A 72089-nucleotide genomic window follows, 5' to 3' on the forward strand; every position below is an offset into this window, starting at 1 on the left:
ACCAATAGTAGCATAAAACATTAACATAATTACATCAATACAAAATACAAATTATACAATTAGGCCTGAGTAGATCCTAGCCTCCTACATCTTTTTGGCTTGACATACTTTTCACATTTCAGTGTTTTCACAATATCCTGTAAAGTGTAAACAAATGGTTGATTAGCAAAAATTCTCATCAACAACCACATAAGAATAGAAAAGAGTATAAATGGTTACTGTTTCAGATTTGAACAAATCAAGATGAGCTCGGTCAAGAGTTAGAATCAAAAGTATTTAAAGTCAAGTATTATCCTGCTACTTATTTCCTACAATCAGAGATTAAAGGTAATTATTCTTATGCATAGAAGAGTGTTTGTTCAGCAAAAAACTTACTCAAACATGGTTGCTTTTGGCAGATTGGAAGTGGTAAGAGTCAAGCCTATTAAAGTGTGGACTAAGAGGTGGAGTTGAAAAAAGTTAAAATTGCTGCATTTTCAATCTTCAGATCTGTTACCATCAAATGCAACTCTTAATATGTTGATTGATGAACATACAAGACTATGGAAAGTTGTTTAAAGCTCTTAAGTTCTAACATTTACATTTACATTGATAAATGGACTTATATATTCCCATGCGCTTAAAAATAAAAACACAAAAAAGAAAAGAAAATATTTACAAACATAAAAAAGCCAAGAGAAAGAAATAATACCGTAAAAAAAAAAACATAAAAACATATTAAATGGTTACTAATTCTGTTTAAAGGTCACAATCCCATTCTAATTATTGTGGTACTTGTTTAAAGCTCCTAAGTCCTAACATTTATATTGATAAATGGATTTATATATTCCCATGCACTTAAAAATAAAAACACAACAAAGAAAAGAAAATAAACACAAATATAAAAAAGCCAAGAGAAAGAAATAATACTGGAAAAAAAAAACATAAAAACAGATTTAAATGGTTACTAATTCTGTTTAAAGATCACAATCCCATTCTAATTATTATGGTACTTGTTTAAAGCTCATAAGTCCTAACATTTACATTGATATTGGATTTATATATTCCCATGCACTTAAAAATAAAAACACAACAAAGAAAAGAAAATATTTACAAACATAAAAAAGCCAAGGGAATATAATAATACTGGGAAAAAAAAAACAGATTTTAGTGAGCACAATCCCATCATTCTAATTTCTTATGGTCTCACCTTTTTGGTCTTACATCAACATTGGGTTAAGAGCTGGTAGCCATTAAATTTGATCCTTTTGCAGAAACAGCAAATTTCCCAACAAGTTCTCATTCGATCCATAAAAATTTTAAACAGCCCAAATTAAATAAAGTTAAAATAATATAGAAGATAAAAAAAATATATATATACCACAAAATAAATCAAAAGTAAATTGATTACATACCTATATCTATCTGCTTCTCAAATTCCTCAATTTCATCCATTAAAGTCCTAAGACTTATTGGAGTAGAGGAAGAACGGAGCCAATTTTGTGCACAAATGAGAGCCTCAACTATCATCGGATTTAAACTACTTTAGAAAGGGTCAAGTATACGACCCGCAGTGCTGAATGTAGATTCATAGGCCATAGTAGATACTGATATTACAAGTACATCGCGTGCAACCTTTGAAAGTACGCAATATCTAACTGAATATACCTTCCACCAATTTAGTAGGTCAAAACTATCACCTTGATCCTCACATTTTTCAGTTAGATGTCTATCAACCTCTGATTTTCTTTCCAAAGAGTCTTCTAACTGTAATTCTTGCTTAAATTGGGCCATCAATGCAGCCTGTCTATTCGTAGACTGATCTGTGGGAGGACTTGCATTTTCACGTGGGGAACTTGTGCGTTGAGGAGAATTCCCTTCTTCATTTTGGATGTATGCGTCATACATGCGGATAAATGCATTTTTCACCTTCCAACTCAAATCAATGATTTTTGATTGATCATATGCATACATTTTTCTCAACCCAAAGTCAAGATATCGCATCTTGTAATGAGGATCAAGGACAATCCCAACGTACAGCAACATATTCTGATTATCCATATTCTCCCAATACTTTTCAAACTTTCGCTTCATATTTAATGCCATAATTCCGTCACTGGACTTCCTTCTTCACACTCTATGTTAATGACATTTTTAATGGTAACCAACTACGTAAAAAAGGTATTGCAAGTTACATACTCACCCCTGGAAAAGTATAAATTTGCATCATGAAATAATGTAAGAAACTTCTCAAACAACTGTACCTTATCCCAATCAGATGCATAGGGAGGCCCTAATTTCTTTGACTTTCTCCTAGTCACCACATCACCTTCATCATCGTCATCATCATTATCTCCAATACTACTTAAAAAACACATATCTTCTTCCTCCAACCGATCAAAAGCCTTTCGAAATTTTCCATCCCTTTCCAACATAAGATAGGTGGAGTTCCACCTAGTCGGTATTTAGGCAAACATGACTTTTGCATTGAATCTCTTCCAACCCCACACATTTTTTAAATGTACTCCACCTTTGAGGGGAGGATTTAACATACTTCACAACACCCCTTACCTTCACAATAGATTCCTCATATTCTTTCAATCCTTTACGTACAATTAAATTCAAAATGTGGGCACAACATCGAACATACAAGAATTCATGTTCCAAAACCGTATCCCTCTTATACTTGGTTTTTTTTTTTTTTTTCAAATAAGAAACAACTCTATTATTAGAACTTGCATTATCAAGAGTGATTGCAAGTATTTTCAGTCGCCCCCAATCATGCAAACACAACTCTATCCCTTTACCAAGTGTATCACCCTTGTAATTTTCAACCAATGAAAATGAAAGAATCCTCTTATGTAACTTCTAGTTATCATCAATGAAATATGCTGTGAGACACATATAATTGAGGTTTTGCACGGATGTCCATGTATCCATAGTGAGGGAAATTCGTTGCCCTCGAAGAGCACTTCTCAATTTATTTTTTTCCCTCATAAACATGTTAAAACAATCATTGGCAATTGTCTAACGGGATGGAATCCCTACCCACTTAGGGCAAAACACAAGCATAAACTCCTGAAACCCTCCCCTTTAACAAACCTAAATGACAACTCATCAACAATAATCATCTCTACTAAGGCTTGTCGGCAAGCCTCAACACTAAATGCAATGGGCACAAGTCCCCCACTACCACTACCTCCCTCCACCTTCCAACCTAAAGTCGTCTGGGATTTGTCTGTATTCTTAAACGAACCTTTCTTACATTGCTTCTCAATGTGGTGCTTCACAGACTTTGTACCATTAATCTTTGTATCACATGCATACGAAGCACCACAATAATTACATGCAGCCCTAGGTTTAGTGGGATCACCTTTTGGTATTCTTGTAAAGTGATCCCAAACCATTAACCTAACTCTACCACTTTGTGACTCACCAATGTTAGATTTATCACTTACATTGGATGGGGGTGGAGGCGGAGGCATATTTGGACTTTGTATTAACTCTTGCACATCATTGGTTGAAGTTGAAGAATCCATCTAGAAAAATAAACAACCAACAATTAGTGTAATAAGTTTCTATAGAACAACAAATAATAAAATTTAAAACCGATTCAATCTCACTTAAAGACTATTTAACAATACTTTAAAAAAAATATAAGAAAGCAAATTGAACAATAAAGTGCTACATTCAATCTGACTTAGTGACTTTAGTAAAAAAAAAATTAAAATACTATAGCCCAATAACTTGAGTAGACTACAAAATATCATTTAAGTTCTAATATCATAACCCATATCATTTACCCCTAACTTAAAACATAAGTTCTAATATTATTAAACAAAGATATATGAGGTAGGGGTTAATTTTTTAGGTAAAACTCAAGAAAAGAAAGCAAATGGCCAGGAACAGAAAATATTCATAACATTATACTTTCATCCTACTTTTATTTTTGATCTCATCAATCCTTTTTTATTTTTCAAGAAACGGAAAATCTATTTAAGGTTGATGGCTTGAATAGAATGAAAAAATAAATAAAGATATAATATATATTTATATACATATAGATAACATAACTCATGGCCTAAAACTCTATTTTATAGATCATGTTATAGTACTATATATGTTACAATGAATTTAATTAACTTGTTGATGATGATGATCTCTATGGTTTTAATTCATTTTACCATGTGTTTTTAATTGATCTAGAAAAACACATGGGGCATTGGATCCCGTACATGGAAACAATTGTCATCTTCATGCATGAAAGAAATTAACTTAATAACAACTTTTTAATGGAAGGTTGGCATCGCTAGGACTTATAATCATCAAGTCATATAGACTTGAATCTTATAAAAAATTCAAGATGTATATGGTAGGGAATCAGGGATGTCTCTATCCCTACCATATACATCTTGAATTTATTTCCCAGCAGTGGGTCAGAGAGTCCAGCTCTAATTAATGAAGTTAATTTATGTCCTTAATGAAAAAAATATATTGGATCTTAAAGTATTTATTTACAAAAATTAAGAAATAAGGTTAAATACAATCTTATGATATATAAGTTTTATTAAAAAAATATTATTTATTATTTTTCAGATCAATTCTAAGGCTGTATTTGGATATTAAGAATATTTCAGATCATTTATAAATAATAATAAAATAATTTATAAATAATAATAAATAGTTTAAGAATAACTGCATTCCCAAATACAGCCTAAAAGATTATGGGGATTGAGACTTTTTACATCCTCTCGTGCAAGTAATTGACAACTCAACCAAATTAAATTCCTTAGATGTATGATGTATCTATCTATTGCCAAATATGAAATCATTTCTTATAAATCATTTCTTATAATCACTATGTTACTGAGAAAGATGAAAATATTGGCTAGTGAATTGATGACGATTTCATATAGTTTATGTTAGAAGTATTCTATCTATTTCCCTTGAAATCGAGATAAATGTTTTTATCTCTCCAAATCTGGCCATCCAATTTTTTTTAAAATAATTGTATCTCTATTTCCTCTTTCTTTTTTACATACAGTTGGGGCATCTAAACCAATATTTTGAATACCGTACCGGATGTCGTACCGGTCAAGGCACTGGAGCGAAATATTTCGATACCAGTACCGTTTCGGGATAGTCAATATATAAATAAATTATATATATAAATATATATAAATTATATTTCACAATAATAGTCTATATATGAATAAATTATACATGAGTACATATGTATATATAAATTATAAATAGTCTAGTATGAATTGTGGGTCAAAAAATGAGATTATAGCTTGAAAAAATGAAAGAAAAAGAAAAGAAAAGATAAAGGTCGAAATACCGGTCAGTACAGGTCGGTACAGGCTGAAATATAGGCCAGTATGGCCAGTATTTCAGCCGGTACAAACAGGTACCATACCTATACCGGCCTAGTGACTGGTACGGAATGTACTGGCTGTATTGGCCGGTACGGTACGGTACCAAAAACAATGATCTAAACCTTTCTTTGTTCCTCTATTTCTTCTTCTTTCGGGATCTCTTGAACAATAGAGTATAGAAATTCAACCACCAAGAAAGAACGAACAACATATATATTTTTGTAAGTGATATATACATTATTTTGTTCAATCAGCTAGAAAGTCATGAAAGTCACAAACATTGGAGGTCTGTAGCACATAAACAACCCTAATATCCACCACTATCCAGTACACAAACAAGCCTAAAATCCACAACTATCAAACAAATTAACAAAAATAATAACTAATAGGTAAGATATAAAAATTATATAATAGAGAAAGAGAGAGAGATCGGCACCTCGTATTGCAAACAAGGGGTTTAAGAGGTGAGTATGGGGCAATGGTTGGGATGCAACGGAGGGGCAACGGCACGGCAATGACTTACGGTTTGGAGGGGATGCGCACGGCACAGCTAGCGTTTTCCGAATTGATTTGAGTTCTGAGATGAGAGAGAGAGAGAGAGAGAGAGAGAGAGAGAGAGAGAGAGAGAGAGAGAGAGAGACCGAAGTGAAGGGGGAGGGGAGGGGAGGGAATCGGGGGGAAGCCAAAATCTAATACTGAAACGGCGCCGTTTGGGGTTATTTTTATTCCCAAACGACGCTGTTTCAGTATTAGATTTTGGAAAAAGAATATATGGGTTGCGTGCCGTTTCACGCAACCCAGTTTCTAAAACTAGACCTAAACCGCACCGTTTAGGTCCAATTTTACTATAACGGCGCCGTTTTCAATCCCTCCCTAATATCAGAATTGACTAATAGTCTAATTGAGAATGTGAGATGTGTTTTCACTTTCCACTTCTAAATTCTAATTCTAAACAATAAAAATAATTAATAAGCTAGTAAAAATATATTTAATTAAACTATTTAATGTGTATTATTTAATTAACTCACTAAAAAAATCACTAGTTAATTGTTACTTTATTAATTATTACTAACTTAGAGAGTTAGACTTAGAGTATATCAATTGACAATTTTTTTATTTTTTTAATATCCAAGGGAATATATTTAATACTTATATAATTATATTGTGATATTAATTTAATATATATATATATAAATATATATATATATATATATAACTAATAGTATACTATTATATATATTATTAGTATTAGTAATTTACTATATACTAATACTATTAGTCTATTAGTAGATAGTGAATTAGTAATATTTATTAACTTATTTACTATAGTCTAATAACTAGATGTAATAACTACTAACTAATAATATGCAATAACACTAGTTACACTAGTTACACTAGTACTAATAGATAATAACTTAAAGATATTAATTTAATATATATATAACTAATAGTATACTATTATATATATTATATATATTAGTAATTTACTATATACTAATACTATTAGTCTATTAGTATATAGTAAATTAGTAATATTTATTAACTTATTTACTATAGTCTAATAACTAGATGTAATAACTAGTAACTAATAATATGTAATAACTAATAACACTAGTTACACTAGTACTAATAGATAATAACTTAAAGATATTAATTTAATATATATATATATATATATATAACTAATAGTATACTATTATATATATATTATATATATTAGTAATACACTAATACTAATACTATTAGTCTATTAGTATATAGTAAGTTAGTAATATTTATTAACTTATTTACTATAGTCTAATAACTAGATGTAATAAGTTAATAACTAGTAACTAATAATATGTAATAACACTAGTTACACTAGTACTAATAGATAAATGATTTGCCTCTTGTGGATCAACCTTTGATGAAAATCAAAGAATGCCGTTTGTCTGATGGATGGGATGTGAACTTGCTTGAAAATTTAGTGGGATTAGAGAATGTTGATGATATCCTTGTCTCCTTATCTGGTCCTAATGCGGGTAAGGATGTTCTTGTATGGACCCAAACAGAGGAAGGGTTGTTTTCAGTTCAGTCTGCATGGCAGTGTATTAGAGTCAGAGGAGCTTCTTTTGAATGACACTCTTGGATTTGGCATAATAGTCTTCCTTTAAAAATGTCTATTCATTTCTGGAAGGCTTGGCCCAGGACTTTGAGTGTGGATGATAGGCTGCGTCGAGTTGGTATTCCAATTGTTTCCAAATGTGATTGTTGCTTTGTTGGTCACTATAAAGACATAAATCATGTTCTCTTCGAGGGTGATTTCCCAAAAAAAATTTGGTTAACGTTCTCTAACCTATTTGGGTTACCAATGGGTAGAAATTAGGAACAACATGTTTCCTCTTGGTTTCAACGTGCTAAGTCATCTTCTCAGGTGGGAGTTATTATGGGCCTCATGCCTGTCATTATTACCTGGAGACTTTGGGGGCGAAGATGTCTAGCACGAATGGAGGGTTCTTTAGAATCGTATGATACGGTTATTAAGTCTATATCTTTTTGGGTTCGGTCGCTTGGTCTTATGGGTGATAAGTATTATACTTTGTCTCATTTTGATGGCATGATTCTGGAGGCTGTACGCATTAGACCAATTCCTTTAAAAGAAAGGACTTGTAAAGTGGTGCAGTGGCATAAACCTCCCTTAGGATGGTTTAAATTGAACACATATGGAAGTAGTCTAGGGAACCTGGGCTCTTGTGGTACTGGCGGTGTTATTCGCAATGATACTGGACAGCTAGTGAAAGCCTTTGCCTCTCCTAATGCAATGGGTTCTAATAATAAAGCAAAACTCCTTGCACTATTATATGGCTTGCGGGTGTGCATTTGCCTCCATCTTTCTAATGTAATTGTAGAGGTTGACTCAATGGTGATTATTTCTTGGTGGCATAGAGGTCGTTGTGGGGTTTGGTATTTGGAGGATTATTGGGATGAAATTATCGTTTTAGCCCAATCTATTAATTGTAAATTTCAGCATGTCCTACATGAACGTAACAAAGTAGCAGACTGGTTGGCTAAAGCTGGTACGGCTGGTGTTTCTTCAGATTATTCTAATACTTCTTCTATGCCTCGGGTCCTTTAAGGCTTGATTCGGTTAGATTTATCAGGGATTCTTTCTATACGTTGTTGTTAAGTTTCGTAGTGATGGTTCTTGTTTTTTATTTCGGTTAGTGTTTCTTTCTTGTTTTATTTGGAAGTTTTTGTTACCACGATTTTCCTCTGCCATAAGGGAGGGTTTTATTAATAAATTCGGGCGGGCATCACTATTGGACAGGTGATTGCTCACTCTTCTTAAAACAAAACTAGTACTAATAGTTAATAACTTAAAGATATTAATTTAATATATATATAACTAATAGCATACTATTATATATATATTATATATATTAGTAGTACACTAATACTAATATTATTAGTATATAGTAAATTAGTAAAATTTATTAACTTATTTACTATAGTCTAATAACTAGATGTAAATATCATGTAATAACTAGTAGTGATTTATTAATTTAGACAGTTAGTGATTTAGTCTTAGTAAGTTAGTATAAATATTAGTATTAGTATAAAATTATAAATATTAATAATTAGTATGATAAATATTAGCCTATTAGGTTAGATAAAAATTATAAAAATTATAAATAATTATATACAATTATAAATATTATATAAATAATAAAATATATTAAATATATATTATTCATTCGGTTCGGTTCGGTCCGGTCTGGGGCAAAAAACCCCTGGACCGGGACTGAACCGAAACCAATCAGTCCAGGGAATTTTGGATCGAGACCAACCGGACCTACTCCAGGTCCGGACCGAAATGGCTGGTCTGGTCTGTTTTGCCGGTCCGGACCGGCCGATACTCCCCCTCGGTGCGGCATTGCCACAGGCTCGCCACGGCAGGTTCCAACACCCTTGAATGTTTTTATAGTATTGACTCCATTTCTATGCTACTATTTCGCCTCCAGATATGATCATGTCATTGGATCTGTCCTTGATTTCCAAATACCCATATGGATGTACGACGCCAACATCACCTATTAAGAACCAGCCATCTTGAATGCTTTGAACGTGGCTTTTCGGTCCTTGAAGTAGCCCTTCAAGATGCTACTTCCTTGCAGGACTATCTTTCCCAAGGTTTGAAAATCCTTTTTTCTTGAAAAGATTTTTTTTTTCACTCAGACACCAACAACAACCAAATATGGTTGAACGTTCAAACCATTGACTGATGACTCTGTTTGGGATAAATCCTTGGGATTTTTGTTTTGTCTTCTTCTTAGTGGAACAACCGATGCTAATAATTATTATTTTTAAGATTATTGACAACTGACATATTATTTTCTTTATTTTTGGAGAAAAATTTTAGTTGAATTATTACACATTTTTTTCGTTTTATATACTCTGGTTGACCCGATCCGAAAATGTTTGGTTCGGATGTATTATTCTTCTTGAAGGGATGGATCGGATTGGGTTGAAATCTAGATTGGGTTAGATGGGTTGCAGCCCTAGTTGTGGTCATCTTTTGAAAGAAAGACAGCCTAAACCTTCCAATTATATTTTTTTTTGGACATTTGTTTTTAATACTCAATCATGTAGTGCTTTCACGGATCCTAAATTATTTGTCCATAAGATTAGTTATCACTCTCAAGCATCCTAGTTGTTGTAATCATCTTTTGAAGGAAAGACATCCTGAGGCTTTCACTAACATATATTTTTGGGACAAAGTATGGTTCGTAAACTTCTACTGTCGAATGAATATGGAGAAATAGTTCATGACTCATAAGCAACCTTCTCTAATATATATTGGGAGAATATACAGGTGGAAAAATAATAAAGAAAGAAGTTGGTTTCCTTGAATAGAATTAAATATGATGAATTGGCAAGGTTGAACAGCACTATGACGTGACAATAGTCCTCTTTCATTATTTAATTGTCCTTCTTTGACAATGAAAAATGAATTTATTTCCAATTCATCATTGGATGAGCAGTCTAATAGAAAACCATCAAGTTCAAGAAAATGATCCAAAGAGATTAGACTAGTTGGTTCATGTAAAAATAAAATAAGCGATGAATGAACAATAAACAAACTTGGGTTTAGGTAAATGAAACTAGAACAAAAATGGTAATATTGTTGAAAGAGTTAGATCATTAAATAAAGAAACGATAAAAAAACCAATATTTTAATGCTTTAGAGAAAGAAAAAAAAAAGCTAACATATGTGGTAGAGTTAAAATGGATAAGGTAAAATAACCAAAATGTTGATTTTAGCTAGAGTTTTACTACTCATCATCCCTACATACCACATATATTTTTATTTAATTTTATTTGGTGGCCAGAGTTTTGCTATTAAATAAAAATAAGTGGTGTGTGATGTGAGGATAATGAATAGAATCTTTCTTTTACCTAAACCAATATCCTTAATTGAAAGTGGGAATGATGATGGAGTTATCTTTGAACAAATGTCAAATACGTTCTTATGCCTAGGAGTACAATCAGTCCAGTTTGAATGTAAATTTTTGTTAAAGACCCAACTTACCGAAATCAGATAAAATAACTTAGGTTGTATTTATTTCAGCCCAAGTAAAAGAATGAGCCCAAAGAATTTTCTATTTTGAAAATAGCATATAATATATCAACTATTTAACTTTATTGACCCATTTTGTTCTTAAAAGTTGCACAAAACAAAATTAGGGAAAATTAGTAATTAGCATATTCGGGACTTATTCATAAAAAAATGTTTTTAAAATACATTCAAACCATTTTTCTACTATTAAAATATTTGCGCCATCACCAGTTATCCATTCATAAAAGTTAACAATCATCATAATCAAATTAAAAACAAAGAAATAAAGAAAAATAAATTAATAAATGAAATATCCTAACTTCAAACTCCAAATAAAAAAGAAAAATAAAAAGAAAATATATTTAATAAAAATTGTTACAGTACAAGCATCTAGCCATAAACCACCTACTTATAAAATAATAGAACAAATAAATTCACAACTAAAATAAGATGAAATATATCTAACCACCGCCCAAATGACCAAATTGAAACCAACATTATAATTATATTGATATAACCCACAACTCCAAGGCCACAACTCCACAAAGCAAAAGACCCAATCAAACGTCTTTAGTGCAAAAACAAATATAAAATATTTTAGTTTCAATAATTTTGTTATGCTAACCAAATTAATTAGTATAATAGTATATTCTTTTCACCACAATCATCTTCAATAGCTATGGACATTGTCTCTTATGCCTCTGCGGAATTTTTAGCGTCCCTAACAAACTAAATTATATAAACTAACATAATAGATAACTCATAAAAATATATAAAAACAAATAAATTTTTCACTCGCCCATGTCAAGCTTTTCAAAATCCTCCATATCATTTGTTAAATATCTAAGGCTAATTGAAACAAAAGAATAACGAAGTCAATTTTGTTCACATATGAGAGTCTTTACCATAATTCAAGATAAACTACTTTAGAAGGGATTAAGTACATAATTTTCCATTCTAAATGCAGATTCATAAGCCATTGTAGATACCGGTAGAATATCAAATTTTCTATATTTTTACTCAGAATTTTCATATAGGTATCTATCCACTTGACTTGTTTTACAGAAAGTTTTTCGATTGTAACAATTACTTAAATTGAGCCAATCTCAATGCATTCATATTCTCAACTCTACTACATGTACTAGTTACATCTTCAGTTGAGAAGCTTGTCCATTAATATTGTGGACAAGAACTATGACCTTCAAATTCAATGTATGCATAATATATACGGGTCAAAACACTTTACACCTTCACTTTTAACTCAATTGTTCTTGTAGAATCATGAGTATTCATTGTCTCCAACAAAAACTCAACATATTGCAACTTGTATGGAAGATCAAGAACAAGCCCAAAATACAATAATATATTCATATTATCAAAGCTACCACAATATTTGTCAAATTTTTTGTCTCATATTTATTGACATTAATCTCAATACATGTTTTTCTTCACACTCTATATCAATTGTGTCTTGAATTGTAACTAATTATGTAAAAAAAAAAAAAGTTGCAAATTACATATTGACCACCTAAAAAATGCCACGTTGCATTTAGAGGCGTTTAAGAAATCTCACATTATCTCAATCATCTTTTTAGGGAGCTCCTAACTTCTTTGACACTCTCCTCCTAATTTCATTATCATCATTGTCATCACCTTCCTCCTCTCTAATATTAGGAATGAACCCCACATCTTCTTCCTCTAGCCGTTTAAAAGCCTTTCAAAATTCTTCAGCCTTCTCTAATATAAGATAGGTAGAGTTCCATAACATCTTTCACCTTGGTAATAGACTCATCAAACGCTTTCAACCCCTCATGAACAATCAATTTTAAGATGTGGGCACATCTCATATGCAAGTGTTCATGTTCCAAAATAAAATTCTTATTATATGCTTGGTCTTCCTTTTAAAAAAAGATAATTGCTCCACTATTCGAACTTGCATTATCAAGAGTGATTGGAATTATTTTTTGTCACTCCCAATTAATCAAGTACATCTATATTGTTGTACCAAGTATACAACGCTTGTGATTTTTTACTAAAAAAAAAGAGATGATTATTTTGTATAATTTTCAATTATCATCAATGAAATATGCAGTGAGACATGTGTAGTTGAGCTTTTGCACGGATGTTCACATATCCGCAGTAAGAGAAATTTGTTGCCCTTGAAGAGTGCTTCTCAACTTATTCTTTTCTCTCATATACATGGTACATACTATAACAATATTTGGAGATGTGAATCCTACCCACATAGGTTGAACAATAAGCATAAATCTTTTAAAACTCTCTCATTCAACAAACTTAAATACCAACTCGTTAAGTATAATCATTTTTGCTAGTGTTTGTCTACAAGTGTCAATACTAAAGGCAATCAGAACAAGTGGCACACTAGTAGTCATCCCCTCCTTGGGCTTCCAGACTAAGGTAGTTTGGATCTTATCCCTAGCATTATATGGATAAAACTTACATTGATATTCAATGTAATACTTCATAGATTTTGTACCATTTGCTTTCATATCACATGCATAATCCGCACAAAAATTATCTAAGTTTACTTATATCACTTTTTTATATTCTTATGAAGTGATCACAAACCATTAATCTAGTTCTACACACACCAATAGATTTCGTATTTACATTGGGTGGGAGTGGAAAAATGTCTTGCTCTTGTGTTGCATGTTTAGTATTTCTCTTCGTAGAGTTGGGAGTCAAACAAACTATATATAAAATGACAATGTTCAAATCTAAATATTACATCAAGCATTACATCCAAACAAACTATGATTTACTATTTGTATAACCATATGTTTTATTAACCATCTTTTTTCTTTTTACGCATATGTTTTTCTTCCTTTTTTTTTAACATCTGAATTGGAGCAAACAAATTTGAATTCATCATTTATAATTTGACCAAATAAAATTAATCAACTAACACATAAATTTAATTCGACCATCTATAATTGGACCAATTAAAACTAATCACTACCCTATTGTACATAACCCCAATTATAAAAGTTTTCATTTCTTTTTTCTTGTAATCTATTTCATTCTATAGATAAGTAATCAACTAACATAAATGAAATTAAAATATAATAATTCTTTGCATTCTAATAAGTGCATTCGTTCTCAAGCACATTAACCATAAACTCAAACACATCAAGTGATCAATTATAGTAGATCAATAAAAAAAATATTATGCAAATATAAAGAATATTAGCTTGAGATCAATCGGTACCTTAGAGTGAAAAGCCAAGAGATGGCAGCGTGGGACGTAGACAAGTGGAGATATAGTTTTCCAGTAGATACCGATGATGGATGCAACAGTTTGGGGCGGAGGGTTTGATAGTTAGAAGATTGAGGGCGTCGGGTGAGGAGTTAGAGGTTGGAATTAGGGTTTGATTTTGGGCAGATAAAGAAATGAAGGGGAGAAGAGACAAGACGCTTTTTAACGTGGATTATCTAACTAACTTGTTAATAAAATTATTGATCACAATTATATTAACGGTGTTAGTAGCTAGTAACTTAATAGTCAATAGTATGTGTATAAACTATGATAGTTAATGCATAATGATCTATTTTAATATTTTATATATGATTAATGAATAATTGTAATGGTCTATGGATGCTTGAACCTTGGGTATCTTACAAAAAATGTAACTAACTATTTTAATTAAGTATAGAGTATATATCATTGTATATAATATAACGATTTATCATATAATATATTAGTTAATTGTTAGTAGTATATAAGTTAATTGTTAATAGTATATTTAATACTTTATACAGCCAATGGTCTTAATTAATTAGGTTAGATAAAAATTACATAAGTAAATTATATGATAACTACTTAAAACTCATTATAAAATGCTATATGAAAAATTATTTAAAAAAGTTTATATATTTAGTTTGGCCAATTTGGTCTGGGTGGAAAATAGCGAACCAAAAATAGAAATTTTGGAATTAATGAAATCGAGATGAATCGAAAAAGTTATCGGTCTAGCTTGGATTGACCGAAATCGTCTAGTCTAATCGGATTTTTCAGGCCGAGCCGCTAACCTTACAACCTTACTTACGCCAAACGACATATAACTCTCTTATTTTTTTTAGGAGCATCTCACCCCATATTTGAAAAGAATAGTGGTAGATACAATTATGAGTTATGTAAGTATTGTATATTCTTTTTGAAAAAGAATGAAATCTACCATTAAAAATTAATTTTTTAAGTGGATTCTATATTTACTTACTTTTTTTAAAAGTATTGTGTGACACTTCTACACTTTATGACTATAAATATCATTTCTCCGAGATGCAGAGAAACAAAGAGCATTTCGGTCATTTTTTGTTTTGATTAATGCTATATACTATATTCAAACCATATTTTTATCCCATTTAACAATCGTGTCCCCTTCCTCAATTCGTTCATCTTGTCTATTAATATTTCTTTTACTTAGTTTTATTTTGATTTCTTCAAGGCTAAAAAAACAGAAATACAACTTTTTAGCAACTCCCAGGAGACATGCGCGGTACAACCAAATTCACAGGTCAAAAATCGATTGGAGGAAAGTGGTGGTTTTGCAAAAATACCTCGCGTGGTTCTCACGCACCGCCCACTTCTAGGCATGGTCCTCAAGTGTCACTCATTCCAGCAACTTTTCTTGACACATGCATTAGATTATCGGACTTTCCACTACCAGACCTTTCAAATTTGACATTTATGGTTGAAAAGCGACAAACGTGTTTCCTTCACTGGGAATCACATATTTCGAAATCTAACGGAGTTGGTCAAAACTATAATCCATTTTTTTCACATCTATCTTACTGTTTTTCTTTTTAGTTTCCTTATTGTTAATAATAAAAAAAAAGAGTTTTCCTCTCGAATGTTTGTTTGTAGAGGTTGAGTCTTTTATTTCTATGAATGGTGAGGTTGGGTCTTTGTTTAAGCAAAAAATATTGTCTCTTAGACATTTGTCTATAGATATTACCGGCAATTGTGAAGACTAGACAACTTACAAAAGAAAATAGTATACTGCTGGAGTTTCAAATACATTATTTTGATTTATGATGTCAGATTTGAGAATATTTCAAAATGTATCCGGTTATAAATATAAGTTTTTTTTTAATGAGTAATGATAGTTTCTTTTAAAAAAAGTGTGCCAATTTCTATCATCCTTAAATCATTTATTATTACTTTTTTAAAATAACTTAAAAATTAATATATAATAATATCTCATCGTATTGTCACAAAACAAGAACAAGATGAATGTGAAGTATGTAATACCTTTTTCTTTAAATTATGTGACCAGATTCTATTCCATTAATCTTACAATAGAAATACTACGTTCACAATTTTTTTTAAATAAATATAGACTCACAAATTGTGATTTGTACAATTCTAATTTTTTTTATTATAAAATACGTCTTGTACATCAAGTGAGTTCAAATTTACAAATTTATTTTCATAAGATATTTACGTGAATTCTAACTTATCTAGGCACTAGGGGTGTAAGTCGGTCGGTTAAGATCAGTAAAACCCCTAGACTGATACATTTGAATTGAACTTAACTTAGACCGGTCGGTCTTGGTCTTAAAAAGTGTGGACTGAATCAGTCCAGTCTCAAAATTTATAAATTTTGGATTTGATTGGATCAAACTCTTATATATATTTTAAAATTTTAATATATTATTTTTATATATTAATTATATAAGTTAATGATATAATTTAAAAAAGAAAGGATGGACTAAACACTTGATCGGACCGAACGGATTTAGAGTCTTAGAGCATTGGCATTGGCTTCATCAAAGCTATCTTCAAATTTTGATGAAAAGTACATGTTTTCCATAATTCTAAAATCTTCCTATCCATAATCCCACATTGGATTAGCCATTAGATTCATCAAAATAATAATATAATATTATATTTTTAATAATAATTTTTTTTTTCATATTTTGCAATTAAACCTACTATATGTACATTAATAATTTAATTTGATATTTAAATTATTGATTTACAAGCACTAATTTTTTTTCTCAACCTAATTACCAACAAACACATTTTGTCAATCCTTCTTCTATCTAACAATCAAATATATAATAATTTAAGGAACAACAAACACATATACAATTTGTTCAACCAAGATAAAATATTATGTTTGAAACTAACTACAAACCACCATTCTTCTCTACCTAAACTTTTACATCTACAATTCTATCCTTGGTCAAACACATTCATTCCATCATACACAATACCCAACATTCATATCCATAATTCTTCAAACCAACTTGTAGATGTAGCTAACTGTCCTTCCTTTGCCAAGTTTTTTAGATGTAGCTAATAGTCTTGGATTAAACCCTATAAATATATCCATTCTTGAACTACTTCCCACTCATCAAAAACCAATATTTCTTCTTCTAATTCTTCGCATTTTTTTCTCTTATTTCCCTATGGATCCCTATAGCAATACTCTTTATATGTTAGATGAAGATTATTTCGATCATGAGGATCTTATGATAGAAGCAATGGCCGTACATAGACAACAACGTGCAACTCTTGGAGCATCTTCTTCACGTCGTCCTAATTCTCAACCTCGTATGTTCATTCGACACAATCCATTGGAAGGTCACGAACGCCTTTGGAATGATTACTTTGCTCAACCACCAATATATCCGCCAAACGTTTTTAGGAGGCGATTTCGAATGAATCGTGATCTTTTTTTATGTATATATTCTGCAGTTGTCACTCATGATGATTAATTTATCCAAAAGAGAGACGCCAGTGGGAGGCTTGGATTGTCCTTACTTCAAAAGATGACTGCGGCAATTAGGATGCTCGTATATGGGGCAACAGCAGATCTTATGGATGAGTATGTAAGAATTGGAGAAAGTACTGCACGGTTGAGTATGAAGAAATTTGTAAAGGCGATCGTGTCAATCTTTGGGGGTGAGTACTTGAGGTCTCCAACCAGCAATGATATAGCAAGGTTACTAGAAGTTGGACAAAGGCGTGGATTTCCAGGAATGTTGGGTAGCATTGATTGCATGCACTGGAAATGGAATAATTGTCCTAGTGCTTGGAAAGGTATGTACTCTGGTCACGTAAATGAACCAACTATTATTTTGGAAGCTGTTGCCTCTTATAATCTTTGGATATGGCATGCTTTTTTTGGTTTACCTGGGTCTCATAATGACATCAACGTACTTGATCGATCTTTTGTTTTTGCTGCGTTGGCCGAAGGTCGTGGTCCTCCATGCAACTATACTATCAATGGTCACGAGTACACAATGGGATATTATCTTGCTGATGGTATATATCCTTCGTGGGCAACATTAGTAAAAACAATTCCTGCTCCACATGGGAAAAAGAAAAAATATTTTGCTGCTTGCTAGGAGTCTGCAAGGAAAGATGTCGAACGTGCGTTCAGAGTACTCCAATCTAGATTTGCAATTGTGCGTGGACCTGCAAGGTATTTCCAACTTGAAGTTCTAAAAGATATTATGTACGCATGCATTATCTTGCACAATATGATTGTTGAAGATGAACGTCATCTATATCTCGGGGTTAACCAATTCAATTATGAAGCCAATGATGATACTCCATCCGAGCCAATTTCACGTAATAATATACCTGAATTCATGGGGTTCATTGCCCAACATCATCGTATTAGAGATAGAGGCACTCATTCTCAACTCCAAGCCGACCTTATCGAGCACTTATGGAATATGCATGGCCGAGCATAATATGGATTTCTTGAAAAGCCAATGTCATCTTTGTTGGTGTATTGTAGTGCTCATTAAAATTCAACTTCTTTTTATGACTTCCTTTTTATTATTTTAATGTTGAGAACCTATCACTAGTTTGTTTAATTGAAGGCAATATCACTTGTTCCTTTTATTAACTTACATGGATATATATATATATATATATATATTTATATTGAAGGCAGTATATATTGTACATTTTATTAACTTTTTTTGGATACATATATATATATATATTTATATTGAACGTCGAACGTGTATATTAGTGAGTATAATTGACTTTTTTTGGATATATATATATATATATATATATATATTTATAGTCAAGGCAGTATATAAATTGTGCCTTTTATTAACTGTAATGGATATATTTATATTTATATCCATTGAAGGCAGTTGCACAATATGCTTTTTTTGGATATAAATATGAGACATACAGCTGCAACATCTTCTTAAATAGAAATACAAATTCAGTGGATTAAAAACTACACATCTCGTATAAAACCAGCTTCTTAAAAGCTGGATTTATCTCTACACAACTCTTAAAATTCAGATTCTAAAACTGGTACACAATATCACTCATACATCTCGTATGGACCTAATAAAACCTACAAACTATACTATTGACTGCAACTATACAGCTGCAACATTTGGAGCCAATAAACCTTCACAAATTCAGCTTGCATGACATAAAAAATCCAGCTTCAAAACAGGAAAAAAAAAGCAATCGGAAAAGCATACAAAAACAGCCTAACTAAATGACACCATTATCATATATATTGTCTACAAACAGATCCCACAGACAAGTTTAAGAATACAACCTCCATTCCCCAAATACTTCCAACAAATACAAGTTGCATCACATACAAACAGATCCACAAACACTTCCAAAAAATGGGTACTTCACAGATTTTCTATCCACAAAACCAAGTCCAAAAACTAAACTAACATTCAGAAATTCCAAAGTATTTCCATTCAAAAAAATAGAAAGTCATCCATTATCATAGTGGCTGCCCAGCCACATGCTTCATTATGAAGTCTTGTGGCTAAGCAGCCACTACAAGCTGGAAATCAGAAAGTCATTCGGATATACCATCTTCATCACTCATTGACTCTTCCCAAATTTTTTTCTGAACTTTACGGAAGTAGGTTTGCTGCATGGCATTCATACCAGAAAGATCCTTGCCCATCATCTCAGCATCAAACTTTCTTTTATCAAGATCCAGTTGTGCACCTCTATCGCGATCAGCCTTCGTCTGCCATTCTCTTCTCTCCGCCATGAACAATCGTCTATCCTCGGTCATTGCTCCTAATGTCGTGTTGAACTCAGCATCAGATTGTTCTTGTGCCTTCCGCTTCTTCAAGCTTTCCTTTTCAGCCTTTTTTCCAGCAGGCCTTTCAACATTTTCTTCCACAACATTGCCCAAAACTTCACTTGACTGCTCATTAGAAGGTTGTCTATCGACAGGCTTTCTCCTCATATTCAGCGTACTCATGTGTTGATGCCATTTGGGTTGGTGCCTCAAAAGATTCCAAGAATGCTCTAATGTGAAGTTCCCTCGTTCCATCTCTTTGTACAATATCTTTGCTCTTTCAATCTGAAAATTTTTTTAAAAAATAGTGTCAGCTTCTTAAATCTTACGTAAATAGACCACATTATTAAAGGAAAATAGTACATACCTTATCTTGCTCGGTCGCACCACTCGGGTGCAATGACTCAACTTGTGCTAAATATGCAAAAAACTTATTTGTGTATTTTTGAATCATGAACCAACGATTGATCAATGACCCAACCGAATGGTTCACATTATGTGGTTTCTTATATTCGTGGTAAAAATCAGAAATCCGCTCCCACATTTGAGTGGATTTCTGATCAGTTCTCCGGATGGCATCAATACTAATGTTCAGCCAGAGACAAGTACGTTATCCTCCTCAACAGTGAAAGAAGCTCCACTTTGAACTTTTTTTGTTGGAGGCCTCTTTTCACCGTGAAGGGGAGTTGGGCTGACCAAAGTATTAGAACGGGGTGTGAATGTTGGAGTGGTAATAGGACATTCTCCTCCACTTTGTAAGAGAGTGGTGAAGAATGGGTCCTCCTCCAAAAGATTGTCCATCCTTTAAAAATTACAATTTTTAAGTTGTCAGACACAACCAAATTCATCACAATAAACAAGGCATGGAATTCAAAAATGACTGCAATTGAAAAATATAATACCTAAACAAGACAGAACAGCTTACAGAAAAACTGTATAACAAAATCAGAAAATTCGTATAAATAAATGACTGCAAAACAGATCCCAAAAAAAAAGAACAAAAACAGAATTCACAAGCAGTACATACAACGTATTTTGCATTAAACAAGGTCCAGTAAGACAGTTTACAGCAAAACAGTATAAAAAAAATAGAAAAACAGTAGATCCACAAGCACTTATTTAAGGCATATCAAATTCAGGTCATATATGGAAACCAAGTTTTCCATAGACAGAAAGACAGTATAAAAATTCAGTTTACAATTTAATTGAATATGAGACTTAAAATTTATTACTGACTATAAAACTCCAATATTGCTATGTGAATGACCTACTGTTCTCCTTGCAAACAAGCAACATTCTTAGAGCAGCTTTGTTTCAGTAAGAGTTATGTAATCTAAAGATATTCCTCAATTTTACAATTTGAAATTTGAAATTCAAATTAAGAAAGAAAATATTGGAAACCTTCTCTGTATTTATTAGGAATGGAATAACCTGCTCTATCATATGGGGGATTAACAAAAACCTCACACAAGAACTTCCAAGATCGAATAGTGCAACTAAAAACAAAACAATTGGAAGACTCCATCAATTTTTTAATGGAAGAATCAGTTGAGGAAGCACAACTTCTAAAAGCTTATTAGGGGAAGTGCTTTCACACAATATTACAAAAGCTTATTAGGAACCTCTAAGTTCTAAAACAGTAGATCCACAAGCAATTTTCCAAATGGGTCCATACAAAAACAGTAGATCCACAAGCACTTTTTCAAATGGGTCCTTAACAATTTAATCGACCTCTTTGAACTAACATATTGGATGTTTTATACTAATCATGCATCATGGCATTCTTTACATTACCAACCTCACCAAGTTTTAAAAATAGATGCTGCATGTCATTGTTCATGAGGAAAAACTCCAAACACAAACAAGAACAAACCAAATTCTTCCAAACAAACACAAGCAAGAACACAAGCATGTCATTCTTACATTATCAAATAATAGTGTCCAATTCAAATCAGTTACATCCAATTGATCTGCATGTTGGATGTAGTTTCCAATAGTAACAAACCAAAGATGATAGTCAAATCTACCCACTCACACACAAGAACAACAGACTCCAAAATATTCATCAATGGGAAAAATAAAAATTTATGAACAACAGACTCAACAATATCACTTGCTCATCATCCCGAAGCAAATATACCACCATACACATAACCATATTCATCAATTGCTAGGAAAGAACTCCATATAACCGAGTGCATACAAAACCAATTCACACATAGCCACACAAATCTTCCTATAGGCAACAATACATTACAGATCCAACAACTACAATACCAGAATGAGTGTGGTTGCTTGAGCCGAATGGACTGACTGCACCTTAGAAAATCTGCAAGAAATTCACAAAATCAATGACCCAACATCAGTCGAATGCTCAGTAACCATTTATTTTTTCCACCCAAACATCCGAAAGCAAAAGCCCCAATCGGGGCTGAATGGAAATAAAAAACCGATCCAAGATTAGGGTTCAAAAAGAAAAGCAATCGGCCAAACCTGAAATCGGATGCCTTCCGCACGAATCTGATCTGCTTGAAACCGGTAGAAGAAACTCCCGAATGATTCTGCACCAAGAATCCAAGGAAGAATAAAAAAAAGCTTAAAAACGAGAGAAAGAGAGAAAGTGGGAGAGAAAACAAACCGGCTTCCTTTGGAGAAGAAGATCGTGTAGAGCCGAGTGTTCTTGCCGTTGAAGAATCGAATGGCTGCGAAGATTCGAAGTGTAGAGCCAAAGGGATTGGGAGAAATGAAAATGAGAGAAATGGGGAGAGAAAATGCGGGGAGGAAACGGGGAGAGAGGGAAACGAAAAGTGACCGCAGATAAATAAAATAGACTAAAATAATATGAAGATGAGTGCACAGTAGCACTTCAAATATGAAAGACCCGGTACATTTACTGTAGGTCAAAATTACCCATTTCTGAGTTTGACTAATCCAATACAGTATTTTTTTCTTGGATTCATCTATGTTTGCATTTGGCATTATCGAAGCCAATGCCAATGCTCTTAGACCCTATTTAGTATTTAGCACCGCGCCATTTCTGAAGCATACAGGATGCTGCGCCAAAAACAAAGGTGGTGTTATCCCTTTGTCAGGGAAATATCTCCATCCTTTTGTCCTTTAAGGTGAAGGAGGTGAAGTAAACTACGTGCCTCCTCCATCGCCCTTTCAAATTTGACGGTCATGATCAAACAGCTCATCTGTAATTTTATACAATGCCAGGGGTTATTGTTATCAAAACCTAATTGGATATTTCTACTCAGGCTTCTCGCTCTCCCATAAATATCTTTAGGTTATAATCGAGAGAGCGCCCATCTTCTCCTTAGAACCTTATCTGTTGGAAGTAGGAGCTAGAGCAACGAGACCAACCATGTCTGCCACCGCTTCTTCCCTTGCACTACCATCTCTCACACCCAAGACCCTTTTCCTCTGCAATTCCAAACCCACTTCCCTCTCTCTGTTCTCTCTTTCCCCTTCTCTCATCCTTCGTTGTAAGCCCATTTCCGTTTCCGCTTCCTTTCTTCGCTCTGCGCCTGTCTTCCACACCCAGCCATCCCGGTTCGTCCGGAACGTCACCCTTTCGTCCGATTTTGACCAAGAAGAGGAGGTCGAGGAAAGAGGCTTCTCCCCTGACCTCAAACTCTTCGTGGGTAATCTTCCTTTTAGTGTTGACAGTGCTCAGCTCGCCGGGTTGTTCGAAAGCGCTGGAAATGTTGAAATGGTCGAGGTATTATTTTTTTTCCAAACTTTATTTTTCCACTCCAAGTATGTGTATGCTATAAAGGTTTGTTGTTTACTTAAAAATAAAAGGTTGGTTTTTAATTTTTGATTTCTTGTGTGTGTCAGAGTCAGTGGTCTGCCTTTGTTTTCTTTTGGATTAAATTGTTTCTCGAAATATTGGCTGTGGGAAAAGCAAAATATATTCTCGGGATTCTAACACAAGAAACCTGCTTATAATTAGATGTGCTGAAGTCTTTGTCATTATAGGTGATTTATGACAAGACTACTGGAAGAAGCAGAGGATTTGGTTTTGTGACAATGTCTACGGTTGAGGAAACTGAAGTTGCTGCTCAACAGTTCAATGGCTATGTAAGCACACGTTCCATGTACTTGGTTTTATTAGGCGTTCTATTTCTTTGGTTTTGAATCTTATTTGGTGTGAAGCATGCTCTTTCAGAAGTTTCATCGAAGTAATTGCTGAGTATCAAATTTCCGGTTTACTTGTCTTGTTTTATATTTCTTGAGCACTGGGTGGGTTTATTGCATCTGAGCAAAACTTCCTGACATTTGACAGGAACTCGATGGGAGACCATTGAGGGTGAATGCTGGACCTCCTCCACCTAGGAGGGAGGATTCCTCCTTTAGAGGTACCAGAGGTGGGTCAAGTTTTGGTGGTGGCCAAGGTGGCCCCAGCTCTGGTGGTGGCTACCGTGTTCATGTGGGTAACCTTGCATGGGGTGTTGATGATTTGGCGCTTCAGAGTTTGTTTAGTGAGCAAGGAAAGGTCGTTGAAGCGAGGGTGATTTACGACAGGGAGAGTGGCAGATCAAGAGGTTTTGGTTTTGTAACCTTCAGCTCTTCCGCAGAGGTCAACAATGCTATTGAATCCTTGGATGGCGTTGTAAGTATAGTAGCACCTTAGCTATTGTTATATTTCATATGATGGGTGAATCTGTTGTTTGATGTATGTGCGCGTTTCTTTTTATTTTTGAGTTACATTGAAATGTTTGGTTGATCATTAATATTAATTATCAATCTTGCTTGGTTCTTTTCAGTCCCTTTTTTTCCATTGTTAATCAACATTTACCAAATCATATCGTAGTGTATAATTGAAATTAGTTGGTCAGGATACACTGATAATTTACAGTTGTCATAACTTATCACCTGAAGTTTGGTTGTATTGGGCACACGATTGATTAAAGTTCCTTGTAAGTAGTAGTTCTGTAAACAAAAAGTGTCTGGTAAATATATTTTTCTGGATCTCATTCATCCGTCTGGACGGATTGTAAGATTCATTGATTTCGTGTTGTGTGCATGTAAATCTTGGAAAACTAGTCCTGTTTTTTATTATGTGAGTTTATATTACGAGTAGCCAGATAATTAAAAGAATTTTTTATGAGAACTCCTGTCACATCAATAGATAACCACTAACGTTGTTTGGCATATTAATCTGGGTATGAAAACTTGTTTGTTTGACACGTGCATTGCTCATTGATCATCATTTATGTAATATGTTTGTGTGTATGCACGCATGTATGTATGAATGCATCTATTTATATCTATATCTATGGAGTACGTATTCTCAGAATCACGAGTGTCACTCATTCCTTGAGAGTGAAGTTCTCAGAGTTTTGAGCCATTTTTGACATATCTTTTAATATTTTAAAGATAGTGAATAAATCCAAAAGTCCCAAATCAGGATCTCATTTTCTTGCCAAGTCAAATCACCAATCTTGACTTGATTTGGATTTGGTGCTTTCAGCTATATAGTATCACAGTAATTTTTATACATTTTCTATCCAACTATATTTACAATTTTTCATTGTGAAAATTTGTTGGTGTAGGACTTAAATGGCAGAGCACTACGTGTGAGTGCAGCGGAAGCAAGGCCAAGACGTCAATTTTGAGTTTTGAATCTTTTACAAGTCCTCAACCAATGAAAAAACAGGGTATACTCTTTTAACTTATTGGAATATAATTTGGATCTTTAAAATTATTCTGATAACCATTCCCTTCATCATTCATCCCAAGTGTTTGTTTGGATATGGCAAGCATCTGTTGGATATATTTTGTTTGATTTTTATTCTTTCTTTAGCTGCACAGTTCCTCAGATACTCACAGCAATCCGCATATCTTTGTCTCAGGGACTTGGGAGTTGTGCAAGCTGTGGAGCCAACTGCTGTTCATCAAGAATTTACAGAAACAAAGAACTTCCTTAAACTAATTAGTTTTTGGGCCTACAGATGGACATGAGCTGATAAACGTGCTCTGAAGGATTGTTAATTTTGTATGTTCTGAATGCCTTAATCCAGACAGGAAACTGATGTGTTGAAACATCTTTTTGTCACATTTGGTAGATCCAGTACAAGGGTATATGTTATTTGGCTTTTCCGCATGCGCTTGAGTTGTGGATTTAAACAGGTTATTACTCAATCCTGGAAATTCGTAAACTTTTACAGGCCAAGCATAAAACTGTTTATTGGTTCACCACTTCCTTTCAGGCTTTCGGCTGAAGAAATGATCGTTAACTAGTTCTCTAATGGCAGACGGAGGAAATGAATATCGTGAGGGATGAAATTTGTTTGTTTTGGTTCATTTACCATGTTCCAACACAAAATCCTTTTATATGCTGGTTTACGTTACTAGGAGAAATAACCAAAATGTGTGTATGAAACTTGCAAGAGGGTCTTAGAACAAAGGTATAATAATTCAACGAGGGGCTCGGATATACCAACTTTGGTTCGAGACTTGAGCCAATTGGACTTGCACCGAGGGAGATTCGACTGCGATGTGTTAACTTCCCTCGTTCACTAGGTTAATTTATTCGATGGGCTGCAGTTTCTAAACCGCAAGTCCTAATAATGAACTCAAGAATGAAAACAATGTCAAAAGATTTTTGAAAGAAAAAATGTCAAAACTCGTTTTATTAATCCCTATACAGATGTGTGATATAAAGATAATGAGTAGAAGAATTTGATTTTGGGAAGACTATCTAATTGAGATTCTTATATTGATGTAGATTCTGTTTGGATGTTGAGCTGAGTTGAGGTATTAGAATTTTTTATAAATAGTAATAAATTGAGATGGTGGAGTGAGTTTTGTAGAGTATACTTAAGATAAATTTAGATGTATTTGGATGTTGAGTTGAAAATATATTTTTGAGAAGTTGAAAAATATTGTAGATCTTGAGTATAAAGAAGTTGAGATTAAAAAAAAAATTGTGGTTCTCATACGTAAAGGGATTTTGAATTGAAAAAGTTTGTGGGTCTCACTTGCAAAGAGATTTTGAGATGAGATGAGTTTAATGATTGAGAATTAAATGTTTGGATGTTAGACTCATCTTAAAATTAGACTGAATTGAGTTTATTTCAATTCAATTTAAGTTCCAAATGAGGGCCTTAAAGTACTGTATGATACAATTCTAAGTCTCTAGCGTATTTTAAAAAAATAAAATAAAATTGACTATTAAAATAGTAATTTTTTATGTGTATATTAAATTTAATTATTCTTTTAAAAAAGAAATGTGCCGAATTTACAAACTTTTAAACTATAAAATTATTTCTCAGATGAATAATGTGGCCTTTTCCCTTAGCTCCCGGCCAAAGTAAAGGCCCGAGCCGAATGACTGATCCAAATTCCTACGGCACATTCTCTACCTGAACTTATCCCTTCTGTAGGGTGTAACAGGTTTAATTCAGTCTGATTTTAAATAAAATTTAGGATTGAATTAGTATATATTAATTTTACATTTTTTAAAATTTATTATGCATTATCTTTCTAAACTAGTATTCCGGTTTTACCAATTTTTGGTTCGGTTTATTGGTTATAATAATATATTATAGTATATAAGATTATAGTGATAATATTATAGTATATTATAATATATATTATAATTGTATTATAGGAGTGATATATTATAATATATAATATAGTGATATATTATAATATATTATAATATATAATGATATAATATTAGTATAACTATTAATATAATAAACAAAATGATATAAGATTTTAAATTTTAATATTATATTAATTAGCAATTTATTATATAATACAAAACTATTTTATATATAAAAATTTTATACAATAGAAAAATTAAAATATGTACTTATAAACCAGTCCGGTCTGATTTTAGAAAAAAAAAAAATCGAAACTGGACCGATTTTGATCGGTTTTTTAAAAAATAAAACTGGTACCGTATTGAACCAAATACTTCCTTGAACCGATCCCACCAGTTTTATTCGGTCTGATCCGATTTACCGATTCACCAATTTTTTTTTTTTACACCCCTATCCCTTCCTTTCCGATGTTTTTTTTTTTTATTCAATTCAATTGTGTGTTGACTTTTTAATGTCTTGTAGAACACAAGCCTCGGATAACAATTGACTAGCAGAAGTCAACGCGCTGATGAAACGAAACAAGATTTTTACGTCTGAGTGAAATAAATAGAAATTTATAAATAGTAACATTTTAGTGTAAAATATAGCAATTTTAGTAACTTGACATCCTATCGAATAATGAAATAAATTAAAATATTAATGAAATTAGTTAAAATAATCTATATTTTACAGTAATTAGATATTATCCATTTCTCTTGAAATAAGAATTCGTTTGTAGATAAAAATATAATAAATGAGCATCTGGTTTTCAAAGCAATTTCCATTTTAACAAAGTGTAATTCTTTTCTTGATTAGTTTCCAACCATCTAATCATTGTCCTTTCACTTAAATCTCATTTCCAAACATATAAACATAAAATTTATCTTATTCAAATTTTTAAAACAACAAAAATTAATGCAATGGCAGGATTCCATTGCCACGGTGGTTAGGGTTTTTCGGCTCTCAAAATGGGCTGCCTCATCGCGTCTAGGAAGGTTTCGAATTCTGTTACATATAATCACTTTTGTATATTTATTATGCATTCCATAAATGTGATTAATCAAAACAATTATTTTATATTAAATGTCTAATTATATTAGTGAAGTATACAAATGAATATGTAAAAGTGACTGCACATAAAATTTTTGTATACAAATATTTTTAAATATTTTTGTACTATTCATCAAATCCTTTAAAACTGTACAACCATTCACAAACACAACTCTACAATCTATACTAATCATAATCATAATCATATCTTCCATCTAGACATCATGTTCTTAGCGTATTAAATGTAACAAATGATTAGGAGGGACTTAGTTTTTGCTATTTTTAAGTAGGAGGAAACATCTTGTACATGAGACAAATTATTCAAGTGTCCCACATGAGTACCAACGTGTTAATTAATAATACTAGATGACATTATTGTGAACATATACACTTCTTAAATCTTATTGTCCTCAGGAGATTATCAACATTTAAATTGCATGCAATTTTTAGGATCATGCTATTGGGCATAGAATGATGCTACATCTGCTGAGGGTATAGCTCGAGAATGGGTCTCGATAAGGTCAAGTGTTTTTTTTTTGACCTTTTTAATTCATTTTTTATACTTTTAAATATTTAAAAAAATTCACAATATTATTTAAAAATATGTTCTTAATCACTAAGTTAAAAAAAGAAGTTATGGGGCCTATCATTGGGACCCAACTCTCGGTATTTTAGCTTTTTCTTTAGACGTAAGATAGGATCATGCTACTAGGCATAGAATGATGCTATATCTACCGAGGGTGTAGCTCGAGGATGGGTTCCGAAAGTCAAGTACTTTTTTACTTTTTTGGACTTTTTTAATTCATTTTTTTAATATTTTTAAATATTTAAAAAAAAATTTCACAATATTATTTAAAATTATTTTCTTAATCACTAAATTAAAAAAAAAAAGTTATGGGCCATCATCGGGACCCAACTCTCGGTGATTTTAGCTTTTTCTTTGGACATAATACTTGACAACCTTTTAATCGAATTTGTTGATTTTATTTTATTTTTATCTTTTAAAAATTCCGGATTTTTTGAGGAGAGAAGTTTGTTAGATAATATTTCTATTTCACAAATCGCACAAAATAAAATTTAAAAATAAAAAATTCGGTAAAAAAGTTTTCAATTGGTATGCTTATAACTCGAATTGTCAATTATTATGCCAACTTTCAATTTCCGATTTTTATTTATATATCCAAGTAACATTTTCTTAAATTATCGATCGAGTTATTAGCCAATTAGTATATTCTTTCTTTGTAGTATAATCGAATGAATATCATTAAAAATTTGGAAACGATATTCTCACAAAGGAATATCACTTAGAGAAGTCACAGATTGTAATTTTTTTTAATAATTATGAAAATATTTTTTTAATGAGTTTGTAACTTTTTTTAAAAAATAAATGGTTTAAAGGGTTTATAAAAAATCTTTAAAAAAAAAAAAAGATTTGAATGCTTGATGACTTCTCTCGATAGACTTAAATCGGTGGACGTAGGTACACCCTTAAAAGAATATATAAAAATGCTACCACTAGAGATGCATTTTACACCAAAATATATATATATATATATATATATATATATATAAATTGATTTAATTTCACGTTATACATCAAAATCTACGTTATAACAAAAATATTTTATAATTTGACTTAGCATATTAAGTCATATAAGATTATAAATTTATTTTTATAAAATTTAAACATAAACCAAACATTTGTCTAAAAAAATATTATTATGAGAGCTTTTAAATATGTCATGAAAAATAAAGAGCTTTCAACGGAGTCCAGTAACCAACATTTGGAAGCACCCTTGCATGGTTTGGAATTCGGAGATGAGATAGATGTCAACAAGCCGCGACACGTCTTGTTTTCTTTTCGTAGCACGATTCCCTCGTCTGTCTGTAAATATTGAAAGCTGAAAAAATGTCCTCAATTCGACAGCTCCTCTCTTGATTCTCAGTTTTGTCAAATTTTATCAGGAAAATGCTAGGTCTACCCGATGGGTGCTTTTTAGTTATTATTATTTTCTTAAACGTTGAGGGCTTGTTTGGATAGTGAGATACGATAAGATGATTTTAGATGAAAATTAAAAATTAAATAAAATATTATTCATTAATATTATTATTATTTTGAGATATGAAAATGTTGAATTAGAATTTAAAAAAATTGAATTGTTTATTGTATTTTGTGTGAGAATTTGAGAAAGTTATAATGATAAGATGAGATGAAATGAAATAGTTTCTCAATCTAAACGATCTCTAATAAATTGATTGAGATGAAGAATTTGAGATAATTTATAAATAGGAGTGAAATAGTATGATTTAAGATTTTATAGAGTTTTGAAAAAATAGAGAGAAAAAGTTGTATAAGAAAATTATAAAGTTAAAATAGGGTTATAATATAATTTTTTAATATTATTTTTGTTTCGAGATTTGAAAAAATTGAGTTATTTTTATGTTTTAATTGGAAGTTTGGAAAAGTTATAGTAATTAAATAATGATTAGATGGAAAAGTTGAAATGTTAAAAATTGGATATTGAAATATATTTGTATTTGAATGATATTTGAATATTGAAATGAGATAAGATGAATGGTTTGAAAGGTTTGTAAAAACCAAATTAGCCCGACTCTCTCTATTTCGGGAAAAATTAAAGTTTAAATTAGTACATCTTGAGTCCCTGACTAATGCTTCTTTCATTTTTCTTAAGGATGCGACTACTATGCTGCCTAGAGTATACCAATGGGCGTGCCGCTCAGTTGTTTTTTTTTTAATCACTAAGTAAAAAAGAAAAAAGAAAATACTAATACACTTAAAATCATTTCCTCAATCACTGAGTTAATTTTTTTTTTCCTAAGTGGTACACTTGGGCGGTACCACCCAAGCCGCACATGGGCTTTTCTCTTTTCTTAAGGATGCAGCTACTATGTCGCCTAGAGTATATCAATGGGTGTACTGCCCAATTGTTTTTTTTTTTTAAATTTTTTTTCACTTTTTTTAATCACTTTCCTAATTACTAAATAAAAAAAATACAGCAATACACTTAAAATCATTTTTTTAATCACTAAGTAATTTTTTTTCTTGAGCGATATGCTTAGGTGGTATCGCCCAGGTGGCACAGGGGCTTTTCTCTTTTCTTAAGGATGCGGCTACTATGCTGCCTGGAGTATATTGATGGGCGTACCACCCAGTTGTTTTTTTTTTCAATTTTCCTTTCTATTTTTTAATCACTTTCTTAATTACTAAGTAAAAAAAATACACCAATATACTTAAAATCACTTCTTTAATTATTAAGTAAATTTTTTTTCTTGAGCGGTACACTTGGACGGTACCGCCCAGGCGGCACAAGGGCTTTTCTCTTTTCTTAAGGATGCGATTACTATGCCGCCTAGAGTATACCGATGACGTACCGTCCTTTTTTTTTTATAATTTTTTTTTCACATTTTTTAATCACTTTCTTGATGACTAAGTATTTTGAAAAAAAAAAAAAAAAAAACACCAATACATGAACGGTTTATAATATGGAAAGATGTCGTGTTCTACAGTCGGCAGTTTATGTCGTGTTCTCATGGAAGATGCTAAAAGATGGAAACTTTTCAAACACAGGAACGGTTTATAATAAAAGAACACCATACTTTCATGAAGTGTGCCTTCCAATCCAATATGCCTTTACCTGTTTTTCTTTTTCTTTTGGTTCTTCATACACAACTATAAAGTTCCATGAGCTTTACATTCTCTTAAGTCTTTTGGCTGAGACGGAGATACAGAGAGAATTTTCTTCATACCGCGATCGTAAGTTTTCACTTCTTTCTTCTTGAATTGCTCTGTGGATCGTGTGTTTTGTGCCCTTCATGATTGTCTTTTCTGTTTTCTGTAATTGGTCACCACCCTCCCCACTAAATGAGTTTTTTTTTTTAACTTTTGTTTGACTGAATTCAACACCGTACAGGTCTCTTGAGTTTCTATTTTGTTATTTTTGTGGCACTAAATGATCTAATGAAACTCACATGTTCACAAGCAATTTCTAAATGAAACAAGACATTCCTTTTAGCTTTTGCAAAAATTTGTTACACTTTACTTTTCGAATGATTCTTAAGCTATGTATGGAAGAAGTTGAGTTCTCTAATCCATGTTTTTGACTTTTGTTGCGATTGAGTACTTGATAAATGCGGTGCTTTGGTATGTATTCAGGGCAGACGAATCCCACTGATTGAAAGCACATTTCTGATATGTTTCCCAAATGCCATGGTTTAGCTGGGTAGATCAAGATATGCAGTAAGGTTTGTCTACCAAATCCTCTAGCACGAGTCATGACATTCAATGCATTTAGTGTTCATAAATTGTAGAGAATCGGCCATCAATATGTGGATAATTCTCCTCATAATTCTTTAACAATTTTGTACTGAAAAATTTCTTACTTCCCTGAATTTTCAGAGTACGTTATCTTCTCAAAACTGCAAATCTCCACACCGCCCAAAATTAGTCTTTTGATGCGAATCTACACGATCAATGGTAAACGGACACCTGATTTGAGGCTGATGGGGACTATGAAAGATTCAACAGGAAAGCCCTTTGGTGGAAGAGTGCTCTCTAGAGTCTTCTCAGAGGATTATGATATGGTGGAGAAGATAGTAGTACTGGATCCGAGAGGAACTTTTGTGGATAGATGGAACAAAATCTTTTTACTGGCTTGCTTGATTTCACTTTTTGTCGACCCCTTATTTTTTTACCTACCGGTGGCTTATGAAGAAGCATGCATTGATGTTAGTGTGTCCCTTGAAGTGACCCTCACAGTTATTCGGTCCCTGGTTGATGCATTTTACATTGTTCAGATTGTTGTTCGGTTTCGAACTGCATATGTTGCCCAGTCCTCTCCAGTCTTTGGGAGAGGAGACCTTGTTATTGACCCTTCAAAGATTGCTTCAAGATATCTTCATAAAGACTTTTGGCTTCACCTTATTGCCGCCGTACCCCTTCCGCAGGTATGTAGGCAGTTATAGGTAAATTTTATGTTTGGTTGATACTCCTTTGATAATAATTATCAGTGTAAATAACACATTTTAATTCAGGTTCACCTTCTTGTTTAGTTTGAGTAAAGTTTAAATCTTTGCTGCTTCATAAATTAATTGCTTCAACTTCTCTTAGCTTTTTGCACACCATGCTTATGATCCACTTCATTGCCTGAAATAGAAAGAGAACATATAGAACTTGGAATTTATAGAAGTTACTTCAACCCAAACCTGTTATTTTTCACGAGTCTGAGAATTCGTTTCCTCTTCTATTTATGTTCCTTTGCAATCTAAAGGTACATAAAGGCCCATTTGTTTGTGGGGAAATCTCTCCTGAAAGTGGGGATCGGATAATAGGCTATTCTAGTCTATGAAACGGAAATTATGAGTCCACTTCTAATTAGATTGTATAGGTTTCTGAGAATTTATTGCCTTTCCTTCCATTTTCCAAGTTAAGCTTAAGATGCAACCATCAGAGAATGCTTTCTAGATTTGTAACTCCCCGATGTGAACTTGAATTATTTAAATTTTCATATTATGGCAGGTGTTGATTTGGGCTGCAATCCCAAGCATAAGAGATTTGGAAATGACCGTTTCAAGTGTTGTTCTTCGTTTCCTTATCATTTTCCAGTACCTTCTGAGGCTATATCTCATCTTTCCCCTCTCATATCAAATTGTCATGGCCAATGGGATTGTGATGGAAACAGCATGGGTTGGAGCAGCATATAATCTGATGCTCTATATGTTGGCAAGTCATGTAAGTTACTTCTATAAATCCATATCTGGACAAAAACTTTTCATCCAATACTTTCTCCAGGACGTACTGAAAATGTTTTAGCAATTCTCCATTATCTGAAATATCATCCTACAAAAACCTTACTATGCTTCATGTTTCTTACTTTGGGGATTTTTACAAGCTTGATTGTCTGTTATATGAGAAGCAATCAGAACTAACTTGTAATTCTTTGTTTCCTTTCCATCTTTCTGGCTCTTTGGTTGTAGTTGCTATTGATTTGTTCAAGCAGTGGATAATTTGATTTCACTTCTTATTATTGTTTCTGAAAAGGTTTTAGGATCTTGTTGGTACATATTATCCCTTCAACGACAACATGAATGTTGGGAGAAAGTCTGTAGTCTTCAACAACAAGATTGCAAAGAGTGGTTTTTCTATTGCCGTGCAGTGAATGAAACAAGTAGAAATGCCTGGTTTAAGAACAGCAACATCTCAATTCTTTGTGGTGCAAGTAATGACTTCTTTCAGTTTGGTATTTATTTCGACGCATTGACTGTTGGAGTTACAGCCACGAGTTTTTTAAACAAGTACTACTACTGTCTTTGGTGGGGCCTGAAGAATCTAAGGTAAGCCTGGACTACACTTTACTGTGTGAAACAGGAAAACTGTTCCATGATGATGTGAATCCCTATCATTTGAAGGCACTACTATCCTTCCAAATGGAACTATCACAAAAAAGTGAAAACAGAAAAAATGGGACTATCATGACAGTGAATCAATGCCAATCGAGATAATAGAATTCTAAAAATATCATTTTTTTGAAGTTCTTAGGTTGAATTGGAAATTTTTTACCAATAGATTCATCTAAGAAGGTATTAGAAACAAGATAAATTTAAATTTATATGCCATGCAATGCAATGTGGAATGCAGTTAAATATATATCAGGTCTCTCTTCTAAATCATTGACTCATTATTTAAATGCTCTCAGAAATGAATTTTACCCTCCTTTTTTTCATTGTCTGACTATCAAATGTTGCAGCTCTTTGGGAAAGAATCTCTTCACCAGCACTCATATTGGAGAGATTAATTTTGCTGTTATCATTGCAATCCTTGGATTGGTGTTTTTCGCTCTACTTATAGGTAACATGCAGGTACGTGTAGCTGGTAGAGGACTTTCTGCTGGCCCTAGAAAATCATCTCTAGAATAAGCTTTGAGATGTTTGTGTTAGGCCTCATAAAAGTTTGATAACTAGATACAGTTCTGTGTTTTCTGTTGGAGGTCCATATGAGTTCCTAGAAGATGCTCTATTCAGATCATTCGAAGTTTTCTTTGGTTTTCTATTGAGTCACTATAGCATAAGCTTTCTCAACCATATTCTATTTAAAATTTTCATTAAGCTGTTGGACTTAAGTTTCTCGAAATCATTCTTTATGGTTGTTAGGATTCATGTCCTCCTTTGTTGTTACTCGGGCCCGTTCTATTTAAAAAATTCTGAAATATCCTCCTGTACCTTTTATCTACTCAACAGATGTACCTCCAATCCACCAAGGTAAGACTGGAAGAGTGGAGTAGGAGAACAGATGCAGAAGAATGGATGCGTTACAGGCAACTACCACACAGTTTGAAGCAGCGTGTGCGAAGGTACGAACAATACAAATGGGTTGCAACTCGTGGAGTTGATGGGGAAGCTGTTCTTAAAGGCCTTCCAATGGATCTCAGGCGAGCTTTTAAACGCCATCTCTGTCTTGATCTAGTTCGACAAGTAGGTTTTCATTTCTTCTCTTTTTTCTATGAATGAATCAATTTTGTGAGCTTCCCAACTAGTTCCTTGATTGCAAGTCTCTTTTCTCAAGTACTTTCTAGTAATTTGCTAATGTTTGTGGACTGTAAAAATTGTGCTAATTTTCTTGTCAGAGTATAGGCATGCCTTCAGATTCACTTCGACTCCTTGGATGTTTTTCTTGCTTCAGATAATACCTAAATACCATATCCTCACAATTTCCGTGGAGGGATCCCTTTTACTCTTCCTTTTCTGTTTTATGGATCAAACGGGCCATTGTGAACTCATAATACTGAACAAAATAACCATTAGATCTAGTTCTGATTCTGAACTTATTATAAATGTAAAACAGGTACCACTCTTTGATCAGATGGATGAGAGGATGCTAGATGCCATATGTGAAAGGCTAAAACCTTACCTATGCACTCCTGGAACTTGCCTAGTTCGTGAGTGCGATCCTGTCATTGAGATGCTTTTCATTGTCCGAGGTCGCTTAAATTCTTACACTACCAATGGTGGCCGCACAGGGTTCTTCAACTCATGCTGCATTGGTGCAGGCGAATTTTGTGGTGAGGAATTGCTAACCTGGGCCCTGGACCCTCGTCCAAATGTTGTGCTTCCCTCGTCTACACGAACTGTGGAAGCTATCACTGAAGTTGAAGCTTTTGCTCTCATTTCTGAGGATTTGAAGTTTGTGGCAGCCCAATTCCGAAGGTTACATAGCAAGCAAATTAGGCACACGTTTAGGTTCTACTCGCACCAATGGAGAACATGGGCTGCCTGCTTTATTCAGGCAGCTTGGTTTCGATATAAAAGAAATAAAGAAGCAGCTGAGCTCGAGAAAAGGGAGATTCTAAAGACCTCTGTGCCCAAATCTGCGGTAGAAGAGAGTACATCATTGCCCCCCACACTGCTCAGGGTTTACCATATATGCAGCAAAACTAGCGGCAAGCACTAGGAGAGGTGGAAGCATGCGGCGTGCCTCAGAATTTGACATTCTAAGCTCATTGCAGAAGCCGGTTGAACCTGACTTTACCATTGAAGATAGGTAAAGAAAAATCCTCCTACATCAGTAAGCAAGGGTATCGGTGTAAATGTATTTAGATATGTTGCATAATATCTTACCATTCTGCAGGTTAGAGAACTTGAAATTTTGGCAAAGCCTCAATAGTGAAGTTTTTCCATTGATCATTTGTATGTAAACTTTGTCTTTAGGATTTTGGCCCAAGCTAGTAGTTCATTTGCAGCACGATTTCATGTATGCTCCAGGACCAGCTTACAGCTGCAATTAAGGTATTAAGATCATACATCCATGAATGTAAAACTAAGCGTGCAATAATATACAAAATTTGATTTGATCAGTTATGTGGTTGTAAAATGTGATTGTTGATGCCAAAAAGACAAGCAATTGACGAAGAAAATAACTTTTCACTCGGTTTCTGAATCTACATCGGATTTTGACATATATTTCCACAGGACAACAATGACTTTCCTTTATGGCAATTCTCTGATTGTCGTGGTCTGTAGATGGAAAGGAAGGGGCTGATCATTCCCTTTGACTAGGCAACCGAAGTTCCCAATGAGCTGTGTGGTTGATTCAAGTAACGCACCAAACCCAAAACTATAAACGGATAGAATTGTCTATATTTTCAAAACTTTTTTTCTGTTTATAAATTACATATCAAATACATAATTTCTAAACTATTCACAACTATAATACAATGATCCTCAAAATTCCATTCACAAGTTTGGCTAGAGCCATTAAATTCTAAATAATTATAATATAGACACTTTAACAAAAACTGTAAAATAATCAAAATATGACCATAAGAAAACTCTCCGTACAATCAAAACTATGTTCAAACAACAAAATCATCAAGTCCCAAAATTTCAAACTTCAAGTGACTAAACCAAGTTCACTCTGGAATCTTGGGCTCAAAAGCTATCACTTCAAAGGAAGGAACTTCCTACAACTTTGAAAAATATGTGAAATGAAGTGGTGAGCTGCCACGTACTCAGCAAGTAGCAATTTAATGAGGGTGTGGGAGTTGGCAATTTTCTTGACTATAAGAGAGTGAATAAATTTCTAATAAAATAATGTGAGCAATATAATTTTATTTCAACAAATATATTTAGCCAAATATCATATTTAAAGTCACATGATAATAGTGAAATCACCAGTATACCACAAAGATATCATGCCATAAAGACATTATGCCCCAAAGACATTATGCTGTGAGGGTCGTCAAATATGTCACAAAGACATTCATATCATGGGCTCAAGAATAAGTAACATGCTCACATTTATATTTCAAATTTAATAAGCCATGTAACATTTCTTAAACATTCCAACGGTTACAAAATTTGCATGTCAAAATAGTATAAGAATGTGCACAAATTCAAAATTTACCTAAGTTTAGAACATAATACCTAAGTGCACCATTCCAAATAAAACCAATAGTTCTTTTTATTAAAAACTCATTGTTAAGGTAAGTGGGGAAATATGTCAGTTGAACAATTTTGTTTATTATTTGTTCATTTATTAATTATTATATTATATGGATGTGGCTCATCATTTATTTTTTATTTCGACACTTGTAACCAACCACTTTGCTCTTAATTATTATTTCGCCCAACATCTTATTACAATTATATTTCGTTAAGGAAAAATCAGGTTGTAAGCAATTATGTGCACTAATATGCGCACCCATCTAAGGTGATTGGTCAGAAAGTTAAAGTTTAATGAAAATGATGCCAATTTAAATTTTGAATATAAAGGCAGCAACATTGGTACACAAATCGGTATGCAAATTTGTTTGTACGTAACAAGACTCACTTGCTAACTACTAATTATCATTTTGATTTATCAAGTACATTTTTTTAGCTGTCTATCTAGCTCACTGTTATTTTGTTAAATTATGTTTGTAATTAATGATTTATTTATTTTTGAGACTAATGATTTGATTAGGACCTTGCTACAGCCATTGAGAAAGGCCACCGACCATGCTATTTTTTTTTTTTACCTTTTTTTATACATTTGATTTATATCTTAAATATATATATTTTTTTAAAAATTCACAACATCATTTAAAAACATTTCATTAATCACTAAGTAAAAAAGAAAGAAGGAATTGGTAGCCACCATCGGTGGCTTTTCTTCGTGGATAAAGCACTATCCATTTGATTAACCATGTATTGTTATTCTTATTTTTTACACAGATGATTAACTATTTAAATATTGATTTTTGTTTTGGATTCATAACTAACTATTTAAATAAGAGGAACGATATTTTATTAAGAGGAATGATATTCATAATGATAGAATGCGCAAGCGTTACACACTTCTCTAGAAAAAAATGAGTAAATATGAGATTTATATATTAATTTTTTTAATAGTGGATCTCACTCTTTTTCAGAATGAGTGCACAATGCTTGCATAACTCATCACTGTATCTAGCATTATTCATGAACTAATTATTACTTGTTATTCTGGCATTTGTCTTCTATTTATTTAATTAACTAAAAATGATTAAAATTGGCAAACTTGCATCTCTTTTTCCATCACTCATTAAGTTGCACATACTCGCACATATGACATTGTTTTAAGCATGTCTTTGTAACAAGCTAATGGAATTATGGTAACAGGATTGGTTAACTTTTATGATTAAAAGGCTCAACTTATGTAACGTACATGGTTTCTGCCATGAATTTTGAGTTTGTGCAATTTTTCTTGGAGCTGCTTTGATATGGCTATTGGCATTTCGATAAACAAGAACTTCTTCTTTGGTTGCTCTAAACAAGGTCATTGGATGTTTGAATTCCTTTCCATGGACTAAATCATTTCTTCTAAACCATAACATTTGAGCAGTTACAACAGCTTCCACTAGTTCCTTCCTGCTGCAAGCAACTAGTCCATTGCATCCAAATATCAACAAAGCAATCACTTTGGTTGGCCATTTTCTGGATCTGAATACATGTCCTGTAGTTTCAGAGGTTAATCCACAAACTAGGCATGAATCTTCCTCAATAACATTCATTCTCTTTAGATTGGCCAATGTAGGAATAGCTTCATGGCAAGCTCTCCATATAAATACCTTGACACCATTTTGGATCTGCATATTCCATATTGCTTTCCACCTTTCTTTATGTCTTACTCCACTTGAGGTCTTAGCACCATATCTGGATTCAATTTCTTTGTGCAAATGGTAAGCACTTTTTACTGAAAAAATACCATTCTTCGTCTGCAACCAAACCAACTTATCTTCTCTCCACCCCTTACTAACAAGAATGGATTGAATCAATTCAACCCCATGTGGCCCAAATAGGCTATTCAAAGAGTTGACATTCCAAGATTTCAAATCATGATCAATTAAATCAGAAACGCATTGATAACTACCAGAAGAAACTTTAGGAGACAAGACCTTATGAGCATAGTGTCTTGGTATCCAATTATCATCCCAAATCCTCACCCTCTTCTCATCACCAACTCTCCAAAACAACCATTTCTTGATCAATTTTAAACTAGCAAATAAGCTCCTCCATTCATATGAGGCACAACAACCTATCTTTGCCTCCGGAAAATTACTATCTTGAAAGTATTTTTGTTCAAAAACTTTGGCCATAAGAGATGATGAATATTGAAACAATATCTAAATTTGTTTAGAAAGCATAGTCACATTGAAGAATCTGAAATCTCTAAAATCCAGTCCACCTTTCACCTTAGATGGGCTAACAAGATCCCACCTCACCCATTTGATCTTGGATTGATCCTCATTATAACCCCACTAGAATTTCTTCAAGATTCTATTAAGTTTTTGGGTAATTGAATGAGGCAATAGAAAAATACCCATTGCATAAGTAGGAATAGCTTGAAGAATAGCTTTAATAAGAACTTCTTTGCCTGTAGCAGATAGCACATTAGTCTTCCAATTAGAAATTCTTGCCCAAGTCCTGTTAATGACTAAGTGAAAAGCATCACATTTAGATCTACCAATCACAACAGTAAGTCCAAGATACTTTTCAAATGATCCAATAGATTTAATCCCAGTTATGCTCAAGATGGATCTCTGAGTGATTTTTGGAGTATTCTTGTTGAACTATATTGAAGTCTTATCTTTGTTAAGGACTTGACCAGAATCTTGTTCATATATATTAGTTAATTAATAATTATATATTTTATATATTATATTGTTAATAGTCATAGGTTAGATGCAAATTACATAATTCACTTTTATAACTACTATATAAAATAATATATATAATTTATAGAAAATATTTAAAAATATATATATTTATAGTTCGGTCCTGGGTGAAAAAATCCCACCCTGGAACGGGACCGAAACCCATTCGGTCCCACAAATGGAGGACCGAAATCAACCAAATAAGTTTTCAGTCCGATTCGGTCTAGACCAAACCATTTGGTCCCGTTGGTTTTTCCAATCCCGATCGAAAATGTTACACCCCTAATTCGTACCATAAGCAAACTCCACAAGAATGAAAGTGTTCGTACCCAACCGAGTTACATGGAAAGCGAATTTCTCACACAACGGGGACAAAGCTTACAGGTGAAAAGTTTCCACAAAGGGATGCAAAGATAGCATAAGAGAAGAGATGAAGTAAGTTATGATTTAATGGAGTGCAATAACCAATCTTTGGAAGCACATTTGCATGGTTTGGAATACAAGTCAACGAGCTGCGACACTCTTTTCTTTTCAAAGCATGATTCCATCGTCTGTCTGTAAATAGTGAAAAAGATGTCCTCAATTCAGCTGCTCTGGATTCTCAATACTGTCAAACTCCATGCCATACAGACAGGTACTTCCCTTTTTAGGAAGAAAAAAAAAAACACTTATTCCCAATTTTATCATCCTTTGACCTGGAGCCTCACCAAAAGTTTAACGACATGTATGGAAAGTCAACTCATGTGATGTCAAAACTTTTTATAATTTTTTTAAACAATACTTAAATATAAAATAATTTTTAATTTTTTTTTCTAATCATAACTTAATTATTATAACTTTTCTAGATTTTTAACAAAAAAAAAAAAATTTAAGCTTTGAGATGTTTGTGTTAGGCCTCATAAAAGTTTGATGACTAGATGCAGTTCTATGTTTTATGTACATGGGAGGTCCATATGAGTTCCTAGCATATGCTCTAATCATATCATTTCTAGTTTTCTTTGGTTTTCTGTTGAGTCCCTATAGCATAAGCTTTTTCAACAATAATATATTTAAAACTTCCATTTATAAGCTGTTGGACTTAAGTTTTCGGAAATCATTCTTTATGGTTGTTAGGAATTAGGATTCACCTCCTCCCATGTAGTTATTTAGGTATGTTCTATTTCAAAAATTCTAAAATTCTGCTGTACCTTTGCTCAATAGATGTACCTCCAATCCACCATGATAAGATTGGAAGAGTGGAGGAGTAGGAGAATAGATGCAGAAGAGTGGATGCAGAAGAGTGGATGCGTCATAGGCAACTACCACAAGATTTGAAGCAGCGTGTACGAAGGAATGAACAATTCAAATGGGTTGCAACTCGTGGAGTTGATGGGGAAGCTGTTCTTAAAGGCCTTCCAATGATCTCAGGCGAGATATTAAACGCCGTGTCTGTCTTGATCTAGTTCGACAAGTAGGTTTTCATTCTTCTCTTTTTTCTATGAATGAATCAATTTGTGAGCTTCCCAACGAGTTCCTTGATTGCAAGTCTCTTTTATCAAGTACTTTCTAGTAATTTGATAATGTGTGGACCGTAAAATAATATTCTAATTTTCTTGTCAGAGTATAGTGCAAGCCTTCAGATTCACTTCAACTCCTTGGATGTCTTTCCTGCTTCAGATAATGCTTAAATACGATATCCTCACAATTTCCGTGGAAGGATCCCTTTAACTCTTCCTTTTCTGTTTTATGAATCAAATGGATCACTGTGAGCTCATAATACTGGACAAAATAACCATTAGATCTTGTTCTGATTCTGAACTTCTTATAAATGTAAAACAGGTACTACTAGTTGATCAGATGGATGATAGGATGCTAGATACCATATGTGAAAGGCTGAAACCTTACCTATGCACTCCTGGAACTTGCCTGGTTCGTGAGGGTGATCCCGTCATTGAGATGCTTTTCATTGTCTGAGGTTGCTTAAATTCTTACACCACCAATGGTGGCTGCACAGGGTTCTTCAATTCATGCTGCATTGGCGTAGGCGATTTTTGTGGTGAGGAATTGCTAACCTGGGCCCTCGTCCAAATGTTGTGCTTCCCTCGTCTACACGAATTGTGGAAGCTATCACTAAAGTAGAAGCTTTCGCTCTCATTTATGAGGATTCGAAGTTTGTAGCAGTTCGATTCCGAAGGTTATACAGCAAGCAACTCAAGGCACACATTTAGGTTCCACTTGCAGCAATGGAGAACATGGGCTACCTGCTTTATTTAGGTAGCCTGGTTTCGATATAAAAGACAGAAAGAAGCAACTGAGCTCAAGAAAAGGGAGATTCTAAATGTTCAAGCCACTAATGCAATACCTGACATGCAACGTACAAGTGATGCGCAGTGGGCATGAAACCTACTCCAGTAATACCTGTATTACAAAATGCAGGACACGTAGCATGCACCATACAGCATGTGGTGCGCGGATAGCACACAATGCCAACTCTGTCCAAAATACTCTGCAGCATCCAATAGCCAAAGCATCCTCCATAATATTCTCCAATCATCCCTTATAATCGTAGCAGCACTTTTGTTTTATTAGCTGTAATTTTTCTACTGTAAAGAATTCTTTGTATCTCTTTCATTAGTATAAATACAGAGGCACTGCCTCATTGTAAGTTGTGGAAAATCAATATACAAGAAACTTTTGTTTCTAGCATGGTATCAGAGCATACCAAGGACTAATTGTCTATTCATCTTCTTTCCTCTTCCTTCATCATGTCTGAATCCATAGGCACTATTTCCTCTTCATCAACACCTTTTTCTTCTCCCTCCCTTCCTCCATCCAATTTTTCTCACATACTTTCAGTAAAACTAACACTCGAGAACTACCTTCTCTGGAAAGTGCAACTTGTCCCTTACTTACGAGGCTAAGGTCTATACAAGTATGTTGATGGTTCTTCTTTAGCCCTTCCACCAGTACTTCCCATTGGTGCACCTAATCCAGAGTATGAAACCTGGGCTCAACAAGACCAATTTGTCATGTCTGCACTTATATCCTCATTATTTGAACTTATAATTGCACAAGTAATAGGCTGCTCATCTGCTCGAGAGGTATGGCTATCCTTAGCCTCTACATATGCATCATTCTCTCAAGCACGTATTGTTCAAACACAGTTGCAACTGCCCTCACTTAGGAAAGGAACAGACTCCATATCTGTTTACTTTCAACGTGCCAAACTGCTTGCTAATACAATGGCAGCAGCTAGACGTCCCTTACCCTCATCTGAATTTGTTCCATATTGTTAGCTGGTCTTGGACCAAACTATGATGCTTTGGTCTCATCAGTCACTACAAGGCTTGATCCCATACCCACTAAAACATTACTAGCACATCTCCTTGCACATGATGCTAGGTTGTAACATTATGCATCAAATGCAGCCGTGTTTTCTCCTGAAGAAAACTTTTACTGCTCGTGGCACTTCACAAGGTCGAGGTTTTTGTGGTCGAAACACTAATAGTGGTCATGGAGCTCGTAACAACAATAGGGGTCGAGGGTCCTCTTCTCCTAATGGCTTTACATGTATACCTTCCTTTACTTCCCAAACTGACACAAGACCTATATGTCAAGTCTGCAATAGGGTGGGGCATACAGCCCTCACATGCATATACAGATTTAACCAAGCATACACCTCAGTAGGTCCTACCTCACCCCATTACAGTGCCTCTACCTATCCCACCGATGCCACTTGGTATCCTGACATGACGACAACAAACCACATCACGAGCGAGCTTGCTAATCTCAATCTTCAATTTGCTGAGTACACTGGTGTAGAACAACTTCAAGTTGGTGACGGATCATCTGTCCCAATCCCATACTGGTTCAGCTCTTCTTCCACATTCTTCATCAAACTTTCTTTTAACCAAATTACTTTGTGTTCCATCATTCACTAAAAATCTCTTTTCAATTAAATAGTTCTGTTCTGACAATAATGTCTTTTTCCAATTCTTTTCTGATCATTTTCATGTAAAGGACTGCAACACCGGGAACACACTACTCCAAGGAACAACCCGTAATGGCCTTTACACTCTATCACCTCAATCTCCTTAGGTCAACAGAAGCTCTCTCTCCTCTATCTTAGTGTGGCATTCATGTCTTGACCACCCTTCCTTTAAAGTTGTTCGAATAGTTTTACTTCAACATGGTTTCCCTTTTAAGAAAATGTCTTCAATGTATTTCTATAATGCTTGTGCCATGGCCAAGCACCATCGTGTACCCTCATATACTAGAAATACGAATTCTCATTCTCCTTTTGATTTAGTTTTTACTGATTTGTGGGGACCTGCACCATATGTCTCTCCTGATGGATTTAGATTTTATATTTCTTTTGTAGATGACCATTCTCGGTATACATGGTTATTTCCCCAAGTCCCAAGCTTTGTCAAATTTTCTGAAATTTAAGCCTTACGTTGAATTACAATTCAACACTAAAATTAAGCAACTTCAAATGGACTGGGGTGGGGGATTCAGAACATTCATTGACATTCTTTCCACTGCCGGCATTATTCATCGTGTAACATGTCCCCATGTTCACACTCAAAACGGTATTGTGGAATGAAAGGAATTTGGCCTTGTGTTACTTGCACATGCTTCAATTCCTTTGACATTTTGGCCCTATGCTTTTCAACATGCCTCGCGTTTAATCAACATATTGCCATCCCCTTCTCTCAGTCACACCTCGCCTTTCTTCATTCTTCACAAAAAGGAACAAAATTACAAGGCCTTGTTAGTTTTTGGTTCAGCCTACTGGCCTTTAACCATGCCCTATAATAAACATAAGTTTGGTTATAGGGCCGTGGAGTGCGTGTACTTGGGCGTAAGCCCGACTCACAAAGGCTCAATATGTTATCACATCCCTTCCAAAAGAATCTACATTTCCAAAGACATAAAATACAATGAAGCCCACTTCCCTTTCAAAGATACTCTCAACTTCACCACACTAAAACTACCTGAGCCCCCTAAAGCTGTCCTTCCCATTTTTGTTTCCCCCTCACAACACCCACAACAGGCCCAAAGTATTTTAGGTCCAATTCCAACTTCTTCTTCAGAGCCTCCACCACAACCATCTACACCAATCCCTGCACAACCAGCACACGCAATGGCAACTCGCTCAAGAATTGGTTCAATCCGACCACGTTAGTTTACTGATGGCACCATTCGGTGGCCACCTCCTCAAGCTCATCTCTCAAGCAACTCCTCTATCCCAGAAACACCCACATGCTTTTTTGTTGCACAACTGTTTAAGGAATGGAGAGAAGCCATGTCAAGAGAGTTTAATGCTCTCCTAGCAAATGATACTTGGTCACTTGTACCATTTGAAGCTCAAAATGTAGTGTCATGTAGTGGGTATTCCGCACCAAACAACTTGCCGATGGTACAATAGAAAGGTGTAAAGCACGTTTAGTGGCAAAATGATTTCTTCAACAATGTGGTTTAGATTATGATCAAACATTCAGCCTCGTGGTTAAAGCCACTACCATCAGACTTGTTCTAGCCTTTGCCGTGACAAATGGATGGCCTGTCCAACAATATGATGTTCAAAACGCTTTCCTCCATGGACCATTATCTGAAATAGTTTACATGAATCAACCACTTGGCTTCTCACATCCACAATTTCCTCATCATGTTTGCAAACCAAGAAAAGCCATCTATGGCCTAAAGCAATCACCAAGAGGTTGGTACTCTCGGCTAAGTCAGAAACTAAGTGATCTTGGGTTCAATATTTCATTTGCCGATAGCTCTTTATTTGTTTGAATTAATGGTTTTGCATATCTCTATGTACTAGTCTATGTAGATGATCTTCTTGTTATGGGATCCAACAAGCAGCTCATTAATGACCTCATTCATGCATTATGGTCAGACTTTCCAATTACAGACCTCGGCAAGCTTCATTTCTTTTTAGGAATTGAAGTAACACATAACTTAGATGGTTCAATGTTATTGACTTAGAATAAATAATATATTGCTGACTTGGTGGACAGGACAAACATGACACTAACAAAACCAGTCAAGACCCCAATGGCCACTTTTGAAAAGCTGAGCATACATTCAGGCAACTTATTTGAAGATGTCACTCTCTATCAAAGTACAATAGGGTCTCTCCAATACTTGTCATTTACAAGGCCAGAATCAACCTTTGCAGTAAGTAAAGTCTGCTAGTACATGCACTCTCCAAGAGTCCCTCACTGGTAAGCAGTAAGTAAAAAGGATGCTTAGGTACCTTAAGAACACATCCCAGCTTGGATTAAGCTTTTCTCGTTCAACTTCTATGAATCTCATTGCATTTTCTAATTCGGATTGGGCAGGATGCTTAGGTACCTTAAGAACACATCCCAGCTTGGATTAAGCTTTTCTCGTTCAACTTCTATGAATCTCATTGCATTTTCTAATTCGGATTGGGCAGGGTGCCTAGATGACAGAAGGTCAACAAGTGCCTACTATGTTTATTCTGGATGCAATCTAATCTTATGGTCTTCAAAGAAGCAGCAAACCATAGCGAGGTCATCAACCGAGGTTGAGTTCAAATCAGGAGCTAATGCCACTGCTTATCTGGGTCCAACACCTATGTTGAGATCTCGGCATCAACCTAAATGCTGCTCTAGTACTGTATTATGACAACTTGGGGCCTACGTATTTATCATCCAATCCTGTCTTCCATGCTCGAACAAAGCATGTTGAAATTGATTTTCATTTTGTAAGAAACCGAGTTCTCAACAAATCTTTGCAAGTTGCCTTCATCTCTAGAAAAGACTAGGTAGCAGATCTTCTAACAAAACCTTTGTCTTGTTCACGGTTTCAACATTTGTGTTCAAGTCTACGCTTGTCTTCATTGCCGCTTGACTTGAGGGGGTCTGTTCAAGCCACTAATGCAATAATTGACATGCAACATACAAGTGATGCACAACTAGCAGCGAGCATGAAACCTGCTCCAACAACCTGCATTACAAAATGCAGGACACGCAGCGTGCACCATACAGCATGTGGTGCGCAAACAGCACACAATGCCAACTCTGTCCAAAATACTCTACAGCAGCCAATAGCCAAAGCATCCTCCAGAATATTCTCCAATCATCACTTATAACTGTAGCAGCACTTTTGTTTTATTAGCTGTAATTCTTCTGCTGTAAAGAATTCTTTGTATCTCTTTCATTAATATAAATACAGAGGCACTGCCTCATTGTAAGTTGAGGGAAATCAATATATAAGAAACTTTTGTTTATAGCACTAAACACCTCTATGCCCAAATTTGTGGTGGAAGAGAGTGCACCATTGCCCCCACACTGCTTAGGGTTTACCATATATGCAGCAAAATTGGCAGCAAGCACTAGGAGAGGTGGAAGCATGCGGCGTGCCTCAAAATTTGAAATTCTAACCTCATTAAAGAAGCTGGTTGACCTCGACTTTTCCATTGAAGATAGGTAAAGAAAAATCCTCCTACATCAGTAAGCCTGGTTAGGGTGTAAATGTATTTAGATATGTTGCATAATATCTTAACATTCTGCAGGTTAGAGAACTTGCAATTTTGGCGAAGCCTCAATAGTAAATAAAGTCTTTCCATTGATTATTTTTATGTAAACTTTGTCTTTAGGCATTGTTTGATTATTATTCTTCTTTTCCTTATTTTGGGAGAATAGAAAACATAGCCAACAACCTTAGTATGGGAACATCTTTTCTTCTCCCATAATTACCTGAAATATATACTTTTTGAGGCTTTGATGACAGACATGGGAAACGACTCATGTTATGAAGTTCGTCCTTGTAAGAGACTTCACGTTGATTTAAGTTTAAGAGTTAGATTTGCAAGGATTGACCAGGAAATTCCCATTCGTTTAGCTCCATAAAGATCTTGGTCCAAGCTAGAAGTTCATTAGTTGCCAAATTCCATGTATGCTCCAAGACAAGCTTATAGCTGCAATTAAGGTGTTAAGATTACACATCCATGAATGTAAAGCAGTTTGCAATAATATCCAAGATTTGATTTTGATCAGTCATGTGATTGTAAAATGTAAAACAAGCAATTGATGAAGAAAAGAAATTTTCACTCTATTTTTGAATCTACATCGGATTTTGACATATATACATTGGATTTTGACATATATACATTGGACAATAACGACTGACTTTCCTTACATTATAACAATTCTTTGTTTGTCGCGGTCTGTAGATGTAACGCCTCTTACCCGAGTGGGTTGGAGAATTACTACCTGTCACTTATAATCAGGTCTCCCAATACAATTAAAATCTCCAAAGTTTTCAAAACAATCATACATTCATCTTTATCAACTTCATATCAAAAAGACATCAAAGCATAAGAAACAATTAACATAAATCCTTGTCTCCACAATCTTCCAATAACCTTAACATAATAAATTAATAATTTAATAAGTCTCAAATATCCAAATAACAATAAAGACTCCAAATACCCATTTCAAACCCTTCTAATGACATTGGCAACCATAAGTACTCGACCACCTATTACATAGCTAGCAAAGGTATTTCAGATGCCATATCAAAAGAAAATAGAGTACCAAAACATATTCAGATCATTCTCACATTCTGAAAATAAAAGTCAGAGCATCTTTCTAAATCAATACACAATTTTTCAAATTTTCAATATCGCTCATTTTCACATTTCAAAGACAGCATGACAAAATATAGCTCATGTCTATACAATGCATGTCAGAAAATATTTTTTCCTTTTCATTCAAATTTCTTGAGTAATGCAAATAAATGACCGATGCTGTATTTTTCTCAAATTCTCATTTCATAACAAAAACATGCAAAATTTTCAGAAAGTCAACCTCAATCTCAATAATTCGTGTAAAACCTAGCATAGGAACCCCGATTACCTAACTCCTGCAGTGTATTATCTATACCTTGAAATCGACCACTAATAGTCTTGTCACCTATTCATAGAATAAAAGAAAATACACTAAGTGTTAATGATCAACAACACAACTTTGATCTAAAGAATTAAAACCCATAATTCTAAACCATATTTAAGCACATTAACGCAACTCAAGCAACCGCATAAAAATCCGGATAGCCCACACTTCAGATATACCAATTTCAATACTAACCTACACATCCACCAACCAACGTCAAACTCAAATAATTGAAATATCAACACCAACACAGCAGCCCATAACTTAAAACAACCACCAACGCAACCAAATAAGCAATACACACATCAAACTTTTCTCCGTTCACAACTCCACTAAAAAAAAGGTCCAAAAATCCTTAATTATAATCCACACCCATCAAGATTCACTACTGTTTATTTAAAAAAAAAAAAATTCATTCTAGCAATATTTCAATCATTTTGCACCTGTGCTCAGTGAAAAACATAGGTTTGCAATAGCAAAAATTGGAAGTAAAAATTTACTCAACAGAGTTTAAACTAAAACATGGAATTTACAGAGGGAAAGAAAAAGATCAAAGCTTACCAATGAGAGGGTCTCGGCAACCCCAAAAACTGAAACTCTAACACTACTCGAAACACTAAAAAATACTAGGAAAAGAGAAAGACATGATAGAATAAGAGAGACAAACGAGTCTACGTTCTACAGTGCTCAGCTACATCAACCGAAAATACTCCCAAGGGTTTGTAGTAAAACATACAAAAATCAACCCAAATCTAGACGGAAAACTCAAAGAGAAGAAATAGAGGAAAAAGGCCAAGAGAGAACCTACCGATGTGCAACTTGAACACGGAAGCAAATTTGAAACCTCCAAAAAAAAAAAAAAATCGCAACATCTAGAGATCACCGAAAATGGAGTAGGGCGAGAGGGAGAGATGCATGATTTTTCCAATAGGTTTGAGAGCATGAAATGGTGAGAAATAATTGAAAAAATGAGTGAGAAGAGAAGGGATTTGGGGAGAGAAATAGGGGAGCCGTAAGCCAAAACAGAGGGAAAGTCAGGGGAGGAAGAAACTGAAGAGGGAAGAAGAAACTTTCCAAAATGACGCCGTTCGTGATCTCAAGGGTTGGGCTAAACTCTAGTCTAGACCTCAGGCCTGGGCTTTACAGTAGATGGAAAGGAAGGGACTGATCTTGAGTCTCTTTTACTGGCAACCGAAGTTCATAATGAGCTGTATGGTTGATTACATCCATGTGTTTCCTGCATGTGTTGTTTCAACAGGTGGATCTGCCACTCTAAACCCCCACGTTGTGCAAGCTGATGGGTTGATTACACACCGGATACTTGTCCTTGAAAAATTGAACCAAGCTGTTGCACACATGATACCTCAACTTCCCATTTTGTCGTGAATAAAATGGTAATTCTCCTCAAATATTGGTCCAGTACATGCTTGAAATATAGGATTGGAAGCTAATGTCAATGCACTTTTATTTCACACCACAGAATGAAAGGATAGGAATGTGAGACGTGTAATGTAATTCATAATGTAGCATTTGGATCCAATAAAGTCTGACAGATATAGTCCATTTCTTTATTTGCTCATTAGGACACTAAGCGATTAACAAGAAAAATACAAAATCTAGTGATGGATTTTAGATTATTTGGATGCCTCCCTAAATTAGCATCAATAGGCATGAAGGGAAATTGAAACTTTAGTATAAAGCAATCCAATATCAATAGACCTTCAAGATACCCTATGTTCTCGCAGTTTTCCTTAACAAAGTATTGGACTTCTCTTGTCTTCTTCGCCTGTAATACGGTTAATCCAGCTTGTTGGGCCAGCTAAAATACTCAAAAGAGCAAGTTAGACCTCTTGAAAGTTTAAGATAAGAGAACAATAAATTACTCTGAGAAAAAATCATCAACCTTTCTCATGGGCCAGTCTGGTGGCATTTATAGGTGATCGAATGGTTGAATGGATGTGGGATAGTAGTTCTTTGTGACACATGATTTTAAAAAAAGACATTAAATGTTTCTCTATTTCTAGAGGGGGTGGGTAGGCTACCGCCACTTGGCCATCCATGATCTGGGATAGGGTGGTATGCATCTCATTTAGTACACATCAAGCTTTAAGGTTTTTGCCCATTTAGTGTGGGTAACTTCTCCCTAGTTGGATGCTTACTGAAACCTTTTCCCTGGTATGTCAATAATTTTTGACCTTGCCTGTGGTCATGAGAGGGGGGAGGGGAAGATTGCAAACACTTTTGCATCTCATAGAACTTTCTTGGAAAGCTTCACAGTGAGCAGTCCAATGATAAGCACCCACATGGGCAAGGACTCTTCTTTGTGGGGAATCCTACGAGTGGGGTCTTCTTTTGGTGAGGATTACTCTCGGTAGACAGTTTTGGGGGCGAGGGATCCTCTTTCCAGGCACTCCTCTTGGTGGGCACTATTGGGGTGTGGACTTCTTTTAGAGGGGATTCCTCTTGGCGTGTACTTTTGGGGGTGATGACTCCTCTTGGCAATACTTCTGGGGGCGAGAACTCCGCATAGCAAGTAATTCTGGACAAGAGGACTACTCTCAGTGTGCACTTTTGGAGGCAAGGACTTGGTTTTGGTTGCTCGATGGTCAGTAGTGCGCATTTGGTTCTTGGGATTGAGAGATGAGTCTTGGGTTGGTTGAGCTTTCATTGGAAGATTTCCCCCTAACACCCTAGAATTTGCATAGTTAATGTTTAGTGAGCTGAGGTGGTTGAGTGCATGTGTTAGCATAGTTGATTGATAGAGAAGGCAATTTCAAGTTGAGTGACAGGGCAATATTGGGGAGCTTTAACAACATGACGATGGAAAGCACTATCTTCAAGTGTTTCAACACCCAATCTTGCGAGTTGAGAGCCAAAGTAACCTAGCTTATGTTAAGAGCCAAGCCAAAATTTTAAGGCCCGAGTCCTCTGAAACCCTATTATTTCCTCTGTATTTTTTTCTTTCCCACTAATACCTTCTACACATCAGCCCCATCCCCCACACGTCCCAACTGTCCCTCATTCTCTATTTTGCCAAGTCGTTGCCACAAGACTAGGTCGTCATCATACATCACCCCTCTGTATATCTTTTTCCCTTGTCACCTATATTTTCTGTCGCCGATTTTCAATGCCACGCCATGTCAGTAAGTCCACTCATATCTCTCTTATGCTCTCATTTTTTTTTCTATTTGTGCCACTCTCTCTCTCTCTCTCTCATTTTAGCTCTCTATCGGCATCTCACCATGTCTCTGTGTTAGGATATCCATGGCGATCGATAAAGGTAACCGTCGCCAACGTGCCACCTCACGCCACCTGATTATGCCCAAAGAATAATGCAGCAGTTGTAGCACAGCTTTGGGGTGTCGATTCCACAAAGAGACAAATTAAAAGAATAGCAGAAGGAATAAAGAAACTAAAAATTTAAGAAAACAAAAATCAAAGTAGCAATATAAGACAAATCATTTCTGAAAAGAAATAAACTGAAGAGCCAAAATGTAATAATGAAAAGGTTTGACTGGAATTAATAGCAATGAAGTATCGGGAATCCCTTACTTGAACTTGATAATTCTATCTATATCAGATTCATTGGATACTCAATTAGAGATCATAGCACCAGACTCTCTGATTGGAAAATATATTTTATAACCAATATGTTCACATGTAATTTTTGAAAACCACTCTTATTTTGAAAGCATAGATTGCTATCCTATAGACTTAGATTCAAAGATGACAATATACTTAATAGCAATACTGCAGCAGAAAATCACACCAATAAGATCAACAACTAGATCATAAACACCTCAACAATCTCATAAAGAAAGCATGACTGAATCTATGAAAGGTATTGGTTGTAAAATTATCCAAATACAAGGAAGACTAATGAGAGATGATAAACAAGAATAAAATCAATAATAAAGTTTATTACATAAATCCGATAGAATTGAAATCATCATCATTCAAGCAAGTTCATCCCTAACCTCACCAATGAATTAGCTCCCCATTCAAAAGAAGATTTTTTTTTTTTTTTGGAAGATGAGTTTCTCCAAACCCTAGCATCCACTCTCCCAAAAACTAGAATGGCCTTTTCTTTTCTGCCCCTTATGTCTCTATTTTCCTCGCTTTTCACAAGCTATCCCCAATATGGAAAGAAAATCACGTGCAAACTCAGTAGGTAATCCTCCAGATTTCTATATGCATATTGCAGGCCATTTTTTGCTTAGTAAACGGCCGAATTAGAAAATGTCTATTTTTAGAACAAATGTAGTCCATTGAGTTAGCTTTCTAACATATCTTAAACATCTTCAATCGGATATTAGCAGAGAAAGATATGACCATAATACTAATAGATATTCAGAGAGGCTGCAGATTCTGAATATTTTTCATTAATTGCTCTTTCCTTCATTGTTTATGACTCGATTTTTTTTGTCTTTGGATGTATGGAATTCTTCCTTATTAGCTAGACTACAATTTAATCATTTTGAAATTTATTTATGCAATAAACTCGTTAGACACTAAATCAAAATTTGGGCATTGAGAAATTAAAGTTTAAATTGGAAAAACATAATCAAAATGCTTAAATAACACATATAATCTAACAATCAACCTTACAAAAGCAATGTTCAGAGTACACTTTCATGTACTCGTCACCACCACCAAGGTCTGCCTCAGTCTCCCTCTCCAATTTAATCTCTATTTACTCACTTTCTCTAAAATTCATGTCTCTTTTTCACCATCCATATGCCTTTCTCTCACTCACCTCTAATTTTATGTCACCCACCTCCTTATTTTATGCCGTAGCTTGTCACTGTCACTGCCTAAGCTTTGCCACACCGCCAGTTATGACTTTGCACAAAATTTTTGATAAGTCTCTCTCTCTCTCTCTCTCTCTCTCTCTCTCTCTCTCTCTCTCTCTCACAATAACTTTGTTTCTCCTTGCTAAGCTAGCCACCACTGGCAAAGGCTACCACACCACGAGCCTAGCCACACGATATCATTCAATTCTCGATGTTCCATCATCGAGTCTAGTCGAACATTGCTTCAGGCCTAGCGAGGTATCTTCTTTACTCGTGTACTTGTCATTTCAATTGTGGTCAATTTGGTCTTTGTTGATTAATTAGACTATTCTTGGAGGGTGTGGCGGAGTTGAATGTGCTGCTGGATTTGTTATTGTCATTGGTTGATTGATGGAAAGTTGAAGTATTGGAGGTTGGTCACGAGGGTATCCCAATAGAGGAAGAAGAAATCTGTTGGGTCATTTGCTATGGTTGTGCTAAATTGAAACAAAGAATTTGGTCGTGCATGTATCTGGTAGTAAAAAACTTAGGGTGGATGTTTAGAGCACTAAGATTAATTATAATTGGTTAAAGGAGTGTATTTTGGCTCTTATTAAGTTATCATTTGGGTTATAGATTTTTGTTAGATTGGTTTTGTATTGGTATGGGTTTTTAATGTTAGTGACGTTTCTAGATTAGGTCATGATACTAGTTTTGTTCGAGTTAAAAGCTTACATACTATAATGCAAAAATCAGGTAAGTGATGTTCCTATGCTAGCGTTTGCCTAAAATTGACTGGGGTTGATTTTGTGAAAACCAGTATATTTTGTTATGAAAATAGTCTTGGTTATTTTATGCATTATTCTCTATTCTGAATTTTGAGATCAGATATTTTATCATGATTAGTGTAGGCATGAACAGTTTTTGTACTAAATTTCTATACTGCATAAAATGTGGATATGAAGTTTGAAATATATGATCCCATTATACGATATTTATCTACTCTGTACTCTGAGATAATATTGCATTTGAAAAAATCCAAGGCACAAGATTCTGTTTTACTTTGGTTATGACCCTACTATGGGTTATAGTAGCGGCCTCCAGCCCTGACACGAGTAATAGTAATGGCCTCTAGCCTTACCATGAGTTATAGTAGTGGTTTGTATTTTGAGTGCAATCGCTTTGGTTACATGGTGATTTTATTTATGCATAGAGATCTGCAGAAAGCACAACCCTGTCATGGGGGTAAACACGGCCACTGTTTTGAGTACATCACTTAAGTGACAAAATAGTGATTTCTATTCTATTTAGCTAACAACAAACATGCATAACTCTACCATGGGGTAAACATGACCTTTGCTTCTATTTATGATATTTAATTATACTTGTGCATAAGGTCTTTTGTATATCTTATTATTGTAATAAATGTTTCTGAAATGTTGCCTTGTTATTTTGATATTCTATTTTTCTGCATTCTATAACTGGCTCATATTTTGCACACTAGTATATGCTTGCTACTTATTTAGTTGTTGATAACTCATTCAATTATCTCTATTATTTTTTTAGATGATTTGGATGTTTCAACTAAGAATAAAAAATAGAAAGCATGTGTGAGATTAGTTTAGCGTGGTATAAGAATAAGTGCCAAAGGTTACAAGAGTCTATAAGAGGATTTTATTCAAGAAACTAGTCATTTTATTTTGAGTATTATTTTGGGATATTGATGTTGTTATTGAGACTTTGTGATGTTCTTAGTTAATTATGTTGGAGTAGTACATTGATATTCTTGTAGAGTAACGTATATTTTAGTTTGAACCAATAAGTTTTATTTGTTATTGAGACTTTGGAGTTTATAGTTGTATTATGGGATGTGATTTTAAGTGACAAGAACTAACTTCCTGACCCTCTAGGTACGGGGTGTTACACAAAGACACATGGTGCAGAGTATGCTTAGTTGTATGGACATAGTGTAAAAGGTCAATAATATATTTTTTTCTTGACACAAATGAGGACTTATGGAGTTGCAATTGGATTGCACATCGAGAAAATATTTGAAGAGTCTAAGGTCCTTAAAAGCCAATTGTAGGCATGAAATAAAAGAAATGATAAGACTAACATTAGTGCTTGTGACTAAAATTGCTTCTACATAAATCAACATAATGATGTGAGCATTGATAGTGTCAAACATAAAGATAAAGGAACTGATCAAAGAAGTTGTGAAGAAGCACTAAAGACAAGCAATGGAACAAGGAATGATGAGTTGGTTTTAGCCCATAAATGGCCCTTGGAAGATGGTGCAAATTCAAATTGATATGGGATATCATTTACTAATTTTTCTCTATGTTTTGGGTGATTTTCTTGTTCTTTTCCTTGTGAATTATCTGTTGAAATTAACCACCAGAATTTATCTAAATTTTGTCCAACATCAGAAGATATAGCAAACATGATCAATGATTTGGGTACAACATAATCTTGTTTCATAAACACCTATTCACTTAGCATGTGATGAAAAATTGCCAATCCTGTAGGCGATCAAGCAAGGCCAAGTAAAAAAGGTTTAGGTAAGTCAAGGCTCACATCAGGAAAATGAGAGTAAGGGGAGGAGGGGGCAGCCCTCGCCCCGATCATCCAATTCACTAGAACAAATAGGCATGGTTTTGGAGTCAAAGGAACTTTGTCTCTTTCTTGTACCCATTAGACCAGAGCCCTTTCAAAATTTTCTTAAGTATTGATTCACCTTGCCTATATTGATTGAGCACAAGAACCTTTCTACTAGCAGGTGATTTTGTATTTCACAAAATTCCTCATTACTTATGCTAGCACTATCACTTATGACATTAACAAGTATTGTGACAAAAGATTTCCTAAATTGATAGAACATCCCATTCCTGACACTTAGAAAAACAACTTTTAAGGTCTCGTCACTTTGGTAAATCACTTGAGCCTTGTTACATTTGGTGCCATCTAGACCAGTGAGCTATTATACTTTCTTCAAAGGGTGGCTACATCCAAGCCCAGTTCCTAGTTTTAATTGCTTGATCACTTCCTTTTCCTCTAATTGATCACTTAGGGACCCTAGTGTATGATCTAGCTATTGAGTTTAGATCTTAGCATTGTAAAAATTTATTTGTGCAAACAATATAGGCTTATATGCAGGGTTTCTCTAGGGTTCATAAGGCGAAATAGTGCCACCCTAGCCAACTTAGTCCCTATTGAAATATATTTGTAGAAAGCAATTTTGGTTGGCCTTTTATCCATAGTAAAAGTCATCCTAGGAAATACTAGAAGACTAATCAATGCTTGTTAGGGCTCTCTCCCTTATAAAAAATGGAAACAATCTCTACCTCTTTCCCTCACCCTCTCTGACCTCTGTATTTTGTCTCTCTATGTTTCTTTCTCTATCTATCTCTCGACCTTGTGTCTCTCACTCATCACTGTAGCATTGCCACTTGCAACTTCGTCGCATACCATCATCGAAAATTGCCTTGTTCTTGCCACTACACCATGTTGCTAGTACAAAAATCCACACTACACCACATCCAATACAAGCCCGGCCTCTACATCACCCCAGTTTGATAAAATGAGACTTCTCATTATCCATCCCTACCTCTCTATTGGTCTCCCTTCTCACACTATTTTCCTTATTCCTCTGTTGTCACAACCATGGAAAAATGACATATCCACCATGCCACCATATAGCTTCAACATCACTACTCCTATTACCATGAAACTACTACCATTGGATAGTAGGTAAATTCCTAGACCTCGTTATGAATTGATTTGATGTTGGTTTGAACAAATGTTAAGGGATAAAATGTTGGATTGTGAATAATTGGGAACTAAGTTTTTCTATGTCATGCAACCTATTAAACAAAACACTCATATTCTTGACCAACCTCAACAATTCATTCCTTAAAAAGAGATATTCTTTCATATGCTCTTGAGGGTTCAACAAAAGATAATTAGGTTGAATATGGCCAATTTTGCAACAATGACGGCAAGCAGAGACAAAACTTTGAGAAGGTTGTATCTTGTGAGGAGTTGTTACTTTGGTTTCAGAAACAATAACCTTCTTTTCCTCATTATAACACTATTATGTATATATATCACATTATTTTTAGAACATGTCTTTACATCGAAAGAGAAAAACACAAAAAACCACTCATTCACAAAACCAAGATCAGATTTATAATGAGCATGTTTTTTATTTTCGAATAATTTATGAAGTGTATCACAAGAGAATTTATTCAAATGTTTTTTAGAATCATGCAACTCATACTCAAGTGATTTGTTCACTTCAAATAACATGGCATTCTCATATTTGAAAGAAGAAATCAAAGCATGTGAATTAGACAACTCAAGAACCAAGGATTCTTCTCATATTCAAATCTCATATTTCAGATTATTATAAAGAGTAAATGAGTCATTCAATTTAATACGTCAACTCTTTTTTTCATGTTCAATGAGATTAAGCTTTTTCATTGTGTTGGACATTATTTCCTTGTGTTGCTAATTTAACCCAATTTAATACTCAAATCTAATTTGATTGGAAATTCTTTCATTGTATTGTCTAGAGTCCCGCATCTCCTTTTTCTCCATCTTAGAAATATTGTTGGTCTTTTTACCAATTTTAAATTGAGTCTAGGGTAATACTCAGGAAACTAATCTAGAATGGTGTGTACCAACTGAAAATCAGTAGTTCAAATCCCAAATACATGTAGAGGGAATGAATACATATTTTTCAAAATTTATTCGACTATTTAAATTAGCAATTAATCAATCAAATAAAAAGATAATAAACATATCAATTTTGGTCATGAAGTGGAGACTCATTTAAAAAACGTCTTCAAAATCTAAAATCACTCCGGGTGTAGATCACCACCTAAGTCTACTAGAAAAATTAAGTTTATTACAACCAATTTAGAAGCACTGACAAGACCCTTGAAGTAATTAAATATGACTTGCAACACCATGAGTATCCCACTTGATCTATGTACCCTAGTAACTCTAGATCACCAATCTTTCTATAGTTTCACCATGAACATAAACTCTTTCTCTGCACCCAGGCAGCTCCAGAAATCCTTTTGGCTAGCAAATATGTCCACACCAATGGAATCAACAGTACTTCGTCATGAGCACAATATGATGGATGCTTGTTTAACATGATAATATTGATTTTTAATGCACAGTGGATCTTTTTAAGATTTTTTGATCTCAAGAATAAACTAAATATGGCAGCTCTATCCTCTCTCCACGACTTAGAAGTTGTATATGTTATTCTATATATACTTAGAGTTTGAGTAGGCCACTTAGAGAGTTGAAAGCCTAGTTAAAAAATTATTTTTGGAATTTTCGATTGAGCAAAGGTGAAGCGAACTACCAAGCGAACTTTTTGTCTAGTTTTTTAGTCTTTAAAATTGTTGAACTATTTTGACATAGTAAATGTTGGAAATGGATGATCCTTGTGAGCATTAATTTGTAGATAATTGAGTTAGAGTTCTAACACCACAAATCACACTTCAATCCAATGTGGGGAGAAAACTTTATGGCTAATTTACTCTATCCAATGTGGGGAGAAAACTTTATGGCTAATTTACTCTAACTAGGTCGATCTCACCAGGTCTTGCGAACTTGTAATCTTTGCACTTTTTGTTCCAATTGCAACTTAAACTCTACCAAACATATTTACAACTTAACTGGACTAAGTTTGATCATAATAACATGCCAACATATTATTTCTACACTAACAATCTCTAACACAAAAATTAGGAAAATGTGCTTTATTGGTGTTGTGTATCTAACCTGACTCACGAAGGAATTAGTGATTTTAACTTTCATAGAATTTGAAACAAGCAAATGATTTGACTTTGGTACAAATTGTAATAAGATATATAAACTATGCATCGTTTTCAATTTTTATCTAAACATGTATCAGATTCTAAATCATGAAATCAATACTAATAATAATTCATCACGTGAAATAAAGGCAATATCAATTCCTAGGTTAGATGCATTCGCAATTAATTTTTTTGTTTGATTACATAGATGAGATGAGATCTAAGATGATATTAGAGTTAAAAGTTGAATAAAATATTGTTAAAATATAATTTTTATTATTATTATTTTTATTTTGAGATCGATTTAAAAAAATAAAATTATTTATTATATATTGTATAGCAGTTTAGAAAAATTATAATAATAAGATAAAATAATATGAAATAAGACATATAATTTGTGCTACCAAACTGAGACATTTCGTGACGAGCTCCAACTATCATGCCCTCGTCGAGAAATGGTTGCACTTATGAGCAAGTCCTCTCCTGCGGAAGGTTGAGGTTTGTGCTTAGTCCTGTGACTAAGCTGGTGTCACTTAGGTGCAAGCCTTTAGAGTTTTTTTCTTAACAATGGAGGAGGACATCACCCAAAGGTGGTGCAACCTTAATCTTACTGAAGAGGAGCAACAAGAGTTCCACCTCCCAGAGGATGCTGTCACGGCTACTAAGCTCAGAGGCAATCACTGCCTCTTGGCTATGGTTTTCAATGATCGATATGCTAACAGGGAGGCATTCAAGTCCACCATGTCCAAAGTGTGGAACACAGAAGGATGGTTATCCTTCAGGGACTTAGGGTCCAACAAGTTCCTACTCGAGTTCCAGCTTATTTTTGATAAGGAGAAGGTCCTACAGGGAAGACCCTGGTCCTTTGATCGACACCTGATCAGTCTTAAGGAGTTTGAAGGAGTTTTGACTCCAAATGAGGTGCAGTTCAACACAGAACTCTTCTGGGTACAAATACATAACTTACCTTTCACAGGGATGAATAAGATGGTGGGGAGGAGGATAGGAGAAACCATAGGAAGGGTGCACTTAGTAGAGGTGGATGATTAGGGGTGGGGATGGGGGAGCTTCTTAAGAACAAGGGTAGAAGTCAGTATCACTAAACCTCTGAAGAGAGGTAGAATGATCAACCTGGAAGGGAAACAATGCTGGGCTTATTTCAAGTATGAATGTCTTCCCACAATATGCTACAAGTGTGGATTACTGAAGCACCTTAACGGCAAGTGTCCTAGCTTCAACATGGCCCCTCAGTCCCAATAGCAGTATGGTCAATGGCTGAGGGCATCTACTGCCCCTCAGCACCAACTCTCGATGAAGAAGTATGGTGGTTCACCTTCTTCCCCTTCACAGGGATCTCCCATCCAAGAACAAAGCCAAGAGGAAGGTGCCCAGCAGGGTGGTAGAGGCAAGTCTCAACCACCACCAGAGGTGGAGGTCACATGGCAGGAACCACTAGGTATTGTCCAGCAATCCACAACTTTGTCCAATGAAGAAAACAACTCCCCTTCTGTACAGACCAGCAGCCTGCCACACGGCTCTGAGGCAACTCAAACCATGGGGAACCAGAAAGTACACAATAGTGCATTTCTATCTATTCGTGGGACTGCAGGTCACAAGTCAGTACACAAGAACCAAAAACTACCTTTTTCTATGAAAAGCTCTTGCAGGCTAGTTGAGCAAAGCCTAAAGGTCAAGGCCAAATCCCCAAAGCAGTCCACTCCAGTGAAGGGTAGGGTGAAGTCTCCTAGGGGACAGAGTAGCAAAAAGAGTCCAGTAGGTGGAAAAGGGTCCCCTACTAACAAGAGGTGGAAACTGAGAGCACGAGTAGGCCCAACTAGCAACATGGACCAACCAAAGGATGGGAAGTTGGGCCTTGAGCAACTAAGCAAAGCCCAGAAAAGAAAGGCCTAAACTGAGATAGGAATTGGAGCCAGGAAGAAGCTAAGGCTTCTTGATGAGGAAGAGGCTGAGGGGTTCAGTGCAGGGGCAGAGGCTGCACCCTCATGAAAATACTATGCTGGAACTGCTGAGGGCTTGGGAACCCTCAGACAGTTCGTGAGCTTCACTCATTGGTGAAGCAAAAGTACCCCCTAGTAGTGTTCCTATCAGAAACTAAGTGCAGAAGAGAGAGGATGGAAAAGATTAGGAATAAGCTGGGATTTGATCAAAGTTTTGTGGTTGACAGTATAGGCAAGAGTGGTGGATTGGCACTGCTTTGAAAAAATGAAGTAAAGGCTCAGTTGACCTCCTACTAGGAGTCACATTACAGTAACCATAACACCCGAGTGTGGTGGACAACCTTGGCTGCTGTCAGGTTTCTATGGGAATCCATCAGCTGAGAAAAGGAAAGGGAGTTGGCAGTTGTTGAGAATCTTAAAGCCTGAGAACCATACCCCATGGCTGTGCATGGGGGACTTCAATGAAATCCTCAGTATGTGTGACGCCCCCAAATTCCGTTTGGGATCGGACGGACATTTGAAGCGTCGAGACATGCAACACAAGGTTACCTGCCCCCGTTCATGACATATAAGATGCAATATTCCTAACATGCATCTAACAATATGCAATATTCGCAACACTAGTCCAAAATGGTTATGATCCAAAAAGTACTAGAGATGCAACTCAATCGTATAAGTAGTAATTTACGTTAATTACTATAGTAACATTTATGTCACACCGTCGCTTAGTCAACTGTGTCTAGTTGATCAGCTCCTGATTCTCCTTCAGGTCCTGTAACAAGATCTACCATTCGGGGGGAATGATAGTTGGGACTACCAAAGTGAGATTTGATTACAAATCTCAGTAAGTTAACAAAAAACTTCCACACAAGCTAATAATGCATGGATGACAGTAAAAGCATAAATGTATAATCAAATTCATAAGTAATTAAAGCATAACTTGGTGTACAACATAGCATAATTGACATAACTTAAATTGAAACATGAATTGAACTTGACTTGATATGAACTTGATCTGAAATTTGACTTAGCATGAACTTGCTTTGAAACTTGAATTAACATGAAAAATACATACTCCACAGTTGTTGTGGCCCCATGTATTCTACGTGTAAATACATATTCCACAGTTGATGTGGCCCCATGTATTCTACGCAAACTTGACTTAATATGAAAAATACATACTCCATAGTTTTTGTGGCCCAATGTATTCTATGTGTAAATACATATTCTACAGTTGTTGTGGCCCCATGTATTCTATGGAAACTTATTCTTTAACTGCTTAAATACATACTCCACAGTTGTTGTGGCCCCATGTATTCTACGTGTCACAATTGCTGTGTCTCACGTAGTGTATGCGCCACAATTGCTGTGACCCCATACATAAGTAATCAAGATGAAACGTGACTGGAATACGAAATAACTGAAGCCCTGACGTAACATAACGTGACTTGAACATAACTTGAAATACATGACCAACTTGAGATAGAAACATTTCGTAACATGACATAACATATAATAGACAACATATTTAACATGACATACTTGTAACAGTGAATATTACATGACTTGACATACATGTAATAGATGGCATACTTAGCATGACGTACTTGTAAGGTACAGTAATACATGACAGAATCTATTATGTAACAGATAAAAAATTGATGACAGAATAAATTCTGTATAATAGACAATTACGTGATAACTTGGCATGGCATGACATATATGATAACACACATACATACACTGTAGTTCCTTTATTTAACACACATACACAGTAGACTGCTAGTAAGTTAAAAGTTAACTTACCTCGATCTCCGCGTTTCTTATAGAACCTTAAGTGCGATCACGAGGAACTGTAATTAGTGATTGTAAAAGTTAGAACTAAATCACTAATAATTTGAAATATGGGAAAATACTAACTTAAAGAGTAAAATTTTCATTTTTACTCTCTACGTGTGGGAAAATGACCGTTTTACCCATAACTTAAGGATTTTGCATACTAACTTCAAAAGTTTTCAAAATTTACATTCCTCATGTAAATTTTTTCCTAAACTTAAATATCAATTCAGAAAAATTTAGAACAAAACACAACTATGGAAAACACACTATGGCCGAAACATCCATAGGCCATTTCCCTTGATTTTTGTTGCAATTCCTTCCAACTTCAAAACTCATGCTTAAGCCAAAATTTTTGCAGCAAACATCTTCCAATCCTAAGTTCAAAACCATACTTAAAACATCCATTTAGAAAAAGCTAATAATCAACACCAAACTTTTTTGTAAAAAGATCCAAGCACTTGAATCACAAGTTTTGACCTTAAATCAAAACATCTCCAAGAATTTCAAAAATCAAATCTTACTTCTAACATATTCATAATATCATCCTAACATCAACCATGCTTTAAATCATCAAACTAAAGTTACCAAAATCACAAAATAACATTTGGAGTTTTTGGTTTTACACTTAGTCCAAAAACAGAAACTTTTCCCTCAACTGGTTTTGATAAATCTCTTGATCTATGACTTATAAATATATGATCTTCAAACCAAACCATCACATGGTTTAAAAAGATGTCCTAAAACATATATAAGCTTCTAATTCAAGATCACATGGTTAGAAATTAACCAAAACATAAATTTAGCCAAGAATATCCACACTTTGGCTTATCTGAATATCTCTTTGCATAAAATTTCATATCTTTGAAACTAACATCAAATATTTTCAAAATAATAATATAACATGTATATAAGATACTTAGGATCCTCCAATAAAATTATCAAAGTCATTAGAATAGGTTTAGACCACCAAAGAGTTAAACTTTCTCAAAACAGAAACTGTTTTTCTTCTTCCAGTTTCTAAGTTTCTAAATCTAAGAAAATCTTTCATCAAAACCTTTAATCATGCAAAAATCCTCAACCAATAGTCACATATACATGTTAACAATACTTCATAAAAATTTCGGACCAATATCTATCCATTAGCTTGGTCAAAAACTCCAAACTATAACATATTCTCCAGTTTATCTCCCAGAATGACCTTTCTATAGTTTATATAATATTTTACTGACCAAATGATCTTAAAATGGGGAAAATAAGATATCCATGTAAACTAGACTAAAAAAGGAACAACTTATATGAAGGAGACTTTATGATAAAACACTTACAAAAGCTTCGAAATGGGCATGCAAAAGAACTCCTAAAAGCTGTCCGAGAGAAAGTATTTGATATTCTTTTAAAGGAACGTGTAAATGAAGATAAGTTTGTAGGTGATGGCTGGAGCTACTTATGGACGAGATAAGGAAGATGATAAGGCTGGAGTTGGAGAGTTGAGTGTAGTTTTCTCCTACCCAAAATATCTATAAAAGATTATCTCATAATATTCTATCCAATAATATCTACAAAAATCAACTTAAGATATTTTTATCTAATAATATCTATAAAAATCAACTCAAAATATTTTTACCTAATAATATTCACGAAAATTACCTCAAGATATTTCTTTTTATCCAATAATATCTACAGTTTTGAACAGACGTTTTGTCCGAAAATATGAAAAAAATGTTATTGCGCCATAAGACTTTAAATAACCCTCCGAGTCTAATGGCACAAACCATAATACATTTTGACACTTCTAACTATCTCCAATAATCAAAAACACACTTCTGATACCATAGTAAATAATAACACTAACTATGTAGTTAGACAAAAACATATACGATTAATGGATTCGTGAAAACTTATGGGGTTTTTACGAGGTTCCTAAAGTTAATAGAAATTTCACAATTGAATTTCTAGCGGGCTGTTACAGTATGGCTGAGAAGTCAGGGGCTGCCTCTAGGCCTTTCTCTCAAATGGAAAGGTTTAGGGAAGCTTTAGATGCCTGTGAGCTTAGTGACCTGGGCTATATAGGCTCCAAGTTCACATGGAGCAACAAAAAAGATGGAGATAGTTTCACTAAAGAAATGTTGCGCCGAGCTTTGAGAAATGCAACCTGGCCTTTACTCTACAGCAATTGGGAAGTTCATGTTCTACCTGTCATAAATTCTGATCACTCCCCTTTGTTTCTGGTATGTGACAATGGGGCAGGTATGCTGAGGAAGGAGCATAAGCTGCTTAGGTATAAAGCCAGCTAGTCCAAAAGGGAAGGGTGCAAGGATACAGTCGAAAGAGCCTGGATGACAGACTCCCATAGGGGTCATTCCCTAAGCTCCATCAAAACTGGCTTGGCTAGATGCAAACACCAACTGAGAAGCTGGCAGAAGACAAGTGTAGGTAACCAGACCACTCAAATCAGGCTAAAAAGTGACATGATCAGACAGCTGCAGGAGTCAAACCAAGGTGACCTTAATGACACCATAAGAGACTTGCAAAGAGAGGTGGATGGAATGCTGGCAGGGGAGGAAACCAAATGGAGGCAAAGATCCAGGCAGTTCTGGCTACAGGAAGGGGATAAGAACTTCAAGTACTTCCACAAGTGTGCATCCCAAAGAAGACAAACCAACACCATAAAAGTGGTGAAGAATGATAGAGTGGAATGTGCTAGGGAACATGGCAGCATATGCTCTCTTTTCCTTAGTTTCTATCAGGACCTCTTCAAATCTTCTCACCCGACAGGTATTGAAGAGGCACTACAAGGTATGGAGCCTATGGTGACACTAGAGATGAACAGAAATTTACTAGCTGAATGCACGTTTGAGGAAGTTAAAAATGCTGTGTTTGAGATGCAACCTTTGAGCTCCCCAGGCCCTGATGGATTTTCTGCTGGCTTTTATCAAGACAACTGGACTATAGTAGGAGACAAGGTGTTCTCAACAGTGAAGGAATTCTTCTCAACCAGGTCAGGAATAGGTGACGTAAATGAAACTTACATTGTTTTAATTCCCAAGAAGAAGTGTCTTGACTTAGTTACTAAGTATAGGCCTATAAGCCTTTGTAATGTCCTATATAAAATTGTTGCCAAGGTTTTAGCAAACAGGTTAAAAGCCTTTCTGCCATCCATCATTGCACCAACACAAAGTGCTTTTGTACCAGGCTGTTTGATTTCAGATAATATCATAGTGGCATACGAGGCCATGCACTCAATGTAGTATAGGATGAGGAGCAAAAAAGAAGGGTATACGACCTTGAAATTGGACATAAGCAAGGCCTATGACATAATAAAGTGGGCTTTCTTGCAAGCTGTCTTGAGAAAGATGGGATTTGTAGAAGCATGGACTAAGCTTATTATGGAGTGTGTGACTTGAGTGAGGTACTCTCTTCTCATCAATGGAGAATCTCAAGAAACCTTCCTCCCAACCAGAGGACTGAGGCAAGGGGACCCCCTATCCCCTTACCTCTTTATCTTGTGCTCTGAAGTTCTTGGTAGTATGCTTGACAAGGCTAAAGAGAAAGGACTAGTATCTGGGTTTCCATTTGCCAGGGGCTCTTTATTGGTTAACCACATCTTTTTTGCAGATGATAGCCTGCTCTTCTGCAGAGCCAATGCGCTGGAATGGAGTAGATTAATCAAGGTCTTGAACTCATATGAAAATGCATCTAGCCAGAGGTTAAACATGGACAAGACATCAATTTACTTCAGCAAGAACACCAGTCCAATCAACAAAGAAACCATCCTTGCTGTAGCTCAGGTAAAGGAAGCAAAGGCTTTTGAGAAGTACCTAGGCCTTCCCTCGTATGTGGGAAGACATAAACTAGCAGCATTCAGGCCCATATTGGACTCTATTAGAAACAGGATCCAGAACTGGAAGGTGAAGTTCATATCTCAGGCAGGGAAAGAAGTTCTCCTAAAGTCTATTGTCCAAGCCATCCCAACTTATTGCATGAGCATCTTTAAGCTCCCAAAGGCCATTCTAAAGAATATCAACAAGTTAATGCAACACTTCTGGTGGGGGAGTAAAGATGACAAAATCAAAACCCAATGGATTCATTGGAAGAAGCTTGGACAGACAAAAAGTGCAAGGGGGCTTGGGTATAGGGATTTTAATCACTTCAATATAGCCCTCCTAGCAAAGCAGGGATGGAGAATCATACAACAACCCCACTCCCTTGCAGCCAGAGTTCTAAAAGCAAAGTACTTCTCAAGAACTGACTTCATGAGCAGTAAGCTGGGCAGTAATGCCTCATACCTATGGAAGAGCTTTATGGAGGCTAAACCAGTCCTGGAAGAAGGCCTTTTCAGGAAAATAGGAAATGGGGACTCAGTATATATAGGGAGAGATAAGTGGGTACCCCAACCCACTTCATATTGGGTTCAATCTCCTTTAAGTGATAGGCACTCAAGATGGCAAGTGAGTGAACTGATTGATATGCAAGAGAAGACATGGAACGGGTCCATGTTGAGGGAGGTCTTCTCAGAGGAAGAAGTTATGGCAATTAGCAAGATTCCTATAAGCCTGAGCAGGAGCCCTGACCAACTAATTTGGAGACTCACAAAGAATGGACTATTTACAGTCAAAAGTGCTTATCATCTTCTAGGGGAGATTGAGGTGTGCTCAAAGGGGCAAGATTCTAACATTCTGAGGAACAGTGACTTCTGGCATAGGCTATGGAAGTTAAATGTACCTAATGCCACTAAAATGTTGATTTGGAGAGCTTCTCATGAGTCCCTGCCCACAAACTAGAACCTAAATAGAAGAAGGATAAGGGAGTCTGCTCTGTGTCCTATATGCACCAGAGAAATAGAATCAACTACACATGCCTTATGGACGTGTCCCTCAGCTCAAGATACATGGGGTGTCAACTTGAGAAAACTACAAAAAGAGAGAGTGGTCGAGTCTCAATTCTCAAACATAGTATGCCACATGTTTTCAGTACTGGATGAAAGTGACATGTCTATCTTTGCTTCTATAGCTCACCAACTGTGGAAGAGAAGAAACCTATATGTCTTTGAGGGTAAATTTGAAGCCCTAAGACAGTGGTGAAAACTGCCACTCAGATAGCACTAGAGTACAAGGAAGCAAACAGCATCCAGGGGAGTAAGGCCAAACCAGTAGCTTCCTCGGCTCAAAGCTGGTCAGCCCCTCCTTTGCACGTCTTTAAGGCCAATTGGGATGCCTCAGTAGACAAAGTATAGTGCAAAGTGGGAGTAGGAGTGGTGATTAGAGATTGGAATGGTCATGTGGTTGCTACTCTTAGATCCCAAAGGGATCTATTCCCTGATCCTTTGTTAGCAAAATCCATTGCTGCCCTGAAAGTAGTCATCCTATGCAACCAACTGAACATGCATGATATAATTCTGGAGGGAGACTCTCTCAATGTGGTTCAGATGATCAAGGGTGAAGAGATGAACTGGAACTGCGCAGGAATGATCATTCAAGACACTAGAACACTGCTTAAGAAAATGAAAAAATGGTCTGTGATGCATGTATCTAGGAATTTTAACAGTATTGCCCATTATTTAGCTAAGGATGCACTTAAACTCTCTGAGGAGAGCATCAGTTTGGAGGGAGTCCCTCCTTGTATCCAATATTTGCTAATCTAAATGAATTCCATTTTCTAAAAAAAAAAAAAAAAAAAAAAAAAGACTATCATGCCCTCGTTAGTTCTACTAATGAAACGATTGCATGTGTCCGCCGATCAATACCTGACAAATGGCACAAAAATGCCACAAGTTCGTAGGTTTCCAATTTTAGCTATTTAATTCTTGGATTTGAAACTTTTTGCAATTAACTCCACCTACCCAATCCATTTTTAGATTCATTTGCGGCTAGATAGCCAGCGGCATTAAAACCCAATCAAAAGTTTCAAAACTCAACACGTACAATACAAAAATGTCATGCATGTCAACCACCGTATTTAAAAAAAGTTATTTTATATTTTAAATCGATGTGTATAATAACTTATCTATATCATTTAAATAATAATATTTTATTTATAAAAATTAAATTATATCATATAAGTAATATATGGTATAATAATATAGTACTAAAAAAGAATTAATTATTTTATAAAAGAAAAAGAATTAAGTATAGTTTGATTTCAATGCCTTTAGACTTTAGAGTGCTTTAATTTTGACTTTTCATGATCTCCTTCTGATTTTAATTCTAGTTTTTATTTTAATTATAAATGCTTATTTATTTTTTATTTCTATATTTATTTTTGTGACACGTGGCATTTGAAATGAAATGCCACATCAACACTTTTTACAGTTAATTAATAGGATGTAAATAGCAAGTTCGATTTGATCAAAATTGATACCAAAAAGAGTATTGAAGTCCAAAATTAAAATATAAAGATGATTCTATTTCAAGGGCAAATAAACCACAAGAAATTCTTAGTATTTAACCAAAATAACAATAAAAATATATCAAAAAATATAAATTCTAAAAACTATTAAAAAACCCAACAAATTTTAAAAACTAAGAAAGCATCTCATATAAAGCAGTATTAAAACAAAAGAGATATCAAATAATTTTGAGGTGACTTGAGCCAACTACTAATGTCGCCTCTAGATGGCTCGAATTGAACCACCACCCACAAGGATAATAAATTGAGTTATTCTACATAGTAATTCTACACCATGTACCTGTTAAGAAAAAAAATAAAAAGATGAAAAATAAAAACAAATGTATAGTGCAAGATTGCTGAATATAATTTTTTTAATAAATTAATTAATAAATATTTTTATTGAATTAGTTAAAAAATATTTTTATATTTGTCATGAATCTTCTTTTTTATTCTTTGAGAAACTTTTAAATAATGATTGAATTTGTGAAAGAGTGTTGGATTGGAGTCCAATGCAAAAAGCTTCAAACATAGGGATTCATATATGAGAATAACTTATAACCGGTGTCTCCTATATATGCTTTTTATCGGAGACAAATCAGAACGTGCCACGTAAGGGTTGATAAAAAATCCCAAGTCTCCGCGCTATAGTGCATAACCCCCCTTCTGACCCCCCTCTCACTGCTCTCTCTCTCTCTCTCTCTCTCTCTCTCTCTCTCTCTCTCTCTCTCTCCTTCCGTCCCTTTCCTGTACAAAATTTCTAATACGAAATCACCTCTCTCCTTGACTCTCTCTCCGTCGAGGACCTCCTCTCTCTCCGTTGAGGACTTTTTGTACTTGGGTAGTTTCACGTCGGGGGGTCACATGGGACTAACATTCAACTAAAAATTTGAGAGTGGTAGTTTCAGTACGTCCATTGTAAGATTTTTATCTTTTATATTTTGATTTTCATCTTTTCTTTTCCTGACTATTGGGATTTTATATTTTCTAATCCCCATGAATGATCTCTTGGCTCCGGGTGCCATTCATGTTTCGCAA

The 72089-nt window shown here is 34.7% G+C and overlaps 3 protein-coding genes and 2 pseudogenes across 3 annotated transcripts; 4 read left to right on the top strand and 1 right to left on the bottom strand.

Moving 5' to 3' along the window:
- The first annotated feature begins 17331 nt into the window (after nucleotides 1–17331).
- Nucleotides 17332–18809, top strand: LOC122277709. The gene is made up of 2 exons (XM_043087802.1): nucleotides 17332–18022; nucleotides 18179–18809. The coding sequence occupies exons 1-2, from the start codon at nucleotides 17752–17754 to the stop codon at nucleotides 18328–18330; spliced, it is 423 nt and encodes a 140-aa protein (XP_042943736.1). The 5' UTR covers nucleotides 17332–17751; the 3' UTR covers nucleotides 18331–18809.
- A 972-nt stretch (nucleotides 18810–19781) lies between these two features.
- On the bottom strand, nucleotides 19782–20559 carry LOC122277029 (glutathione S-transferase T3-like). The gene is made up of 2 exons (XM_043086913.1): nucleotides 20383–20559; nucleotides 19782–20300 (listed from the first exon to the last, which is right to left on the bottom strand). Exons 1-2 carry the CDS (start codon nucleotides 20557–20559, stop codon nucleotides 19782–19784), a joined length of 696 nt encoding a protein of 231 aa, XP_042942847.1.
- Nucleotides 20560–23292: 2733 nt separating this feature from the next.
- Nucleotides 23293–26125, top strand: LOC122277211 (RNA-binding protein CP29B, chloroplastic). Its single transcript, XM_043087137.1, has 5 exons — nucleotides 23293–23739; nucleotides 24000–24101; nucleotides 24307–24633; nucleotides 25577–25681; nucleotides 25877–26125. The coding sequence occupies exons 1-4, from the start codon at nucleotides 23383–23385 to the stop codon at nucleotides 25637–25639; spliced, it is 849 nt and encodes a 282-aa protein (XP_042943071.1). The 5' UTR covers nucleotides 23293–23382; the 3' UTR covers nucleotides 25640–25681; nucleotides 25877–26125.
- Nucleotides 26126–32219: 6094 nt separating this feature from the next.
- Nucleotides 32220–37530, top strand: LOC122277735 (annotated as a pseudogene).
- A 4132-nt stretch (nucleotides 37531–41662) lies between these two features.
- Nucleotides 41663–43728, top strand: LOC122277030 (annotated as a pseudogene).
- Nucleotides 43729–72089: the final 28361 nt, after the last annotated feature.

Source organism: Carya illinoinensis, chromosome 9, assembly GCF_018687715.1.
Source record: "Carya illinoinensis cultivar Pawnee chromosome 9, C.illinoinensisPawnee_v1, whole genome shotgun sequence".
In the NCBI taxonomy this organism is placed as follows: domain Eukaryota; kingdom Viridiplantae; phylum Streptophyta; class Magnoliopsida; order Fagales; family Juglandaceae; genus Carya; species Carya illinoinensis.

What these genes read in the sequence shown, in the direction of transcription:
- LOC122277709 (XM_043087802.1), top strand. Translation starts at nt 17,752, where the DNA reads ATGACTGCGGCAATTAGGATGCTCGTATATGGGGCAACAGCAGATCTT. An exon ending in TTGTCCTAGTGCTTGGAAAG is followed by an intron (nt 18,023 to 18,178) that starts GTATGTACTCTG and finishes CGTTGGCCGAAG; the next exon opens with GTCGTGGTCCTCCATGCAAC.
- LOC122277211 (XM_043087137.1), top strand. Translation starts at nt 23,383, where the DNA reads ATGTCTGCCACCGCTTCTTCCCTTGCACTACCATCTCTCACACCCAAG. An exon ending in GAAATGTTGAAATGGTCGAG is followed by an intron (nt 23,740 to 23,999) that starts GTATTATTTTTT and finishes TTGTCATTATAG; the next exon opens with GTGATTTATGACAAGACTAC. An exon ending in CTCAACAGTTCAATGGCTAT is followed by an intron (nt 24,102 to 24,306) that starts GTAAGCACACGT and finishes GACATTTGACAG; the next exon opens with GAACTCGATGGGAGACCATT.
- LOC122277029 (XM_043086913.1), bottom strand. Translation starts at nt 20,559, where the DNA reads ATGTGGGAGCGGATTTCTGATTTTTACCACGAATATAAGAAACCACAT. An exon ending in GTGCGACCGAGCAAGATAAG is followed by an intron (nt 20,301 to 20,382) that starts GTATGTACTATT and finishes AAAAATTTTCAG; the next exon opens with ATTGAAAGAGCAAAGATATT.